Here is a 60,948-nt window from a genome sequence, read left to right as displayed (position 1 = left end):
TTAAAACAGGAGAGTCGTGGCAAGAGATCAGCACTTCTAGATGCTGGGAATTAGAGTTGAGGAGAAGTGATGTTATATTCTTGCAGGATTGTCGGCAAGTGAAAATACGATGCTGAACTAGATGGGGGTTTGGCCTGATTCCGCACTGCTGCTCTTATATTCCTCAACACTCAATTCTATTCTCTCCTGTTTTCCTGGCTGCTCCCCTCCACACACACACACACACACACACACACACACACACACAGTCAGACAATCTGGGACTGCTGGGACTGCTCATCATTTGAAGTCCCCCCCACTCCATTTCCCCCCAAAGACTTATATGACTTCTGCAGTTCTGTGTCTCTTGAATCTGCTGAGAGCTCCCTCTTGTGCGTGGCAGCTGCCATTTCGGCGACTTGATCAGTGTCACTCATTTGTGCAAATCAGAAATCAAGGAAAAGACGGTTCTGATCCAGCCTCCTTCCTGAGATGCTAGTCTTCTATATGTGGGGATTTTTTTTTAGAGAGAGGAGCATTCCACCATTTGCACTCCCACCTGAGTTCTGAAGTGGTACAGCCCTCACATAATAATAATAAGCTGGAGGAGACTCTTGAGAGTCCCACGGACTGCAAGAAGATCAAACCTCTCCATTCTGAAGGAAATCAGCCCTGAGTGCTCACTGGAAGGGCAGATCCTGAAGCTGAGGCTCCAAGACTTTGGCCTCCTCATGAGAAGAGAAGACTCCCTGGAAAAGACCCTGATGGGAAAGATGGAGGGCACAAAGAGAAGGGGATGACAGAGGACAAGATGGCTGGACAGTGTTCTCGAAGCTACCAGCATGAGTTTGACCAAACTGTGGGAGGCAATGGAAGACAGGAGTGCCTGGCGTGCTCTGGTCCATGGGGTCATGAAGAGTAGGACATGACTAAACAACTAAAACAAATAATAATTATAATAAATTTTATTTATATCCCGCCTTCCCCAGCCAGAGCCGGGCCGAAGGCGGCTAACACCAGGAAAAATTACAGTAAAAAAATAATGGGGGGGGGAGAGAAACCAATTTAAAATAGAGGTTAAAATGCAATTTAAAATGCAGCCTCATTTTAAAAGTAGCCCATAGATCACATAAAGGGAGGGAAACATAAGGGTCAGACTGAGTCCAAACCAAAGGCCAGGTGGAACAGCTCTGTCTTGCAGGCCCTGTGGAAAGAAATCAGATCCCGCAGGGCCCTGGTCTCAGCTGGAGCCAGTGTTGAAAAGGCCCTGGCTTTGGTTGAGGCTAATCTGACTTCCTTAGGGCCCGGGACTTGTAGGGTGTTGCTATTTATGGACCTTAAGGTTTTCAACCCCAAACTCAGCGAAAACAAAAGCTCGAGGCACCCAAGCCAAAGGAAAAATTGTTTCTGGCTAACACCTTGTTGTGTAGCCTAAGCCTATTAAACAGCTTTTTTGCAAAGCTCTTAATAAGCCATAATCTCTTTAACTCCACCATCTGAAAGCCTTCTGATCATCCACCCACTCACTCAATCTTGGTGCTGCCTGAAATATAATATCCTGCCGGCACACCCGGCTCTGTCCATCAATCGTCAAGGACGAGATGCCAGGGATATGACTTGCCTCAGCCTGCTCACCTGGAAGCCTCATTTGGAATGGAGAGGTCTTTTTTAATTGGTGGCTCACTTTATTTTAAATAGTCACATTCTGCCTCTCCAGCTCTTGCGATAACTCACGGCAATCAATTACAACAAAAGCACATCGAGGGAACAATTATATATACAGTTAGCCAGGAGAGCGTCCCACACTGAGCAAAAGACATAGGGAACATTGCATGGATCAGGCCGGTGACACATCTAGTCTTTTTCTCACAGTAACCAAACAGATGCCCACCAGAAGCCCACAAGCAAGACCTGAGAACAAATGCGCTCTTCTCTTTTAAATCCTCTTTTAAAGACATCCAAGTTGGTGGTTATCACTACCCTGGGACTTCTGCGCAGACTTGTTGGTGGCTGTGGCGATCACACAGGGTCCCCGGACGTTTCACCATCTATTGATCCCTGTGCCACCACTTTATTTCTCGCTGCCACCACTCAGGCCCTACCTGGTACAATACTGAGTCCAGTCAGGGAACATAAAATTGGAACAAAAAGAGGGGAGTGGTTGTGGGCGGGAGCCGGTCTCCGCCTCAAGCAGGGGGCGTTAGCCCCCTGCCTCCCACTCACCTGGCTGGCGCCCACGCCCACTGACAGGCACCCAAGCAGGTGACTTCGAGGGGGCATGTACGGCAGCGTAAATTGCTGCCGCGCCAGCCTCCTGGCCTCACTCTTCGTCGTCCCATCGCGAGTCACCTACCCTCCACTCCCTTAGAGCTCAGGGTCTCAGATTTCTTATGGCCTTGCTATGGACCTTAGGTTGGTCGCCCTGGTTGTCCAGGGGGCCTGGTAGGGATTTTTCCATTTGGCATTAGGCTTTTTGTTTTTTTCGCCTACCTCATAGCAATTGTCACAACTTTCATGGTATTAGTGGGTAGGTTAGGCACTGGAATAATGTGGTGTGGTGTGTGGAAGGGCTAGGTGTAGCCATCGCCTACGCCTTCAATTTTTTCCCTTTTTTCCGTTAAAGGAATCCGGCGGTCGTGTATTCTGTCCGATGCCTGCGTGGCGGGAGGCCATGGCACGACCCTCGGTGACATCAGGGGAGAGCTTATAGTTGGATTATCATCAACAGGCTCCACCTACTGGTAAATAAACCCCCCTGTTTTAGACTCACCCCTCTCCGAGTGGGTGGAGTCAGCTGACGTAATCCAATGCCTAAGCCAATACCTTTTCATTTGCTGTAAATGGGCCTTTTCTTGCCCATTAACCTTATATCACGTGTCCTTGTGTTTTCATTTCACTATGCGGGGATCGGGTCCTCGAACCACAAACTTCTGTTTATTTATTGCAGTTTAACAAGCATGTGGTTTCATAAACTGTCTCGGTCAATTACAATCATAGGGTGCCTATCCAGACCTATAACCTCCGCTACCTGCTCTCACTCACTAAACCACCTCTCAGATAATTACTTCTCTTCCTAGCTCCTAACTGTTCCTGACTCAGCTGGCGTCCAGCTTCCAGGTCATGTGGCCAGCAGGACTAAGCCACTTCTGGCGAACCAGAACAATGCACAGAAATGCCATTTACCTTCCCGCCGGATTGGTACCTATTTATCTACTTGCACTTTGACGTGCTTTCGAACTGCTAGGTTGGCAGGAGCAGGGACCGAGCAACGGGAGCTCACCCCGTTGCAGGGATTCGAACTGCCGACCTTCTGATTGGCAAGTCCTAGGCTCTGTGGTTTAACCCACAGTGCCATCTGCGTCCCTTAAGGTAATATCTTAGTTCCTTGTTAATTATGATGCTTTGATGGTATACTTTACATTTGACTTTCTTCAGGAATGTTTTATTCTCCTGCCATGGAGGTATTAAAGCAGAGGCTGGATGGTCATCTGTCAGGGATACTTTACTTGATATTCCTGCATTGCAAGGGGGTTAGATTAGATGACTCCAGGGTCCCTTCCAACTTTGCAATTCTGTGATTCTATTCAGGATTGTTTTATTTGATGTTTGAATGTGTTGCAAACCGCTTTGAAATTTTTTCCCTTAAAAATATAATATGGTATAGAAATCGTCATCATCAAACATCATCCCCAGTCTTATTCTTAACAAATGGAGCAATCACTCTTCAGGAAAGCACCCTTTGAAACATGTCAGTTGTCTTAAGGAACCGTGTTCTCTTCCAGGAGCCAATTATCTCCTTCCAAGGCATGATGTACTGAACATCGCTCCCCGCTGCACTTCTGATCCTCGAAGCGAGCCATCAGAAAACGTGAACCTCTTGAAAGTGGGCCAGAAGATAATTTGCAAGGTAGGAGGGAAGAGCGGAGACTGCCTGAGCTGGCAAGTCCAAACTCCCAAAGACGTAGGTGTAATCGTTGTGCAGCGGCTTTCCATTGATGTGGCCACGTATGAAACGAAAGATGGGCTAGGCTGTTGGTGCGACAACCACTCTGGGCAGAGATTGCGTGCCCGTCCGCTGGTCCATTAGAGATCATCCTCATCCTCATCATCATTTATTATTTGTACCCCACCCATCTGGCTGGGTTTCCCCAGCAACTCTGGGCGGCTTCCAACAAAATTTAAGAAATACATCAAAATGTCACACGTTAAAAACATCCCTGAACAGGGCTGCCTTCAGATGTCTTCTAAAAGTCAGGTAGTTGTTTATTTCTTTGACATCTAATGGGAGGGCATTCTACAGGGTTGGCACCACTACCGAGAAGGCCCTCTGCCTGGTTCCCTGTAGATTTGCTTCTGGCGGTGAGGGAACCGCCAGAAGACCCTCGGCACTGGACCTCAGTGTCCGGGCAGAATGATGGAGAAAACCCAGCCAGGTGGGCAGGGTATAAATAATATAGCATCATCATCATTGGAGTTTGGTGGGAGGAAGCAAATCTGGTGAAGGGCATAGGATAAAGAATATCCCCACCCACCCTCTTTCAGGTCCATACAGGAATGTCAAACAGCAAATTGAAATGCAACAGGGGGGAAATGACCTCTCTGTTCTTTATGCCATTAAGGTGTATATAGCCCAAGACTGAAACAAATTCATTTGTGTAATGTTTATTGAGTTTTCACTGCACTTTTCTCCCTTGCATCCAATGAAACACACAAAAAAGAGAAGACTCAAATTCCTGATTCCAATGGGAAATGATTTTTTAAAAATAATAATAATAATAATCCCACACATATGTCAAACATACACAAAGCAGTCTCCATGTTTCTGGTGCATTTTGTGCAAAACCAGGGACCTACCCACATGGAAATTTATTCTTAGCAAAGGAATTTGATACGGGTTTCCAAATTTGCAAAGTTCCTGGAAATTTGAACATCAGGTTTTGTGCAAAGCAAACCAAGCGGGATGAGAGCGACTCGAATGCAAGGAAGAGTATCATTGCAACGTATCCCAGACTGCAGCAGCTCTATAAAGACTTACCTGACTGTAAGTCCCATTGAACTGAATGGGGGTTAGCACTGAGCTAACATGTACAAGGGCAGGAGCCAAATCTTTGGGGTGTTGCACTTTGGGGTCTGCCCAAGAAAGGTACAGTTACAGATAGGTAGCCGTGTTGGTCTGCCATAGTCAAAACAAAAAAAATTCCTTCCAGTAGCACCTTAAAGACCAACTAAGTTAGTTCTTGGTATGAGCTTTCGTGTGCATGCACACTTGGTCAAGATCATCCAGGGATGTAAAATTGGTGGAGATGGTGGGATGCAGAGATGATTTGGGGTATCAGGGGGAGGGGTGAATTAGTATGGGGAGGCCTGGATGAAAAGGGACTACGTAGGTGGTTTAAGTCAGGGGTGAAGAACCTGTAGTTCTTTGGGCGTTGCTGGACAGCTCTCAACTTCTCTGTGGTGCCCAGCTGGGCCCCTTCTCCAATTTTGCACCCCTAAAACTAGTACAATCCAAATTTCTAAGATCAGCCCTTCAAGTCCCAAAATGTGAGACTAGAGACAGGACTCACAAAAATGGAGTAAACAAACAAACAAACCCGATGGCCAGAAACAATTACAATGTGAAAAAACTTTATGGAATAATTCAAAACATCAAAACTAACAAACTGAAGTCTCTGAAAGTCTCTGAAAGTCCTTAAATGAATCACGGTGCCAGACTTTACCCGGTGGAGAGCAAGCTGTGAAGCTTTGTATAATCAGCAAATGTCTAGCTCTGAACTCTACTGAACAGTGTTTCCGGATAACAACTACTGTTTCCTTGAATTCTTCATCAGCCAATTATGGTTCAACACTCATAAGTAGAAAGATATGTAATTTCTTCATTAACCAATCTTTTTTTGAATAGATATAATATACATGAGAATGAAAAATACTCTGGAACAGTGCTCATGCGATTGTGTTAGTTTTGATGTTTTGAATTATTCCATAAAGTTTTTCACAAAAATGGAGGCTAGACTGTGGGTGACCACACTCAACTATTGGCTCAGAGTATCTTTATTTCCCCCTTGGCTTTCCCCCACTCACTGTGAATGATGATTTTCAATCCACGTGGAAACAGGCAGTGGCAACTAAAATCTCAGCCCTGGGCTTCTCTCCAGGTCTTCTACTCAGCATGTGATATGATCAGGCCAAAGTACCCATTAAACAATGTGTAGCAGACACAGTGTGCCAAGTGGCTGTTAGAATTCCTGCTCCATGATTGCAGTCATGGGATTGTTGTCTTTCACATGACGATATATGTTTTGACTCCACAGAGAGGGAAGTGACAAAGACAGGATGTTTGTGTTACTGTGTTCCGTGAAGTGGGACTATTGTCCTTTGTTCTTTTTCTCTTTGCTGTCTGATGCTAGAGAGAGAGGAAGCCATGCTGCAGTGTTCCATGTCTGTTTATATGTAAATAAACTAGATTAGCCAAAATGCTGAGTTGCTGAGGTCTGTTACGCAAAGCTGCAAAGACTCTGAGGATCTCTAAGTGTGCCGGTGTTGGTTGGCATCGGTCACTGTGATGTTCTGGCTGAAGAAAGCTTATGAAGCTCCTGAACGATCGACCAGGAGGGAGAGAACATGCCAGTCAGGCATGTGTCTCTGCCAAGGTCCTACTCGAGTGTAGGCTGAACTCCTAACAGTGGCTTTAGCCAGGACCCCAACTTTTATTGCCAATGAATCCACCAGGTACTCTGGACAACTCTTATCACCCCGACCATTTGCCATGCTGGCTGCCATCACTTCTCACTGTTTCCCACAGGAACGTCCTAGGAGGCTGCCTTACACTGACTGAGACCATGGATCCATCTAGCTCAATAATGTCTACACTGACTGGCAGTCGTTCTCCCCTCAGATAAAGGATAAATGCAGCATGTCGGGGATTGATTAATTAATGAAGAACAAGGTGACAGAAGTGTATAGAATTCTATATAAATGAGAGCAGCACTCTTCTCTCTTTGAGAGGATCTCCCTATGAAAATGATGGAAGGGGCAGGAACAGGACAACAGAGTTACTTCTTCACTTGTGGCAATGCGGATGCCGATAAGGTCACAGGTGGTGTGGAATTCCACAAAGGCAGATTAATTGGGCAATGCATGAAGAACCATTTCCTTATCTTGGTCCCAGTGACCATTCAACTTCAACTGGATGTCCATGCCATGCCATATCTCTCCACACTAAGATTACCAGATTTTTTTCAAAGAATCCAGGGACACTTTTTTTGGGAAAAGAGAAAAAAAGAGTTGTTTTTTTAAAAAGCTATTTTTAAAAAAAAAAAAAAAGAAGTAATATCTTCTCTTTTGTGGTCTCCTCTGTCAGGCGACCTTCCTCTGGGCCCTGACCTGCTCTCTTGGAGCACTAGCTGCCGTGGAGTAGGCTCAGGTTGGGCCTGGGCTCGGCCACATGTCCTTGCCCTCCCAGTGCTCTCCTACTTCTCGTCCTCAGCAGTGTGGAAAGGTCAAGGCTCCCCTATTTTTTCTCCTTCCTCTTTCTCTCTCTTCCTTCTCACTGCGTCAGCTCCAGGGTTTTCCTGGCCCTGGAGCACCGCTGGGCAGTTGGCTGGGTGGCCAGGTGCTCTCGCTCCCGGCTTGATTTGGGTCATTGGGGGGGCAGCAGTTCCCCCAGTTGAGGGCGTCTCCAGTTCCCCCTCAGCAGTGGCAGCGACAGCGGCAGTCTCAGCAGCCCGGAGCCAACCTGGTAGTGCAGTTGGCTCTGGCTGGCTTCAGGAGCTGCCCGCTGCCATGGCATCCGCCATTTTGCCTCGCCAGATGTCCCCATATGATGTGTCTTGTGCCGTTGAACCAACCACGCAACATTCATTCCCTACTAATAAATCTACAACACTTAAAATATAAATCCGGGGACATTAAATGAAATCCGGGGACAGATTTTGTCCGGGGGCAGATTTGTAAATCCAGGGACTGTCCCCGGGAAACGGGGACGTCTGGTAACCATACTTCACACCCTTATTCCACCCACGGGGAGGGGAGACTGTTTCTGAAGGAAAGTATTGGGTTAGGGTAGCCTCTCTGCCTCCCCTTGAGGGAGCCTGGTTGTTTGTATTCTCCATCTTTCCTGCAAAGCACTCTTGGAACATGATCTTGACTGTAGCCATCGCCCAGCCGTACTGGATCGGTGGAAGAGCCCTTGCTCCGCCTTCCCTCTTTGTCCTCCGACCTCACCTGCCTTCCCCTGCCGAGCAAAAGGACAAGCAAGCTTCTCCTCCTCTCTGTCAGCAAGGTCACCCTCTGCGCCCACTTCTGCCCCTCTGCCCTCCCATCCCCTCCCTCTAGCAAAGCGAGAACCGGCGGGAGTTGATGTTCATCTTTGTCACACCAATGAGCTTGAGCGGGGTGGAGAGGCTGAAGGAGGACGTCAGCGGGAAGTCGCACAGGAGGTCAGAGAGCTCGTCCCGCTCCTCCAGCTCATAGGTGGCATCGTTGAGCATCCGCCGGTGGAGGTGGCAGGTCTGCTCGATTTTGAGCTTGTTGATGTCACTGCGTAGGCGCATCAATTGCCGGGCCAGCTGCTGGTCCTGGAGACGCATTTCCATCTGGAACACAAAAGGCAGGCAGGGATAGTTTCATAGTCAAGAGGCATGAGGGGTTGAAGCAGACCCTCCAAGTGTCCCTACTTTCCAGGGACAGCCCCTGGACGGCTTCTGATTGGATCCCTGAATGTCCCACTTTTCCTTAAAGGTAAAGGTAAAGGGACCCCTGACCATTAGGTCCAGTCGTGGCCAACTCTGGGGTTGCGCGCTCATCTCACTTTATTGGCCGAGGGAGCCGGCGTGCAGCTTCCGGGTCATGTGGCCAGCATGACTAAGCCGCTTCTTGCGAACCAGAGCAGTGCACGGAAACACCATTTACCTTCCCACCAGAGCGGTACCTATTTATCTACTTGCACTTTGGCATACTTTAGAACTGCTAGGTTGGCAGGAGCAGGGACTGAGCAACGGGAGCTCACCCCGTCGCAGGGATTCGAACTGCCGACCTAGTGATCGGCAGGTCCCAGGCTCTGTGGTTTAACCCACAGCGCCACCCCTGTCCCTCACTTTTCCTTAGGACATTCCTATTTTCATCAGAGAAATGTTAGAGGGTATGGAATATGATTTGATCCTAGAATGTCCCACTTTTCCTTAGGAAAATGTCCCTATTTTCATCAAAGAAATAAGAAGAAGAAGAAGAAGAAGAAGAAGAAGAAGAAGAAGAAGAAGAAGAAGAAGAAGAAGAATTTATATCCCGCCCTCCCCAGCTGAAGCCGGGCTCAGAGCGGCTAACAACAGTAAAATAATACAGCATTCTAAAATCAATTCATTATAAAATCAGTTCAAATCAAATTGATGGCCACCATTGGGCTAGAGTTCTGTAAAGAAATTACCAAAGGAGGGGTTCAGACTGTGCCTTGGCTAAAGGCCTGGTGGAACAGCTCTGTCTTGCAGGCCCTGCGGAAAGATGTCAAGTCCCACAGGGCCCTAGGAATATGATTTGATCCTAGAATGTCCCACTTTTCCTTAGGAAAAAGTCCCTATTTTCATCAGAGAAATGTTGGAGGGTATGGAATATGATTTGACCTAGAATGCCCCACTTTTCCTTCGGAAAACGTCCCTATTTTCATCAGAGAAATGTTGGAGGGTATGGAATATGATTTGATCCTAGAATGTCCCACTTTTCCTTCAGAAAAAGTCCCAGTTTCCATCAGAGAAATGTTGGAGGGTATGGAATATGATTTGACCTAGAATACCCCACTTTTCCTTCGGAAAACGTCCCTATTTTCATCAGAGAAATGTTGGAGGGTATGGAATATGATTTGATCCTAGAATGTCCCACTTTTCCTTCGGAAAAAGTCCCAGTTTCCATCAGAGAAATGTTGGAGGGTAAGATTAAAGCGGCAACTTTAACCAGGAGAGGGGGAAGGGAGCAAATTTGTTTCCCTCCCCAAGGAAACCCAGGTGCCAAACAGATGCCCAATTTAAAAACAAAGCAGAACAAAACATTCTGAAAATAATTACGGTTAAAAGCTTTTTAACATTCCATTTTAATTGTAGCCACCTACTCTGGGGCCTTAGGGTGAAAGGTGGGCAAGAATATTTATTTATTGCACACTCTTCTTCCTTAAGGTCCCGGGGTGATTTGCAACATCAAAGCACAAAGTTAAGAACAGTTTGAAGCAACTTGCAATCACAAGAATGAGCTGCGTCCTAAAAACATGCACCTCAAAAGTCAAAAGCCAGGGTGAAGAGGTGTTTCTTCAGCCTTCTCCAGAAGCTGTTAAATGAAGGCACCAGGTGTACCTCTGTAGCAAAGGAGGTCCACAGTTTAAAAGCCACCACAGAGAAGGCTCTCTCCTAGACCACCACCACCCTTGCATCAGAGGGCAGAGGAACTACAGTCGTACCTTGGTTGCCAAACGCCTTGGTACTTGTATGTTTCGGCTCCTGAACAATCGAAACCCGGAATTGAGTGTTCCAGTTTTTGAATTTTTTGGGGAAACTGAATGTCCAGTGCAGCTTCCGGGACTTCCAATTGGCTGCAGGAAGCTCCTGCAGCCAATCGGAAACCACGCTTTGGTTTCTGAACATTTTGGAAGTCGAATGGAGTTCCGGAACGGATTCCGTTCCACTTCCGAGGTACGACTGTATTAAGAAGGACACCTCTGCTGATTGCGGCACCTGAGAGGGGATGTAAAGAAGGGGACCATGTTTGGGGTATTTGGGGCCCGAGTCATTTAGGGCTTTAAACAGTGGTGTGAGCACCTAGAATTGGAATCAGAAACACACTCTCAACCAGTGCAGCTATTTCAAAACTGGTCTTTTATGAGATCTAGAATGGAAGCCCAGCCAGTAATCCGGCCTCTGCATTTTGGACAAGCTGAAGTTTCCAAGTCACCTATAAGAGTTATTGTTATTTGTTAATTTCATAGAATTGACACGTGGTTTGATTGCAAAACATACACACACACACACACACACACACACACACACAAACACCCTCTTCAAAGCAATTTACGAATTGGGAAAACAATAAAATCAAGAAACATTTACAACCACGCTATAACACATACGAAAGTTAAAATACTAAAATGGAATTGCATCGGCTTTCTAAGCATCTTCTCTAAACAGGAATCTTTTTAGCAGGTCCTGAAAAGAACACCATGAAGGTGCCTGGTCAATCTCAACAGTGGGAATAACTTCAAAATGACTTCTTCTGCTGCTGCTGCTCTGATTATGAGGGCATCTAGATCTTATGGAAAAAGTAGTTCTTGACCAAAGGTAAAGGGACCCCTGACCATTAGGTCCAGTCGTGGCCGACTCTGGGGTTGCGGTGCTCATCTCGCTTTATTGGCCGAGGGAGCCGACGTACAGCTTCCGGGTCATGTGGCCGGCATGACTAAGCCGCTTCTGGCAAACCAGAGCAGTGCACGGAAACGCCATTTACTTTCCTGCCGGAGCGGTACCTATTTATCTACTTGCACTTCGTGCTTTTGAACTGCTAGGTTGGCAGGAGCAGGGACCGAGCAACAGGAGCTCACCCCGTCACAGGGATTCAAACTGCCAACCTTCTGATCAGCAAGCCCTAGGCTCTGTGGTTTAACCCACAGCGCCACCCACGTCCCTTATAGTTCTTGACTAGATGGCCCCAATTCTTGTGCCCCTATAGTCTTACAACCTTATTTCCATCTGCAATGGGACTCTGCTGTTGTTTTGTTGAAAGGAGTGGGGGAAATGAGGATCAGTTCTTCAACAGCTCCAGTCCAACAGTTTCCAAACTTTCCCAGGGAGATAAAGCTTCCCGCCAGCTTTCATTTGCTCTTTCAGGGTGAGAAGGGTCTCTCCCCCCCATTGTAAAACAAAGAAGGAAGTCGGTGGGGAGCTGATCTCCACAGGATAGGAGCATAAAGGGGCAACGGACAAAGCCTTGTGATGGTTGACAAAAGGATTACAGCTCTGACACGGAGGAAAGGTGCCAGTGCTGAATCCCTGTCCCCTGGCTTCAGACTTGGTGCTCGGTTTCGGGTGTCCCAGATAAAAAGGTCGAGTTTCTCACAGATTCTCCTTTGGCAATAGATGAAGAACCAGCAACAGGTTAATTGTGGTGCAAGAGGCAGAAGGCAGCATTCTGGGCCAATGAAGCTGGCCTTTGTATACAATATTCTTGATCTCAGGGCCATAGGTTCGATCCCCCTTTGGGGCAAAAGATTCCTGCATTCTGGGGTTGGATTAGATGCCCTTTGTGGTCCCTTCCATCTCCACAATTCTATGATTCAATAACCCTCCCCTCTCTCTCTCTCTCTCTCTCTCTCTCTCTCTAATTCACAGGATTATACAAGGGAAGGGGGCGGAGATTTCTGACTTGAAAATAAGTGTGAAAAAGCAGAACATATTTCTTCCGCCTAACTTGTACATAGCTCTAAACTATGGTTTATTGCACCATGATTTATGAAACCATGATTTAGTGTTAGATATGAAGCCAGCTGTGGTTTTCCCAGTAGTGGGTTGGGCTCAAAGGTTTTAAATATTGGGCACACAGCTTTGGGCTTCCTCTTTTGCTGTGTGCACCGGATCACCCGCCCACCCTCCCTGAACTGGGGATTTTGCGCTTGACCTTGCTATGCCTGTCATGGGGTCGCCTGTTTGGGGGGCAGGGGCCTGGTAGGAATTTTGTCCATTTGGCTGATTGGCTGGAGCCATTTGGTTTTTGCCTAAAGGTAAAGGTAAAGGGACCCCTGACCATTAGGTCCAGTCATGGCCGACTCTGGGGTTGTGGTGCTCATCTCGCTTTATTGGCAGTGGGAGCTGGCGTACAGCTTCTGGGTCATGTGGCCGGCATGACTAAGCCACTTCTGCCGAACCAGAGCAGCACACAGAAAAACCATTTACCTTCCCACCAGAGCGGTACCTATTTATCTACTTGCACTTTGCCGTGCTTTCGAACTGCTAGGTTGGCAGGAGCAGGGACCAAGCAACGGGAGCTCACCCCGTTGAGGGGATTCGAACCGCCGACCTTCTGATTGGCAGGTCCTAGGCTCTGTGGTTTAACCACACAACTTGTAAGGTTTGCGGTTAGGCATTGGTTAAAAAATTGGTTGGTGGAGGGGTAAGTGCCTACCCCTCCAATGCTGGTGCTGCAAGGGAATTCCATTAAAGGAATCCAGGGCCTTGCCATGCTTTTGTCCAAGTCCCTGGCATCGGGCTTGGGCCACGCAAGCCTCTGGGAGCATGTGGGGAGAGGTGAGGGTCTGGTGCCCAGCTTCATTTCTCCCCAATATTATTTTTCCTGACTGGCTTCCGCTGGAATCCGGAAGTCAGTTCTGTCCCTGGATGGGGGGACAGATAGTCGGAACCAGTGCCTAAGCAACCACTCACAAAATTATGCCAAAAACCTTAAACAAAAAATTATGTGTGATGTATGAGTTATTGGGGTGCCTTGGGGACCTCAACACGCAGTGTGTACGACTTGGCTTCAGCATGTGGGCACCTCTCCCTGCTTCTCCTCCTTCTACTGAACAGACCCTCCAAAGTCCTGCTCCAATGGTGCCACCAGCTCTGCTGATCGGTCTCGAGGTATGCAAGGAAAAAACCCGAAGATTTCCTGCTCCCTGTCTTCCTTTCTAAATTCAGCAAAGGGCCCTGGTCAGCATTTCCATTAAATCAACTTAGGCTGCCATTATAATCACAGCCTCTGTTCGGTCTCCAGGCTGCACGCAATTACAGCAGGCATCGATTGGAAGGAGAAGCACAAAACTGCTATTAAGCTATTTTGACGATGAAACTATAGGAAATTCAGCCAACGGAGCAGGTGATTTTCTCTAGGACAGCATCACCTGTCTCCTCTTCATTGGGGGGGGGGCAAGAGTGCTTGGGCCATAGCTCAGTGGTTAGTGCACCCAGATTGTGTGCAGAAGGTTCTGGGTTCAATTTCTGGTGTCTTCAGCCAGGGCTGGGACTGGGAGACCACCTGCCTTAAAACCCTGGAGATCCACTGCTATTCATAGAACCATAGAATATTAGAGTGGGAAAGGGATCGAAGGGTCATCTAGACCAACCCTCTGCAATGCAGGAATTCCAACTAAAGCATCCATGACAGGTGGCCATCCAACCTCTGTTAAAAATTCTCCAAGGAAGGAGAGTCCACCACCTTCCGAGGAAGTCAATGTCACAATGCCTGCAATGCCATATCAGTTTGCAATGTTTTTATTTATTTAAAAGTCCTCATGGAAATTCAGTGGTGTTTTAAAAGCATTGCAGTGGGTGGGCTAGATGACCCGTGGGGTCCTTCCAATTCTGCAATTCTAGGACTCAATCGTTTTCATGCAAATTGCTCTTAACATACATATCTTGCCTAACATGCACATTTTTGCAAAGGCAACCCTTAACATAATACTTGTTACTATTGTCACTAATATATGCATCATGCACCATGATGATGGTGATAGTGATGATGATGATGATGATGATGATGATAATTCCCAGCCACTATGGGCGGCTTCCAGCAAAATGTTAAAATACAATAATTCATCAAATATTTAAAGCTTCCCTAAACAGGGATACCTTCAGTTGTCTTCGAAAAGTCAGATAGTTGTTTACTTCCTTGACATCTGATGGGAGGGCATTCCACAGGGCAGGAGCCACTACCAAGAAGGCCCTCTGCCTGGTTCCCTGTAACCTCACATCTTGCAGGGAGGGAACCACCAGAATTCCCTCGGTGCTGGATCTCAGTGTCTGGGCAGAACAATGGGGGTGAAGACGCTCCTTCAGGTATACTGGACCGAGGCCATTTAGGGCTTTCAAGGTCAGCACCAACCCTTTGAATTGTGCTCAGAAATGTACTGGGAGCCTATGTAAGTCTTTCAGGACCGGTGTTAGCAATCTGGCTGCCGCATAATGGATTAGTTGTAGTATTGCACTTTAGTCTAGTATATGCACTCTCCTTTTTGCTTTTTTCTTTTTTGAAACATTACTTCGCTGGAGAATGGCATTGCAAAATTCAGAGAAGTGCAGATTTCAGAGGATGCCTCCGCTTTGGTTCGTGTATCGTTTCTGAAAGTGTCAGTTGCATAGATTCACCCTGAAATGCAAATCAAATTTCTCCTTCCTCTCTACTGACTCTTCCCAATTCTTTAAGAATTCAACGTGGGAGCTTCTACACGAAACACATGTGCTCCCTGTCAGGGGCAGAGGAATAGGAGTGCAGGGGGAGCACACACACCCCCCGACAACATGATCCCGGTGGGGTGCCATCACAGCTGTTCCCCCACCTGCACTGGGCACCACACCCTCACAGGTGATGTGCCACACCCCAGGAGTCATGCCACGTCCCCGGGGTGCACACCACGCCCTGTGGGTGGCACGCCACATGCCCGGGACCTGCACCAGCCCCACCTGCTCTCTGCCCCCCCAGTATCAGAGCATGAAGCTCTGCCACTGCTCCCTGTTGCTTCAGAGAGCAGTGCTGGAATCAATAAGTGGAAATGGCGGGGAAGCAAATCTCAGCTAAATTTTAGAAGGGACTTTCCAAAGGTAAAAACATTATTGAGAGCCAGTGTGGTGTAGTGGTTAAGAGCGGTAGACTCGTATTCTGGGGAACCGGGTTCGCTTCCCCGCTCCTCCACATGCAGCTGCTGGGTGACCTTGGGCCAGTCACACTTCTCTGAAGTCTCTCAGCCCCACTCACCTCACAGAGTGTTTGTTGTGGGGAAGGAAGGGAAAGGAGAATGTTAGCCGCTTTGAGACTCCTTAGGGTAGTGATAAAGTAGGATATCAAATCCAAACTCTTCCAAACTCTTCTATTAGGCAGCTGAACTGGCTCCCTTCGGAGGTGGTAGGTGTTCCTTCGATGCCTGCATTTATTTGGCCCCAGACAGGAATGCTGCCATTGACCTCATATTAATCAGGATATTAGACTAGATGAACTCCAAAATCCCTCTCAATTATACAAGATTCCATGAATTCATGAGCTATGATCCCTCTCCAGATTTATTTATTTTTAAGCAACATTGTTGAGGTTATCTCTTTTCTTTTCTTTTCTTTTCTTTTCTTTTCTTTTCTTTTCTTTTCTTTTAGTTATAGTGGCGATATAAGCAGGTGAGAGAAGAAGACCCCCCCCCAAAAAAAAACCAGCATAAATGAGCCGAAAGTCGGGCAGGGGAGCTCAGAGACAGAATGAACTGGTATGCAATTTTATGGCAATCTCCAGCTTGGAAGGAGTTCCTTAAATGCTGCTGGAAGGAGTATATAAAGTTATGCATGCCAGCCCGCTTACTGCATAAAGGACGGAGAGAAATAAAAGAAGGAACAATAGAGGGAAAGGAACAAGAAGGAAGAGGGGGGGGAATGGAGCAAAAAAAACGTTCAGACTGTAAGCTCATTGAGAGCAGAGGCCTATTTTTGTTTTTTTCCTTTCCTTACGGAATGAAGCTTTGCATGTATAAACGAACAAAGGGAAAGAGGAAAGAAGGAAGGAAGGAAGGAAGGAAGGAAGGAAGGAAGGAAGGAAGGAAGGAAAGAAAGAAAGAAAGAAAGAAAGAAAGAAAGAAAGAAAGAAAGAAAGAAAGAAAGAAGAGAGAGAGAGTTGTGTGTTTTCTGTGAATAATTGGGACTAAAGAGGGGTGAGATTTTTCTTCTTCCATTAGGGTGAAATCCAGCGTGCACACATAAGAAACTAGACCCACTAAAGTCAGAGGAACATGCAGAACTTTGAAGCTGTCACTATTTGAGGGTGATATTTAATCACATGCCAGCAAGTTTAGGTTGCACACTTATTGTTGATGGGGAGGCCTTGTGCAACAAACCTGTTTCCCCAAGAGGTCAGACTTCTTGCAATAAGGAAAGTGCTGCGGTAAGTGCAGGATAACACTGGTTTCGACACCAAGCCATCTAACTTCCCCACAAACAAATCAGAAGGGATTCTCATTAAATAGCCAGCGTTGTCTAACCTCCCTGCAAAGAAATCAGGGTGAATGCTCAAAACAGGTCGTCAGGAAGCAACGCAGTTAAAAGGTTAATAAACATCAGCAGGAACCAACTTACCAGTTCTTTCCTGACCCAGTTGAGAGCCTCGTCAATATTTCCAAAGCCACTGATTTTCTCCTGGGTCATCACCGGAACCTTCGCTTTCAAAGAGCCTCCGTTGATATGAACTTGCACCTCTGTTAAAGGAACGCTTTCCCCCATTGGTTTCTCATCCCGGCTGGCTTCTGCAGAAGGCTCTGGGTGGCTTTTCCATGCAATCCCCTCCAGCTGGGCCTTCCACTCCAAATAGGAGGGTCTCCTCGTCTCCAGCCTCAGTTTCTCCGTCAGAGCTTTCAGGTTCCGCAAGTGGTCGTCAGGAGGAGCGCCTCCTCCCGTCTCAGGATCTGCACCGTCCAACATTTCTTCTATCTCAATCTTAGGGGCAGACACCTTACTTTCCAGCGGAATGCCATCAACATCCATCAAGAGGTTAGCAGAGGGCTCCAATATCCAGGCAACACCATCCATGCAGTGATCAGTTGCTCCAAATTTCCTTTGCTCAGAAGTCGAGACTCAGCCGCTCAATCCAAGACACCCCCTTTAGCAACACGGGACACCATCTAAGCAGGAACACAAAGGCACATTGTTGGTTTTCAGCCGCAAATTGTCAAGGGGGGAGAAGGGGGAGGAACGGACGAGCAACCAGAACTTCCTTATATGACCTGAACTTGAGAAAAATGGAAGTGAAAGCCTTCAGCCTAAACCGTCTCTCTAAGAGACTTCGCCCCGGCTGTGTGGTGATGTTCTCGGGCAAGAGCAAACAAGCTTTCTCTAGCTTTCCCGCAGAAAGCTTTTCCTGCTGCAGAGAGAGACCTGTCAGGCGCTCAGGGCAAAGAAACGGATTACTAAGGATGAGGTCAGAGGGAGAGAAGAGCAGGAGAAATACTGTAGCAGAGTGTTGCACAATTAATAAACCCTTATCTTGTTACCGTACTCGACACGATCTCAGCTTTGCATTGCTGAGCCTCGCTACCTGGGAGGCAAGGAAGGGCTGGTGTAATGGCTTATGGGAGCCCACCCACGAAAGCGATTAACAGGTGCAGGTCTTTCTTTATTTCTTCATACTTCAAGCCTGCCCTGAGAGCGCAGGGAAACTAATATGGCACAATAACTCTATTTACTTTAATGGAACAACGGCATTCTTGCGGCGTTGCCAAGAAGGAAGATTGCATTCCAGAGGTCTGGGGAAACAAAAGGGTTGTGCACCTTGTGCTGAAATGAGGCTAAGATGGGGGACATTTGAGAGGGAGTTCCAGAACTGGGGTGGGGGGCCATCACCAAGAATGCCCTGTCTCATGTTGTGGGCCGTTCAACCAAAGCTGTACCCAGAGGGAAAGTGGGGCATCTCCACAGATGTTAATAGTGTGGGGAGGCAGTTTGGGAGAAAGCCACTTCTGCCCTGCAGAGGAGGTGGGATTGCAGGCGTCACGGCCCAGCCCCCGCATGATTGGGGGAATCCCCGGCTGCGTCACCCCGTGGCCAGCCAATCGGCTGGCTTTGGGGGCGTGGCCCGCCCGATTTAAACTCAGGAGCGGCCAGGGATCTCCCTCTTTTCCCACATACCAGCCACTTGGTTTTCGCCTACCTCATAGCAAGTCGTCACAACTTTCTTAGTATTGGCGGTTAGCCATTGGTATTGCTTTGTAGATGGAAGAGGAGAGGAAGCGCCATCACCTGCCCTGCATATTGAAGGGTAGTCCGATAAAGGATTCCGGGGGGAGTGGCCCTGTCCGAAGCCTATGGAGGTGAGGGCCTAAGGCACACCCCCGAGCAGAGACCCCGGAGGAGTTCCTAGTTGATGTGCATCAGCAGGACTCCCCTACCGGTGGTTAACCCTTCCCAGACTTCAAGCGGAAGGGCTGAAGCTGGATAGTCAGTTAGGACCAATGCCTAAGCCAATACCACTCATCACCTGTAACCAATAAAGTTGTGTGATGGCCTGGGAATCTGATTCAGAGGCTGAACTGGAGGACTCCCAGACTGCACAGGCGTCCCCACCTCCGGGGCAGGGGCTTGAATCTGAAGGGCCTGCACCTGTGCCAGATCCTCAGGAGCAGACACCTGATGTATCCGCTCTGGCTCCGGAGGTGATCAAGGACCCATTGCCTGCAGGTGCTCCTCTCCCAGCCCTCTCAGGGGAAGGTGAGGTTGCCTCTGGGTCCAGTAACCCTCCAGCCTCTCCTGAGCTCCAGAGGCTCAGGGCAGAGAGGCCGAGGGAACTAAGTTCCCTCAGGAGGAGTGCTCGCCTTAAGGCTGGGAGAGGCGGGTCACCTGTGGACCAGGGCCGCCCTAGGCCTCAGAGGAGATAAAGGCCAGTCAGCCCAGTCCCAGGTTGCGGGAGCAACATCGTTGGTTACCTGTTCCTGCTGGCATCCTGTCCTGCTTTCTGCCTGAGTTCCTGACCACGCCCGACTCCCTACCTTGGACCCCAGTTCAGCCTCGGACCATGCCGCACGGTAACCCCCTGGGACCAACACACCCTGTTTGCTCTGCTAGCACCATGTCACTCACTGCAGACCCCGGCCATCAGGTCCAAGCTCCCACAGCAGTTGACCCATATGTACTACCATCAGCTACAGCAGTAGAGGGCAGGGGGGCAGGAGTGGAATGGAGAAATACAATCAGTCAGTCAAGCCCTAACTGGAGATGCTGGGGATTGAACCTGGGACCTTCTGCATGCCAAGCAGATGCTCTACCCATGAGCAACACAGCAAGGTGCCTTTTACTGAATCAGATCATTGGTCCACCTCGCTCATTAATGTCAATGGCAGCAGCTCTAAGATTTCAGATGGGGAGACTTTTCCCAGCCCTACCTGGAGATTCTGGGGACTGATCCTGGGACATTCTACAGGCAAAGCGGTTGCCCTACCAGGGTAGACCCTCCCAGTGTCCCTGTTTGCCAGGGACAGTCCTGGATTTGTGGTTTAACCCACAGAGCCACCCGCATCCCTGAAACGTGCATAAAAAGGCATGTATTTGTGAACAGAGATAGATGACACAATCAAGGGTCATAGCAACGGTTCCCGCCCCATTTTTATATGGGGCAGCCAACCCACTTGGTGTGCCAACAGACTCTCTGTGGCTTCTGAGCAGCTGAACACCTTTTTCTGCCACCCCACCCTAGAGTGGCATGAATCATAGCCCACAAGCATTCAGAGGAGGAAACACAAAGCAAATTGTCCACAGAAGCAATACAGCAACAATTCCTAGACATAACACAACAGAAAAAGAGGGTGGCCAGAAGCCGTGGCTGGTTCTCAAACACTCAATCTCATTGCACTTTGTGTGCTTGTCACACAACAGACCAACCCCAAAAGTCAGTTGCACTATATTATTTTCCATCCAGCAGCCTAACAGCCCATGGATAGAAACTGTTTTTTAGCCTGTTGGTATGACTGATTAGAAGGGACCGGGTGGCGCTGTGGGTTAAACCACTGAGTCTAGGACTTGCCAATCAGAAGGTCGGCGGTTCGAATCCCCGTGTCAGGATGAGCTCCCGTTGCTCGGTCCCTGCTCCTGCCCACCTAGCAGTTCGAAAGCACGTCAAAGTGCAAGTAGATAAATAGGTATTGCTCCGGCGGGAAGGTAAACGGCGTTTCTGTACACTGCTCTGGTTCGCCAGAAGCGGCTTAGTCATGCTGGCCACATGACCAGCTGTACGCCGGCTCCCTCGGCCAATAAAGCGAGATGAGCGCCGCAACCCCAGAGTCGGTCACAACTGGACCTAATGGTCAGGGGTCCCTTTACTTTTACCTTTATGCACGTTGCATCCTAGAATGTGTGTTGCTTTGCTGGAGAACTGCATTGCAAAATTCAGAGTAGTGCTGGTTTTGAAGGATAGCTGTGTTTCAGTTAGTGCATTATTTTAGAAAGTGTGAATTAATATCTTGATATCGTGTGTGTGTGTGTGTGTGTGTGTGTGTGTTTACCCAGGTATTTGGTATTAAGCTGGTATTCTTATTTTTTGTCGTTGTTATGCTTGCTTACCTTACGATAGAATTGTTATTTTGTTGTTTATTCGGCTTATTCATATTATTTTGCTGATTTTGTGCATTGCTTTGTTTTTATCACTTGATTCCCTGCTCTGGGATTGAAACTATTCAGCGAGACCTGGGAGAAAAGTTGGTGGAAGAAGACTGGAAGAAATTTAAAGACTATTTGCAGAAACACTGTAAAATTAATGAATGTTAAAATGATGATGGATTGAAAATAAGTGGCATTAGCAACAAAGTTATTAAGAATATGCAAAAATGAATTGATAATGGATGGAAATATAGAGTTATAATATGTTATGATATAGAGTTAAGATAAATGAATGAGGGCAAGGATTTGCTGATTTGATTATGTAAATGGGATACAAAAAGGGGAGGTGAGAGGAAGTCAAGGAAATAAGCAAATGAGTTATAAAAAACGGATTTGTTTTTTATTTTTTCTTATTTCCTTTTTGTCTTTTGTATGTTGTATTTTTATTTTTTATTTTTTCATGTATTTTTGTACTTATGTCTTTGTAAAACTTTAATAAATATTTCTTTTAAAAAAAAGAAACTACTCAGCGCAAAGCAGGCTTTAAAAGCTGTAAATAATAAAAATAAATAAATTAAGAGAGCTGGATTTGAGTCTCACCTTCACCATATATTTTGTTAACAACAAAACAGTGTTGCCTTCCCCTCTGCCCCAAATTTATCTGAACGGGAAAGAGAGAAATAGGAATGTGACTTTCTCCAGAATGACACAATTAGATCTGGTGCTGGATTCAGAAACAGTTCAACCTTCTTCTTCTAAGGGTACGATGTAAAGCAAAACCAACTTTTTGTCCACCTGGGAACGTGGCCAGAAATGAACTCTTGGAACGACCTCATGCAAACGCATTAAAATGTAATTTGAGTTATTGGATAATTGTCCAGCCTGCTGAACGCTTGCTGGGAATTAATACAATTCCGACACCAAATCTGTAATTATTCTGGGGAAATCTTTTCACAGAAAGAATTCTATTGAAAAACAAATCTTTTTAGAGAACACAAGTCTACTTTCTCCTCAACGTCGCTATTGTTTTGGGGGCAGATGCTCTAAATGGGATGTTGATAAAAGGTATTCACACACACAGAGAGAGAAGAAAGTGAATCTCTGGCTCCCTTGTGGCTGTTAATTGGGCATTTGTTTTATTTTTTGTAGAGTAGGCAGATAATACAGGTAGATAATTTGAGACCCTTGTCTTAATAAACACAAGTCATCCAAAGGAGAGAGGTGATGATAAGGCCATTGCAAACCAAAACACTTCCATCCTTAAAAACCCATCTGAATTTTCAACGCAGTTTTTCAGGTAGGTAATGGGTACAAAAATGTACACACTGGACTCAAGAGAGACTGTGTGGTGCAGTGGTTAGAGAGTCGGGCTAGCACCTGGGAGACCAGGATTCCAATCCTCGCTTGGCCATCAAGGTCACTGGGTGACCTTGGGCCAGTCATAGTCTCTCAGTCTAACCTACCTCACAGGGTGGTTGTGGAGGTTAAATAGGGAATTGGAGAAGCATTTTTGCCATCATTTAATTCTTTGGAGATATAAGTGGGATATAAATGCAATCAATCAAGTGTGCATAAAGATGCATATAATGACAAAAGAAGAAATAAAAGAAGCTATGGGCAAGCAATTTAAAATCATACAGCATCTGCCCCTGAAGGACCAGGTGCGCAGCCTGGGAGTCATTTGGACTCACAGCATTTTGGACTCACAGCTGCCCACCTAGCAGTTCGAAAGCACATCAAAGTGCAAGTAGATAAATAGGTACAGCTCCAGCGGGAAGGTAAACAGTGTTTCCGTGCGCTGCTCTGGTTCGCCAGAAGCGACTTAGTCATGCTGGCCACGTGTGCGCTGGCTCCCTCAGCCTATAAAGCGAGATGAGCGCCGCAACCCCAGAGTCGGACACAACTGGACCTAATGGACAGGGGTCCCTTTACCTTTACCTTAAAGGTCTAAACATGCAAGGTTGATGCCTCCAATCGTGGAAGCAGAGCATACCTGGAAATGTCAGGACTTAAACCTGGGTTTTTCTGCATTCAGTGCAGATGTTGTTCCTTGGATTGTTTTCAGTCTGGCTGGTGAACAGAAGGCTGGACTAGAAAAGACTTTGGTCTGTTCCATCTTTGATGTTCTAACGTCTCTAACGTCTGTAAACAGGGAAGACTACAAAGCCCAGCCGCTTTTATTTTTAGCAGCACTTTGGGGTTATTTACTTCCTTCTCAGACATCGGCTGCACCAGTCCAAAATGATGGCTGCACCTATGACCTTTGACTTAGGGAGGCCCATCACCATGGTTACTGTGAATCTATCTAGAGGGAGATCTTCTTAATCAAGGGGAGCGATTTAGCAAGGGCCATAAATGCAACTGGCTCTTCATGCAGGGAATTTGTTTCCCCCTCTCCCTCCCTCCACCATAATTCATAAGCTGAAGCTGAGGTGAGCGGGACTTACCTGTCTCCAGCTTGCCTTTTCCCCGTAAGGTTTGGAGGCAAATCGGCGAGAGTCTCTTCAAGGAAAGAGTGTTCATGTATCCTGGAGGACTGCAGTCAGCCTTGAAAGTCCCTCCAGCTAGAAGAGAGGTTAACTGCCATCTGTGTGATAAAAATATATTGAGCAATCAATTAAAGCCACCAGGAAGAAATATGTCAGCCTGGAAATTTACAGAGAGAGAGAGAGAGAGAACTTAACTTCGAAAAGTCCCAGGGCTGATTCTCACAAGTGAGTCAACATCACAATGTATTTTCATTTTAATACAAATAGTAATGATTGTTATTATTTGCATTTATTTGTCACAACAGAAAATGTCTCAGAGCAACACTGGATTCCTGGTGAGGCAGTTTACCATTTGAACCACACTACCACCCATATAGGGACGCGGGTGGCGCTGTGGTCTAAACCACTGAGCCTTGGGCTTGCTGATCAAAAGATCAGTGGTTCGAATCCCCATGACGGGCTGAGCTCCTGTTTTTGTTTTTTGTTTTTTTACCGGTTTTTAATTTAATTTAATTACCTGCTGTGGGAAGGTAAATGGTTTTTCCGTGCACTGCTCTGGTGTCAGTGTTCCATTGCTCCAGAAGCGGCTTAGTCATGCTGGTCACATGACCCCAAAAAAACTGTCTGCGGAGCGGACAAACGCCAGCTCCCTTGGCCTGTAAAGTGAGATGAGCGCTGCAACTCCAGAGTCGTTCATGACTGGACTTCACTGTCAGAGGTCCCTTTACCTTTACCACCCATGTATGCTTTGCTGTGGAAGGGTCAATCTCAATATGGGAGTGTGGTGAAGGAATTGCATGCCGGTATCCCCACCAAGAAACGTCTTGGAGTTCTCTAGGAGATGATCTACCCCATTGGGGCTGCCTACCTGTCAATCACCTGACATTCCAATGACATCGAGTGACCTGGTTTGGCCCACACCATTTGGAATCAACCAGCATAGACAAAGTCACAGTGTTTTTAAAGTGCTGATGACGAGAGCAGTTGGCTTGGCCTCTCGGACTCAATGGGGATACATTTAATGTGCGTGTCTAACACCAACATCTTCCCAAAAAGAGCAGAAGTAAATAACATGATAGCCAATTGATTAGGATCAGCATGACAGCATTCCTAACTCCTATGCATCGTTTCCTGTGAGTAAGCTTCCAGGACCTCAGTGGTGCTTGCTTCTCATTGCATAGGTTCAAGATGTGGAAGACATTGAACTTTAATGAAAGGTCATCAGCTGACCGAAATGGCTTTTAATTAGAAGCACAATCTTGCAAAGACCTGCTGCCTTTGAAACAGCTGTTGTGAAGCAGGAACCTCATTTAAAAAAGGAGATGAATCTGGCCTCTGCTTGGTTATATTTCTCATTCTCTGACTCTCTTTATGGCTACAGTAAAAGGTCACGAGGAAACTTGAAAGCTTTGCTATCACCTCTTTCACTTGCTGGAGCAATGAAGGACCACCAATTGCCCTTGTGCTCCAGCAGATCACATAATCACTCAAGAGCACAAGAGCACTCTCCTCTCCTAGCTCAGCTGGTTAGAGCATGGTGCTGATAATGGCAAGGTTGCAGGATCAATCGCCATATGAGACAGCTACTTATTCCTGCATCGAAGGGGGCTGGACTAGATGAGCATCAGAGTCCCTACCAACTCTCCAATTTTATTGTTCCTGTGATGGAGGAGATGTTTGCAAGGGGTAGCAGAGTCACCTTCAACCTTGCGGAATTGGATTATGGGATCTTCATTACTTGCACAACACAGAGATTGTTATGAGTGTCCTACTCTTGTGTAGGACCCTTGTAGAGACACATGCCCGACCGGCATGTTCTCTCCCTCCTGGTCAATCATTCGGGAGCTTCAAAAGCTTTCTTCAGCCCGAACATCACAGCGACTGGTACCAACAAGGATAAGCACACTTAGGGATCCGCAGAGTATTCGCAGTTTGCGTAACAGACCTCAGTAGCACAGCATTTTGGCTAATCTGCTTTATTTACATATAATACACTCAGAGCATTCTGCCTTAGCTCCTTCCTCTTTCTCATCAGACAGAAAAGGGAAAGGACAAAGGACAATAGTCCCACTGTCTCCATCTTCTTCCCACACTGTGGAATGAAAACATACACCGTCATGTGATAGACAGCAATCTCATGACTGCAAACACGGAGCAGGAATCCCAACAGAGATAACCCCCCTGCCTACCTCTGTAGAAAACTAACGGCTTTGCTAGAACATTCTGATGCCGCAAGCTCATTCTTTAATCAAGTACCTCAAAGTGCGTAAGTGGACGGTGTTTGCATTATTACAGTGAAGAGGTATTTAAGTATATACTTAAGCAATTAGCATTCCTTTGCAGCTTGAAGGAGCTCCCGTTACATAGTTCACATATTGTCACCCAACTTTTTAAAAAGTCACAAGCAGCCCTAATCATAACCAGGAAGCATTTTAAGAAAAGAAAAAGAAAGAGAATGTTAAGGACGTTTGCAAGGAGTGGCTGCATCAGGTGCAGATCAGAAATCCAGATAAGGGCGGCATAATGCAAGCTGTTATGAAAAGATTCCAGCCACAAAGCTGGCAGATTTCAGGATCTTCCCTGACCAGATAAGAAGAAGTTCTAAGCTCTTTGTTGACAAGGTCCTTCTGTACCCTAGAGAAATTCAACCCCTTCTTAGAGGCGTTGGATGGAGTTCCAGAACCAGAGCCAAGTATGATCTTTGAATTCCTCCCATTTCTTTGGAGTAAAATGAGGCAACTTTAGCCAAAGGGGAGGCATGGCTCATTACCCTCAGAGAGTTGGAAAACATCCATTGCACCTGGGCAGAGTATGTCAGTATGTGAAGGGAGGGACATTTAATCTATAAGATCCTGCACACCCCAGAAAGCAACAGGCTTTGACAGTAAATGGGGAGAGATGCAATTTAGGTGTTCAGAGCAACAACTGTCAGGAGGTCCTACGCATGAGTAGGAGTCCGGCAGAGACACATGCCCTCCTTGTCGTTCGTCCAGGAGATTCAAAAGCTTTCTCCAGCCCAAACATCACAGCATCTGATACCAAGAGGCATCAGCACACTTCAGGATCAGCAGAGTATAGGCAGTCAGGAGCCAGTGTGGTATAGTGGTTAAGAGTGGTAGTCTCGTAATCTGGGGAACCGAGTTCGCGTCTCCGCTCCTCCACATGCAGCTGCTGGGTGACCTTGGGCCAGTCACACTTCTGTGAAGTCTCTCAGCCCCACTCACCTCACAGAGTGTTTGTTGTGGGGGAGGAAGGGAAAGGAGGTTAGCCGCTTTGAGACTCCTGAAGGGGAGTGAAAGGCGGGATATCAAATCCAAACTCTTCTTCTTCTTCAGTGTTCAGACTCAGTAGCACAGGTTTTGGCTATACGTTTATTTACATATACACACTCGGAGCATCGTAACTCAGCTCCTTCCTCTTCAGCATCAGACAGCAAAGAGAAAGAACAGAGGGGAAATGTCCTACATCACAGAAACACAGTAATAAAAACATCCTGCCTCTGTCACTTCCCACAATGTGGAATGAAAACGTACACTGTCATGTGATAAAAACAACCCCATGACTGCAACACGGGGAATGAATCCTAACAACAACCTCATTCACATGACCCAAGTGCCCCATATCACACAAGTAGCCAAAATTGTGGAAACCTTTTGGGGGAAAGTGTATTTGTGAGGTTTGATTGCTTGTAACACCACTTTTCTTTGGAGTAAAACCATAAAATTATATACCAATGGAAAGATCATGTAATGAAGAATGGAATGCAACAAAGGTTGTTCAATTATCTGTATTCTATCAAAAGTTATAGCCAAATAACCAGAAAAAGGAAGCACGACTTGCTTAGGCTGATATGCAGTAGCTTTCCTCTATTTGAATGTAGCCAATGAGCATGAGCGTTTAGAGAGCCAATCGGGTGTTATGAGCCATCAAACCTCGGAAATACACTTTTTCTAAAAGGTTTCTACAATTTTGGCCACTAAGTGTATTGGCAAAGCAGCATTGGTTCAAAGTGTGCCCATGCTGAGTAAGGGTCAGACTATCTATCTCTCGATCCATTCATGTAATTTACAATAACACAGGGAGTTGACTTTTTTGGAGTCTGACCTGGAGATGACAGAGATAGATGCTGCATGGACAGCATGTGATCTGCCACTGAGCTATGGCCCATAAAAGCCCATAAAAGGTAAACCAATAACATAGGTAAAGGTAAAGGGACCCCTGAACATTAGGTCCAGTCGTGGCCGACTCTGGGGTTGCGGCACTCATCTCGCTTTATTGGTCATGTGGTCAGCATGACTAAGCCGCTTCTGGCCAGAGCAGCGCACGGAAAGGCCGTTTACCTTCCTGCCGGAGTGGTACCTTTTTATCTACTTGCACTTTGACGTGCTTTCGAACTGCTAGGTTGGCAGGAACAGGGACCAAGCAATGGGAGCTCACCCGGTCGCGGGGATTCGAACCACCGACCTTCTGATCAGCAAGTCCTAGGCTCTGTGGTTTAACCCACAGTGTCACCCGCGTACCTAATATATATGCACACTTCTTCAGATACACTGGAAAAGAAGTCACCAGACCCTTATATATAGTGAAGAAGTGTGCATGCACACGAAAGCTCATACCAGTAACAAACTTAGTTGGTCTCTAAGGTGCTACTGGAAGGATTTTTTAAATTTTGTTTCAACTATGGCAGACCAACACGGCTACCTACCTGCAACCAAATCCCTTTAGTGTTCCTCATAAAGCTTGGTTTCCAAACCTTTGATCATTTTGGTCGCCATCCTCTGCACATGGTCCAGCTTGTCAATATCCTTCTTAAACTGTGGAATCAGAACTGGGCACAGGACTCCAGGTGTGGTCTGACCAAGGCAGAATGGGGTAGAACTATCACTTCCCCTGACCTGGACAACTCTACTCTTGTTGATGCAATTGTTGAATCGCATTAGCTTTTTTTCTTTTTTTCTTTTTTTGCTTTTTTGTTGACTATAATTTCAGTTTCAATTACAGTAATTATTTCTATGTGTGCATCTATGCAGATGCAAATAATCCTTTCATGTGTGAGAGTGAGGCATACTTTTGGCAAGTGTTTATCCTAAAATAGCCTGTGCTGTTAGATGGCAGCTTCCTATGAATGACTTAGAGACCATGTCTCCAAACAACATTGATTCCTTTTGGAAATGTACTATATTTAGCGTACTCTCAGACTAAATGTCACACATTAAAAACTTCCCTAAAGAGGGGTGCCTTCAGATGTCTTCTAAAAGTCTGGTAGTTGTTCTTCTTTTGGACATCTGGTGGGAGGGCGTTCCACAGGGCGGGTGCCACTACCAAGAAGGCCCTCTGCCTGGTTCCCTATAGCTTTGCTTCTCACAATAAGGGAACCACCAGAAGGCTCTTGGGTGGAGATGCTCCTTCAGGTATACTGGACCGAGGCCGTTTAGGCTTTCTCCCTTCTGTTCATGGGTTTAAAAAAAAAAGGAGAAATTTTTATTTTATTTCGTTTTATTGGGAGGCAGTGGGTCTCCTACATCAAGCTTCAGCACTTTCTCTGTGGCAACTTTGCATTGATAAACGTTGCCATAGTGATCAGCGAAGAGATGGCCAGCAAGCTTTGAAGCCACGGGTGAGCAACGAGACTCTTCAAAAAAGAAAAAAAGAAAAATATCTTCCACAGCCACACTTTCTTTCCTGTCCTTCAGTGGCAAGGGAAAAAACAAGCAGGGGGTGTGTTGGGCTGTGTGAAAGAAAACGGGGTGCCAGATTGAAAAGAGATTTTAATTTTTTTTGTTTTAGAGGATGTGTGATGCATGGGCAATCCCACTCCCGAATACTTGCCTACATTTGAAGGAGGGAAATAGGCAAATGGAATGGCTGATGGGAGTTGTAGTTCAGCAACAACTCTGGAGGGCCAAAGGAGCCCCACTCAATTTAGGCCCTAAAACTTTTGGGGGGGATAGAAACAGTGGCAGAAGAAGGGGGGCAGTTTGACCCGGGTGTCACCACTGAAGGGGGGTGACAAAATGCTGGGCGGCACTCACCACGGGGCCTGTAGTGTGCCCGAGCCACGTGACTATTCTGGGAGAGACATCATGCTGGGCCCGGGGGTAACCGAAGCAACGCGATCCAGGTCTGGTCCTGAATCCAAGGGTTCCGTGAGGAGTCAGTCCGACAGGACCAAGGCAGGAAACAAGGCAAGGTCAGGCACAGGATCTCAGGCAGGTTCTAGCAAACAGCAACATTGCTCCCGCAACCTGGGGCAGGGTCCAGCAGCCTTTTATCTCTGTTGGGAGAACGGCTGGTCGTGATCCCCCAGTGACTCACCTCGCTGTCTTGCCTGAAGGCGAGCACTCCACCTGCGAGTACTCAGGTCTCTCCTTTTCTCAGACCTCAGTCTCTGCAGCTTGGGAGACGTCGGTGGGTTACTAGACCCAGAGGCCGCCTCAGCCTCCCCTGACCTAACTGGTAGTGGAGCAGCTGTAAGTGATGGCCCAGCTGGAGGCAACGAGGTCATCCCCACATCTGGAGCCAGGGCAGGCTCAGGCCCCTGACTTGGCCCAGCTGGCGTTTGTTGCAGGGGAACCTGTGCAGACTGGGGCTCTTCAGAATCAGGCCCCAGACTAGGTTCAGCTGCTGCGTGAGGCAAAGGATCTGGTGCGGACGGAGACTCCTCTGGCTCTGAGTCTGAGCCCGAGTCCCAGGCCATCACAGACGCGGTGGCTTGGGCGTCCACAGGCTTCGCGCTGCCCAAACAGTCTGCCCGCTGCCTCACCCCCAGCTGTAGGGCGGCTGAGTGGGAGGAGGCAGGCAGACTCCTCGGAGGCCCCGAGGCACATTCTGCCCGGCTTGCCCCACCCCTGGGCGCAGGGCATGCGCAGTGCCCCAGTTGCCCAATCGGCTTGCTCCGCCACTGGGCAGAAATGGCTTGCAGAGCATGGACTAGGCACCCCTGGGTTCAGGTTCTGCATGCACACAATGTTAAGTGACCATTCAGTAAACCAAGCTTCCTCAACCTCAGCCCTCCAGATGTTTTGGGGCTACAATTCCCATCATCCCTGACCACTGGTCCTGCTAGCTAGGGATCATGGGAGTTGTAGGCCAAAAACATCTGGAAGGCCGAGGTTGAGGAAGCCTGCAGTAGACTGCCATCCATGTCAGACCTATGCCAAGGGCCAAGGATTGATCAAGGCCCCAGATCCCCCTTTAAAAATAAACCCCCAACAACTTGGAATTCCAGTTCTCATCAGCATGAGGCCATCATTTCGATTTCCTATCGCGCCGCTAAATATTTGATGTAAAAAAACAGGATAGGAAAATTTGCAGGAACAAATTCATTCCAGCCCTGCTGAGAGTCCTTAGCGTTTGCTGACAACAGGATGCAATTTTCTAGTGCTTTTGCAGAAGGAGGTTGAGAAATTGCAGAACAGCATTTTTCCACCTTCCCAAAGCTGTGCATTGCAAAAAAAAAAAAAGCAACATCCTGCTCATTTAAATGGATGCATGGACGTGAGCCTGCAAATGGGTAAACAAATATAGGAGCGAAGCCAATGAATAATAAATGGGAGATTCATATTATATCAGCGCATTATGCCCTTGGGGAAATCTGTCCCAGGGTCTGTTTGACTGACCTTTGGGTAGGGGTGGGGGGTTGTCACATGGTGCTAAGATTGCCAGAATTTTAACTCAAGAAATCCAGCATTTCAAGGCATGTGCAATGTACTGGTCAGAGTGCTGGACAAGGATTCGGGTTCAAATCCCACTGCAGTCATGAAGCTCACTGGGTGACCTTGGGTCTAGACTGTCTTTCAACCTATCCGACCTAACAGGGTTGTTGTGGGCAAAAAAGGGGAGTAGAGAATGGTGAATGTTGCCTTGAACTTCTTGGTTGAATTATAATAATTGCCTTGCTTTTCAGCATCTACATGAAGCCACTGGGAGAGATCATCAGGGGGTTTGGGCTGGGTGTCCATCAATATGAGGATGATACCCAGCTCTACCTCTCTTTCAAATCAGAACCAGTGAAGACAGTGAAGGTCCTGTGTGAGTGTCTGGAGGTGGTTGGAGGATGGATGGCGGCTAACAGATTGGGTTGAATCCTGAAAAAACAAAAGTACTGTTTTGGGGGGACAGGAGGCAGGCAGGTGTGGAGGACTCCCTGGTCCTGAATGGAGTAACTGTGCCCCTGAAGGAGCAGGTGCGCAGCCTGGGAGTCATTTTGGACTCACAGCTGTCCATGGAGGCGCAGGTCAATTCTGGGTCCAGGGCAGCTGTTTATCTGCTCCATCTGGTACGCAGGCTGAGACCCTATCTGCCCATGGACTGTCTTGCCAGAGTGATGCATGCTCTGGTTATCTCCCGCTTGAACTACTGCAATGTGCTCTATGTGGGGCTACCTTTGAAGGTGACTCAGAAACTACAACTAATCCAGAATGTGGCAGCTAGACTGGTGACTGGGAGCGGCTGCCGAGACCACATAACAACGGTCTTGAAAGACCTACAGTGGCTCCCAGTACGTTTCCGAGCACAATTCAACCTGCTGACCTTTAAAGCCCTAAATGGCCTCGGTCCAGTATACCTGAAGGAGCATCTCCACCCCCCATCATTCTACCCAGACACTGAGGTCCAGCTCCGAGGGAACCAGGGAGAGGGCCTTCTCAGTAGTGGCACCCGCCCTGTGGAACGCCCTCCCACCAGATGTCAAAGATAACAACAACTACCAGACTTTTAGAAGTCATCTGAAGGCAGCCCTGTTTAGGGAAGCTTTTAATGTTTGATGTATTACAGTATTTTAATATTTTGTTGGAAGCCTCCCAGAGTGGCTGGGGAAGCCCAGCCAGATGGGCGGGGTATAAATAATAAATTATTATTGTTGTTGTTGTGGTGGTGGTTGTTGTTGTTGTTATTATTATTATTATTTGTGGCATACTGCCTTTTTAGGTAGGTACCTTTTTGAACACAGAAAAGGATCCTTTTGTGCATACAGTGGTACCTCGGGTTAAGCACTTAATTTGTTTCTATTCTTAACCTGAAACTGTTCTTAACCTGAAGCACCACTTTAGCTAATGGGGCCTCCTGCTGCTGCCACACGATTTCTGTTCTCATCCTGAAGCAAAGTTCTTAACCCGAGGTAATATGTCTGGGTTAGCGGAGTCTGTAACCTGAAGCGTGTGTAACCTGAAGCTTATGTAACCCGAGGTACCACTGTATTTGCAAACTGTGCTAAAAATGAATCCACCCCATTTGATAGCAAACAACAAGAGCAACAACCTTCCTTACTTTTTTTTTTGGCTTCTAAAGCAGCCCTTCCAATCTCGGATCCTTAGGAGTTAGGAACTTAGGAAGGTGTCTTATATACCAACTCAGACCACTGGTTCATCTGAGCAGTGACTTTCCGGGGTCCGAGGCAGGAGATGTTCCTTACCAAAGGTTGAACCTGAGACCGTCTGCATGCCAAGCCAATCTCCTGAGCATCTTCCCCCAGGGGCTGAGATCAAAACCTGTCACTATCTGTGGAAGAGAGCCCACCTTCTGATTGCTTTTCTTTCGCATTTTCAAAAAGAGGATGCAGAACAGCAGACAAAAGGAGAGAGGGAGGGAAAACCCACCCATTTCATCAATGAGAACTGCAAAGGGTGTGGAACGTGAACCTTTTCAGTGAGGCCTTCGAAGACGGGGGTGGGGAACTGAGTCTGCAATCATATGAAAATCACAGACTCTGAGGGGATAAATTCGATCCAGTTCTCATTCAAAGGCGAACCGACAAATTTTGCACTTTTTGAAATAATATGCGGAGTCCTCTTCTCAAATTCACACTTGTGCGAATTTTGCTGGGCAAGTAACAGGCATGAATGTGCATACACTGGAATGAAGCATGCATAGAAATGCACATTTTGGTGAAAACAGCATATGAAAATGCATTAAATTGGGGGAAATTGCTTTGCAAAAAAAATGTAGATCAGGGGGGGGGAATGCACACAGAAATGTTCGCAGGCAGAGAAATTTGCACTAAAATACAGATGAATGTTCATGAGGACTAGTAGATTTTTCTCCTTACAATCAAATTCATGGGGAAATGTGGAGTACTGGATTCAAGATAGGAAGAATAAGAAAAACAGAGAGAGAGACCGGAATGGGCGGATCTGCCCAGCCCTCGTTCCCTCCAGCCACAGAAGCCACAGGACCCATCTCATTCAACTAGGTGCAACATGGGTTCAAACAAAATCTCACTACCTTTTCTGCTCGCTGTATTTGTGGACGCTGCTTCATTCAAACCACTGCTCCTCATTCCACCTCTCCCCACAACCGGAAGGCATCTCAGCTGCTCTTACTTGAAACCTCACGTCCTATTGTCCTTCTATCGTTGACACCACGCTTCCATGAGGTCCCTCAATATCCAATGGTCAAGGTCCGGATTTCGTCGTGCACCACTCATGACTTCTTGGCAGGGTGTGTGTGAGAGAGAGCGGTCGGAAGGAGTGCTGTTGTGGGGCTGCTCACACACCCAGCAAGCAACAGGCTCAGAAATAAAGCCTGCCTTCCCTTTTCAGAAGATAAGCAGAGAGACATCTATCCTAATTCCTCTAAGCAGGTTTTAGGGGACGAAGGGGCGTGTTCCTTTCTGTGGAACCGGCTGCCGAAGCTGCACTCTTGCAGTCACAACCTTTGTGGTTTTTAGAAATATATGCACATATATATTTGATTTGATTTGATTTGATTTGATTCACATATATAGGATGAAATTGCCCGGGGGAACAAGATACGTAAATGTCAAAGTCTCCACCTGCTGGTAAGAGCCCTGGAGTAAGTGTGGGTGCAAGAATTTACACACCATTGATAAGGTACCGGTAACATCTTCAGGAAACGATCATTCCCTGCCTCCTTTCAGGTGGTGGGTGGGATGGAAGGTGGCAGAGAAGCTGGAGAGTTAAAAATATATTAAACTTACCAGAATTTGCATGGCGTCAGGGGCATCCCCCATTAATATTCCAGTGGTGAGACTTCAACGCTTTGCTCTGCCTCTCAAAGCTCCGCTTTCTAACTTGAATAGCTTCAGCTGTGCTGCTGCTGATGTTGCTTCCAGTCCTCCTCTAAACCTCCAAGTCACTGGCTGTGTCTCTCTTGGCTTTGAAAAATGTGTGTGCATCTATTTCTCTTTTTTTCAAAGGGACTTCTCTCCCACCGTGTGTGTGTGTGTGTGGTTGCGTCAAGGCCGTTGCCTAGCTACCGCCGTACTATTCCAGTTTGAGGCTTTTCACGCCGGTATTTCTGTCCGCTGTCTCTCATTCATGCCAGCCAGCCTGGGATTCTGCCTCCCACTAAGACATAACCCTGAAGAGACCCAAAAGAGAAAAGAATGCCTCTCTTTTTTTCTTTTTTTTAACAAGTGAGGCTGGGTCCTAAGACCTGCCAGGTTTCATTCAAGATTCCTTGCAAGGGGAGTTCCAGGTGCCTAGACAAAAATCATAGAGTAGGAAAGTGATCCTGCAATGCAGGGATCACAGCTAAAGAATCCCTGACAGAGTTTTACCTAGGACCCACGTACCTACGGGACCGTCTCTCCTGGTATGCCCCATGGAGGACCTTAAGGTCCACAAATAACAACATTTTGGAGGTCCCGAGCCGCAAGGTGGTTAGATTGGTCTCAACTAGGGCCAGAACCTTTTCAGTACTGGCCCCGACATGGTGGAATGCTCTGTCCCAAGAGACTAGGGCCCTGCAGGACTTGACATCTTTCCGTAGGGCCTGCAAGACAGAGCTGTTTCACCTGGCCTTTGGTTTGGACTCAGTCTGACCCTTATGTTTCCCTCCCCTTTAGGGTTTTGAATTTTAAAATGAGGCTGCATTTTACATTGCATTTTAAATTGTTGTTTTTTCCCCCTATTATGTTTTTACTGTAATTTTACTGGTGTTAGCTGCCCTGAGCCCGGCTCTCACCAGGGAGGGTGGAGTATAAATAAAAATTATTATTGATTATTATTATTATTATTATTATTATTATTATTATTATTAGTGGTGGACTTGTAAAGTAATCAAAAGCTATTGGGAAATAATTTACAATGAAATAAAAAAATGTTGAAGATAACTTTTGTTAAATGACCAGAAGCTTTTTTGCTAGGCTTCACAAGACATGCCAAAAGAGTGGAAGAAATGCTTAATGTACATTACAACAGCGGCTAGGTGATTATTAGCCCCAAAATGGAAAGAAGACAAGATACCAACGAAAGAAGAATGGCAAGTAAAACTGATGGATTACACTGAAATGGCGAAGCTTACTGGAAAACTTAGAGGCATAGAGATTTTTTAAAAGACTGGGAAACATTTTACAGAAACATTGTAAAGAAGTGGACTCACTAGCAGGGTTTGACGAAACACAATTAAGGAAACAAGATTGAAATTTAAGAGGCAATAACAGGGAAAACGATAAAGCGTAAGATGTAATTTGGGACACGTGGTATAAAAATGATATGGACGCAATAATATTTAGATTACAAATTAAGGTAGAATAAAATAAGCAGAAGAAACAAATATTTAAAGAACCAGAAGAAGAAGTTGAGGGAAGTCTGGGGGGAGAGTGGGATTTGCATACGGTGTTTTGTGATAATGATGATTGTATTGAATAAAAAAATGTAAAACTTAATAAAAACTATTTTTTTAAAAAAAAACCTCCCAGACAAATGGAGATCCAACCTCTGCTTAAAAGCTTCTAATGAGTTAGTACACCATCTTCAGAGGTAATTCGTTCCACTGTCAAACAGCTCCCGCTGTCAGGAAGTTTTTCCTGGTGTTTTGTCGGAATCTCCTTTCTTGCAACTTGGAGCCATTGGTTTGAGTCCTACCCAACAAGCTTTTCCCCCCTTCCATGTGGCAGCCCTTAAGATATTTAAAGTCTGATCAGAAGGTCGATGGTTCGAATCCCCACGACGGGGTGAGCTCCCGTTGCTCGGTCCCTGCTCCTGCCAACCTAGCAGTTCGAAAGCACGTCAAAGTGCAAGTAGATAAATAGGTACCGCTTCGGCGGGAAGGTAAACGGCGTTTCCGTGCGCTGCTCTGGTTTTGGTGTTCCGTTGTGCCAGAAGCAGCTTAGCCATGCTGGCCACATGACCTGGAAAAACTGTCTGCGGACAAACGCCGGCTCCCTCAGCCTTTAAAGCTAGATGAGCACCACAACCCCAGAGTCCTTTGCAACTGGACTTAACTGCCAAGGGTCCCTTTACCTATCATATAAAAGAAGAAGGTACCTTTTATCATATGTGGCGGACGTGTAAGGTTATAAAAGCATTTTGGGAAATGATATATAATGAATTGAAAAAAATGTTTAAAATAGCTTTTGTATAGTTAAAGCTATGGTTTTCCCATGAGTGATGAATGGAAGTGAGAGCTGGACCATAAAGAAGGCTGATTGCCAAAGAATGGATGCTTTTGAATTATGGTGCTGGAGGAGACTCTTGAGAGTCCCATGGACAGCAAGAAGATCAAACCTATCCATTCTGAAGGAAATCAGCCCTCACATTTACTACTGTTATTTGCTTTGGGGCATTTTATGTAGTAATCAGTGAAAAGGTATTAAAAATAATAATGGAGTGGGCAAGTGCTTGTTGTTTTCTTTCATAAAAAAATAATAAAGCTGTTGCTATTTTTATGCTCTTCTATTAGTAAAAAAACACCAAAGAGTGATCTATCAAAGCAGTGCTTTTTTCTGGGGGGACGTTTTGTGAATCTTTGTACTTTTGTCCATTTACTGTATTTAATTTTCCTGATTTGAACTACAAAATGGTGATTTTCTTCAGTCAAAAATGAGAGTATCCCTAAACATTTTTTAAGGAAAAAAAGTGCTGCATCAAAGAATGAATTGAGAGTATACTTAAGAGTGCAGGATTAAAAACTAACAGCGAAAAGAGAATCAAAAGGAGCAGAACTCGATATGAACGGCTGGCTTGAGTAACAGGTTTTACATTTCATCCCAGTGTGTAAATGACATGTGATGCGTTCAGTCAGGCATAGACAAACTCGGCCCTCCAGATGTTTTGAGACTACAATTCCCAGCATGCTTGACCACTGGTCCTGTTAGCTAGGGATGATGGGATTTTGGTTAGATTGCATTCTAATTGTTGCCGTCATTTTTCAATCATTTCAAAAAAATTATGTTGCCAATCTGCCGCTGGTGGTACTGCTTCAGATTTCCAATTTTTAGCAACCAATAACCCTAAACGGCCTCAGTCCAGTATACCTGAAGGAGCGTCTTCACCCCCATCATTCTGCCTGGACACTGAGGTCCAGCGCCGAGGGCCTTCTGGCGGTTCCCTCATTGCGAGAAGCCAAGTTACAGGGAACCAGGCAGAGGGCCTTCTCGGTAGTGGCACGCGCCCTGTGGAACGTCCTCCCACCAGATGTCAAAGAGAAAAATACGGTAACTACCAAACCTTTAGAAGACATCTGAAGGCAGCCCTGTTTAGGGAAGCTTTTAATGTTTAATAGGTTATTGGATTTTAGTGTTTTGTTTGAAGCCGCCCAGAGTGGCTGGGGAATAAATAATAAATTGTTGTTGTTGTTGTTGTTGTTGTATATAGAAAAATTATCTTCATGTCTTTGCAGATGTCATTTGTTACGATTCCTAAAATGAATGCTTCTGGCTTTTTACCAATTGTTATTCGTTCAACTTTTTCATTTAGGACATAGACATAGAATTCTACAATTTATATGTGTTTTCTTAAAACTATTAATTTTATCTATTTTCTGATCCCTTTATTGTCCACTGTCTGTGTGTGTATCACTATTTTAAATGAACATTTTCCGCAATTTGATGCTCACCTCCCTCTTTTTTAGCATTATGGAGTGTAAAACAGAGACTTCATTTTGCGTTTTGAGTGTGTGAGAACACAGATCTCTTGACAACGCCCTTTTGCAGTTTCTCTAAGCCCAGGCTGTCCCTGTGCGAGAGGACAATTGTCCGTAAATTGGACATCAATTAAAATGGAAACACAGTTTGGGGTGGGAATCAGCATTTCAACTGGCCAGGATGTTCCATCTCCTTGACCTTTGGGTCACTGTAGCTAAATAGACAAAGTTTAGAGGCCAGTTAGAGCTGAAGGCTTTGGGGTTGGAATGTATCAAGAAATCTGACAGTGATTCTCATGCTCTGAATTGTAGGGCAGCTTCTCCCTGGAAATATCTCCCATGTGAATATTCGTTTTGTTGATGTTTGCTGCTCCATCAAGGGTTTCTGGTCCAGTGTTCGAGTCTGGCTAAACATCCGGCTGAAAACATCTCTACTCTTTATACACACAGAGTCCTCGTAAGGAGGCTGTCAAGCATTTTTTTAACCCTCCCGCAAAAAAAAAAAATCACCATCACATACACTTCCTTTTTAAAAATAATAATTCTTTATTGGTTTAAAATACAGGCATACAAGCATACAACGAAGGTAAGTATAGCGAAGTTAAATACAAAAAGAAAAGATCTTCACAACATAATAGCAGGAAAGGATTTGTAAAAAGAAAAAGAAAAGAAAGGGGGGGGAGAAGGAAAAAAAGCTGAAATTTTGTACAACATTATGTCCGTCAAATAAAATTTTCTGCATAAAATGTCCAGTTGTTCTCGTTATACTTTTTGTATTGTCATGAGTTTTATTTTATATCCTTGACCATACTTTCCACTAAGATATTTGTTTCATTTATTTATTGTAGTCACACACACTTCCATGTCCTGCACACATTTTACATTTCAGGCCCTCCAAGCGTCCCTATTTTCCAGGGACAGCCCCGGATTTAGAGAAGCCGCCCCGGTTTCTGATTTGACCGTGGAATGTCACGCATTTCCTTAAGGTGTCCCTCTTTTCATTGGAGAAATGTTGGAGGATATGGTAAAGGTAAAGGTACCTCTGACCGTTAGGTCCAGTGGCGGACAACTCTGGGGTTGCGTGCTCATCGAGGGAGCCAGCATTTGTCCGCAGACAGCTTCTGGGTCATGTGGCCAGCATGACTAAGCCGCTTCTGGCGAACCAGAGAGCCACAAGGAAACGCCGTTTACCTTCCCACCAGAGTGGTACCTATTTATCTACTTGCACTTTGAGGTGCTTTCGAACTGCTAGGTTGGCAGAAGCAGGGACCGAGCAATAGGAGCTCGCCGCATCGCAGGGATTCAAACCGCCAACCTTCTGATCAGCAAGCCCTAGGCTCTGTGGTTTAGACCACAGCACCACCCGTGTCCCACAGTGGGTGTGGTAAGGTAATGGGACCCCTGACCATTAGGTCCAGTCGTGACCGACTCTGGGGTTGTGGCTTTCATCTTGCTTTACTGGCTGAGGGAGCCGGCGTACAGCTTCTGGGTCATGTGGCCAGCATGACCAAGTCGCTTCTGGCAAACCAGAGCAGCACATCGAAACACCGTTTACCTTCCCACCGGAGCAGTACCTATTTATCTACTTGCACTTTGACAAGCTTTCCAACTGCTAGGTTGGCAGGAGAAGGAACCGAGCAACGGGAGCTCACCACGTCGCGGAGATTCGAACCACCAACTTTCTGATCGGCAAGTCAGTGGTTTAGACCACAGTGCCACCCGCAGCCCACGTAGGGTATGGTAGGCCATCCCTAGTCTCGTGAGATAAATGTTGGAGGGTATGGAGTTATCCGCCCCCTCCCAGCCGACTGAAGGCAGCCCTGCATAGGGAAGGTTTTTTTTAATGTTTAGTGTTTTATTGTGTTTTTATATATGTTGGAAGCAGCCCAGAGTGGCTGGGGCAACCCAGTCATAGGAGCAGGGTGTAAACAGAATCATCATCATCATAATTCATCTGTGCCATGGATTTGGAGTGGAATTAGTTCCTTTGGGGATGGGGCAGACTTGAACAGGAACTCTCTCTTTTTTAAACGAACTTTCTAACCACTGGGAGACAGGGACAGACAATAGCATCAGCAACACACCCTCAAAAGTGCTTCATCAGGAAAACCTGTCACATGACTTTAAAAAATATATATTAATGGCTGAATGAACTGGCCTACAAAATGGAGGATGACAGAACTGTCTGAAGACAGAGGAGCAGTCAAGTTTTGCTGAGGGTTTGGCTTGTGTTCTGTTCGGTGTGTCAAAATAGTTCACAAAACATGACACAAAAGGTTTCTTTGCTGATCTCTGGTGCGTATGCACATCATAGTGGGATCTCGGTTATTACAAGGAAGGTCCCCTTTTCAGAAATCTGAAGGCACGGTTTTAAAAAATCTGTTTTCTCTTCCTATAACGAACACTTTGACTCTGAGGTGATAGGTTCTGAATGGGAATGTGCGCAATTTTCAAGCGTGGGTGCTTTCCTTTTTTATATATAAATAATAATAATCTCTGCCTTATGGCTGAAGCTGTGGACAAAATGATCTGGGCTGATTTGGGCAGAGAGGGGGTCTGAGCTTTGGCAGAGCTGGACAGAGACAGCCCTAAATCGCTGTGGGTCAATTCAGGCCTTGCAGACTCATCCAGGGCTGTCAGGAGCCAGAGAGAAGAAGCTTTGCCTACATGTGGCTGTTCCCAGCAAGGAAACATGTATGTGCAGTCAAACTGAAGAGGATTGAACCCACTGGTGAGCAGACGATTTGATCCTGAAGACTATGGGCATGATCTCACATTGGAGAAGTCAATTCCAGCAGGATTATTTCCTCCGCTGTGACCCCTTCCCATCCTGCAGCCGTATGCATAAACAGGGTTTTGAAGACCCTAAACATACATTTTTTATGAAGACCCTAAGCATACATTAAGGACCCGGGTGGCGCTGTGGGTTAAACCACAGAGCCTAGGACTTGCCGATCAGAAAGTCGGCAGTTCAAATCCCCGCGATGGAGTGAGCTCCCATTGCTCGGTCCCTGCTTCTGCCAACCTAGCAGTTCAAAAGCACCTCAAAGTGCAAGTAGATAAATAGGTACCACTCTGGCGGGGAGGTAAACGGCATTTCCGTGCGCTGCTCTGGTTCGCCAGAAGTGGCTTAGTCATGCTGGCCACATGACCCGGAAGCTGTATCCAGCTCCCTTGGCCAATAAAGCAAGATGAGTGCCACAACCCCAGAGTCAGCCACGACAGGACCTAATGGTCAGGGGTCCCTTTACCTTTTTAAACATACATTGGACCAACTCCCAAATTGAATCAGTGCCAGATCCGGTCAGGCGTTCAACCCAGGTTGTGCGGTGGGTGCGATTCAGGGCCCAGGACGGCATCAACGGCTGGTTCAAGCAAGTGAGCCTGACCTCAGGACCAGATCCGGCCATCTATGAATGAAGATGTGGCCACGTCCGGGAGGGAAGTAGCAGGTTGAAAATAGAATTTGGCCCGTAAACCTGAAAGTAGCGTGTCATAGCCCACTGAGGCTTCATGGGGGAGCTTCGTTTTTCCACTGAAGTGGTCACAAATCTAACATTAGCTCAGAGCGAACAGCGTGGCTGAGTTATTGGCCCCAGGACTCTAGAGAGCAGCAGCCCCTCTCAAGCACTTTGTTCTGATGTTGTCGGCAGGAAACCACTAACAGAAGTCAACTGACAAAGCCGAGATGCCTTATTAGAGCGTTTCTGTACATGTGCGAGTTTAGAACATTAACCCTTCTCATCTAGAAGAGCCTAGCAGGGAGAACACCTTTTCTTTTGGGTAGTTCTGGCAGGGTTGTGAAATTTCATGGGATATGCTCTGAGACCATTGCGAGGAAAACCAAGGTGAGCGACTAAGCTTAATACAGAGTCAATAGCATCGTCTTTTCATAAAAGCCCTGTTGGAGTCAAGCGTCAACTTCTGTTTCAGATGCAATGAGAAGCCCCCGTTGTCAGTCTTTGCCTCAGTTTGCCATCTTTAGAATGGGAATAATTGTGACAGCCAACACAGGCACAAGACATCTAGGGGGGGGGGGAAAGCTTCCTAGAGTCTTCCTGTTCCCCAATATAGTTTGTGATTTTCATCACAGAGTGATGCTTTTCATTCTCTCTGTGTGCCTCATATTTTCTTGTTGACAGTTCTTTGTTCTGACAGTTCTACTTTTATTCGGCCTTTGAGTATATTATCGTAATATTCAAGTGAAATATTTCCCCCACTGCTTGCAGAATGCTCACGGCGTGAAGAGAGTCAGGAATCGTTTGTTGCCAATATTATCCAATGAAATTGCCTACAGGGGCAACTTCTCTCATTCATAGATAACATTAATGTGCAATAGTAAGCAAAGTGAATGCTGAATTTGAATGAAAATTGTATACAGAAAAGGTGATAAAGTAAAGAGGGGAGAGAGCAGATCAGGAAAATGCGTATTGGTAGAGAAATGAATTAAAAGGAGACACCTCATCTGCTAATTTATCATTTCAACACTAGATAATAATAATAATAATAATAATAATAATAATAATAATAATAATAATACCACCTATCTGGGTTGCCACAGCCAATTCTTTTGATAATTATTATATATAGCTTTCCTGCTATAGGTGTGTTTTATCTGCACATTGGTTTCCTGAAGGCTTTTTTCCCCAACCTGTCTGTTACTGCTGGGGCTATTTTGCTTTGGTTAAAACAACATAGCATGATTTACAACTAGTGTTTTGAAAATAAGAGGTTTATTATTATTATTATTATTACTATTATTATTATTACTACTACTACTACTTCTAAAAATGGTGGGTAGCTATGAAGACCTTGACTTGTGTATCTGAGAAAGATTGAAATTTAAAAATACATTTCTATTTGGTAGTATACTCATTGTGGATTTTGTTTCTGGGTTGGGTCTCTTTTAGCCAGAGGCCACAAGACAAGACACATAAAATCACATTGCCTGTGTGATGTGTAGTTTACTTGGCGTGAGAATAAAAGTGAGACTGGTTTTCAGCAGGCAGCTTCCTCTTAAACTGACGTTGATGAATTAACTTGTCTATCAAATTTGTCTTGGCATATCCATGTTGACGTTTCGTGATATATTTTAGCACCGTATCCACAAGAGGTTGATTTGCTGTTGTTTTTTTAGCAGGGAGATGACTTAATAATCCAATGTCTGGATTATTTCTCTGTTTATCTAGTGCTACTTTCATCCATTATGAGATCAGAAGACAGTTCACACGTTCATCTGTGCAGGATGAATGGAAGGGAGAGTAGAATTGCCCCATGTGACTCCATCAACAACCTTCACATGTCCCCACACTCATCAGCTTAAGAGCAACATTTCCCACACATGTTCCTCACATGTTCCTTCTATGTTGTTGAGCATAGTGGACAGATCCATCGATATCTTCCCAGGTTGGTTGCTCTGTCCCCAAAAGGAATCACGGTCACCCTGGAGCAACTCAAACCTTCGATTCCTTCAAGTCGCTAGTCCCCAGGGTTTTCTGATCTGGATCTAACCTATCACAGAGGGCCTACAGAGGAGCGTCTCTACCTCCATTGTTCCGCCTGGACACTGAGGTCCAGTGCCGAGGGCCTTCTGGCGGTTCCCTCGCTGCGAGAAGCCAAGTTACAGGGAACCAGGCAGAGGGCCTTCTCGGTGGTGGCACCCGCCCTGTGGAACGCCCTCCCACCAGATGTCAAACAGAAAAATAACTACCAAACTTTTAGAATCTGAAGGCAGCCCTGTTTGGGGAAGCTTTTAATGTTTAATAGGTTATTGTATTTTAGTGTTTTGTTGGAAGCTGCCCAGAGTGGCTGGGGAAACCCAGCCAGATGGGCAGGGCATGAGTAATAAATTTCCTCTTGGAAAGCTGGTTTCCTGCAAGATCTGCCACAGGGTGCATGCATTGGATTCTCCACGTTTCCCCTTCCACCTTTGCTGTTTCCTCACTTGCCTAAGACTTAATCTTGAAATAAGGAACGCATGCTGGGGCTAAACCACCTCAAACATCGGTTGCAAGAGATGCTCACACGACTGGCAGGCATAGGCAAACTCGCCCTCCAGATGTTTTGGGACTACAACTCCCATCATCCCTAGCTAACAGGACCAGTGGTCAAGCATGCTGGGAATTGTAGTCTCAAAACATCTGGAGGGCCGAGTTTGTCTATGCCTGACTGAACGCATCACATGTCATTTACACACTGGGATGAAATGTAAAACCTGTTACTCAAGCCGGCCGTTCATATCGAGTTCTGCTCCTTTTGATTCTCTTTTCGCTGTTAGTTAAATCCTGCACTCTTTATACTCTCAATTCATTCTTTGATGCAGCACTTTTTTTCCTTAAAAAATGTTTAGGGATACTCTCATTTTTGACTGAAGAAAATCACCATTTTGTAGTTCAAATCAGGGAAATTAAATACAGTAAATGGACAAAAGTACAAAGATTCACAAAACGTCCCCCCAGAAAAAAGCACTGCTTTGATAGATCACTCTTTGGGGTTTTTTACTAATAGAAGAGCATAAAAATAGCAACAGTTTTATTATTTTTTTATGAAAGAAAACAACAAGCACTTGCCCACTCCATTATTATTTTTAATACCTTTTCACTGATTACTACATAAAATGTCCCAAAGCAAATTACAGTAGTAAACACCCACAATTACAAAAGTCTAAAATAGTATCAAAAGCCCAATACAACATTGCTTTTAAGAACTTTGGAACTTCGGAACTCCCTGCCTATTGATATCAAGTAGGTGCCTTCATTGTATTCTTTTCGGCACCTGCCAGAAACATCTTCCCAGTACAGTAACTGGAAATTCAAGCCAGCTACCTGCCACCTGGAGCAGACAGGTAAACCTGGAGCCTTTAAGTCAGAACCTGGTGGTCTGGCAACTCTGACTCCAAGGTGGTACCTGCGATCATGGCAAGAATGTTGTTCCCCATGGTGCTTCGCTTTAGTCAAACTCATCTTTGCTTCACTCCTGAAAACAAAATGGAGGCTAACAGCAAAAGCCTTATAATTTTATCTTTCTATCTGTTGCATACCCTCCAGCATTTCTCTGGTGAAAATAGGAATGTCATATTCCATCGTCATCATAATTTTATTATTTGTACCCTTCCCAGACACTCTGGGTGGCTTCCCACATGTATAAAAACATATGCTTTTCAGATTGATAGATTTCACTAGTTTTACTATCATTTTAACATTTCAAAACTTGACTTCCTTCCCCCTCTTTCTGCGGTTCCTTAAATTTATTTATTTATTTTATTTTTTATTGGAAATTTTATTTAGAACATAACATAAACCCCCCACCCCCAATACAGAAGTACAATAAGCATAACATAGATTTATTTTTAATACCTTCTGCATATCCACATTAACTTAATTTGCTCATTTATTCATCTACTTTAAATATATGCTCTTATAAAGCTGCAGGTTATGACAATAATCCTGCCAATGTTCTTCTCTGTTTACAATTTATCTGTAAACATTCAATAAACCATTTCTATTGTTTTATAAAAAGTTTCTTATACTTTTGGTAAGTTTCAACATTTCTGCATATTCGATATATAAAAACATAGCAAAACATTAAATGTTAAGAACCTTCCCTACACAGGGCTGCCTTCAGATGTCTTCTAAAGGTTATATAGTGACTTATTTCCTTGGCTCGGGGGTCCCATAACTCCATACCCTCCAACATTTCTCAACTAGGGCCAGGGCCTTTTCAGCACTGGCCCCGACTTGGTGGAACACTCTGTCACAAGAGACCAGGGCCCTGCGGGACTTGACATCTTTCTGCAGGGCCTGCAAGACAGAGCTGTTCCTCCTGGCCTTTGGTTTGGACTCCGTCTGACCCTTATGTTTCCCTCCCCTTATGGTCCTGATCTATGGGCTACTATTAAAATGAGGCTGCATTTTAAATTGCATTTTAACCTGTATTTTAAATTGGTGTTTTTTTCCCTGTTATGTTTTTACTGTAATTTTACTGGTGTTAGCTGCCCTGAGCCTGGCTCTGGCCGGGGAGGGCAGGGTATAAATAAAATTTTATTATTATTATTATTATTATTATTATTATTATTATTAATGTAAATAGGGATGTTCTAAGGAAAAACGTGGCATTCTGGGATCAAATCATAAACCAGGATGGATTCTTTAAATCCAGGACTGTCCCTGGAAAATAGGGACACTTGAAGGCTCTGCTATCTATCTATATAATAATAATAATAATTTATTATTTATACCCCGCCCATCTGGCTGAGTTTCCCCAGCCACTCTGGGCGGCTCCCAATCAGTGTTAAAAACAGTACAGCATTACATATTAAAAACTTCCCTGAACAGGGCTGCCTTAAGATGTCTTCTGAACGTCAGGTAATTCTTTATCTCTTTGACATCTGATGGGAGGGCGTTCCACAGGGCGGGCGCCACTACCGAGAAGGCCCTCTGCCTGGTTCCCTGTAGCCTCACTTCTCGCAATGAGGGAGCCGCCAGAAGGCCCTCGGCGCTGGATCTCAGTGTCCGGGCTGAACGATGGGGGTGGAGACGCTCCTTCAGGTATACAGGACCGAGGCCGTTTAGGGCTTTAAAGGTCAGCACCAACACTTTGAATCCTGCTCGGAAACGTACTGGGAGCCAATGCAGATCTCTCAGAACCGGTGTTATGTGGTCCCGGCGGCCACTCCCAGTCACCAGTCTAGCTGCCGCATTCTGGATTAATTGCAGTTTCCGGGTCACCTTCAAAGGTAGCCCCACGTAAAGCGCGTTGCAGTAGTCCAAGCGTGAGATAACTAGAGCATGCACCACTCTGGCGAGACAGTCCACGGGGAGGTAGGGTCTTAGCCTGCGTACCACGTGGAGCTGGTAGACAGCTGCCCTGGACACAGAGTTAACCTGCGCCTCCATGGACAGCTGTGAGTCCAAAATGACTCCCAGGCTGCGCACCTGGTCCTTCAGGGGCACAGTTACCCCATTCAGGACCAGGGAATCCTCCACACCTGCCCGCCTCCTGTCCCCCAAAAACAGTACTTCTGTCTTGTCAGGATTCAACCTCAATCTGTTAGCCGCCATCCAACCTCCAACCGCCTCCAGGCACTCACACAGGACCTTCACCGCCTTCACTGGTTCTGATTTAAAGGAGAGGTAGAGCTGGGTGTCATCTGCATACTGATGAACACCCAGTCCAAACCCCCTGATGATCTCTCCCAGCGGCTTCATATAGATATTAAAAAGCATGGGGGAGAGGACAGAACCCTGAGGCACCCCACAAGTGAGAGCCCAGGGGTCTGAACACTCACCCCCCACCACCACTTTCTGGACACGGCCCAGGAGGAAGGAGCGGAACCACTGTATGACAGTACCCCCAGCTCCCAGCCCCTCTAGACGGTCCAGAAGGATGTTGTGGTCGATGGTGTCAAAGGCTGCTGAGAGATCCAGCAGAACTAGGAAACAGCTCTCACCTTTGTCCCTAGCCCGCCGGAGATCATCAACCAGCGCGACCAAGGCAGTTTCAGTCCCATGGTGAGGCCTGAATCCCGATTGGAAGGGATCCAAATGGTCTGTTTCCTCCAGGCGTGCTTGGAGTTGTTCAGCAACCACCCGCTCAATCACCTTGCCCAAGAATGGCAGATTTGAGACTGGGCGATAGTTGGCCAAATTGGCCGGGTCTAAAGATGTTTTTTTAAGAAGCGGTTTAATGACCGCCTCTTTCAGCGGGTCTGGGAAGGCTCCCTCACAGAGGGAAGCATTCACCACCCCGCAGAGCCCATCGCCCAGCCCTTCCCGGCTCGCTTTTATCAGCCAGGATGGGCAAGGATCAAGGAGACAGGTGGTCGGTTTCACTCGTCCAAGCAGCCTGTCCACATCCTCGGAGGTAACAGATTGGAATTGATCCCATGTAACAGGACCAGACAGAACTCTAGCACTCTCCCGCCCTGGCCCTGCTCCCACAGTGGAGTCTACCTCCTTCTGAATCTGAGCGATTTTATCTGCAAAAAACTTTGCAAAAGCATTGCAGGAGATCTTGGGGTCCCTACCAGGCCCCGGTGGTACAGGTGGTTCTGATAGAATTGCGAACCACCTGAAAAAGTCTCCTGCTGCTGTTTTCTGCAGATGCAATGGAGGCGGCGAAGAAGGCCCTCTTCGCCGTCGCCATTGCCACTTGGTAGGCTCGACGTTGAGCTCTAACCCGGGTCCGGTCTGATTCAGAATGAGTTTTCCGCCACCGGCGCTTTAGCCGTCTCAACGATTGTTTCATCACCCTCAGCTCCGGGGAAAACCACGGGGCTGTCCGGGCTCCATGCAATCGGAGAGGGCGCTTCGGAGCCAGACAATCAATAGCCCTGGTTAACTCCGCATTCCAGCGTGCCACCAGGGAATCAGCTGAAAGGCCATCAACTTGGGATAAAGCATCCCCTACCACTCTCTGGAGGGACGCAGGTGGCGCTGTGGGTTAAAGCCTCAGCGCCTAGGACTTGCCGATCGAAAGGTCGGCGGTTCGAATCCCTGCAGCGGGGTGCGCTCCCGCTGCTCGGTCCCAGCGCCTGCCAACCTAGCAGTTCGAAAGCACCTCCGGGTGCAAGTAGATAAATAGGGACCGCTTACCAGCGGGAAGGTAAACGGCGTTTCCGTGTGCGGCTCTGGCTCGCCAGAGCAGCGATGTCACGCTGGCCACGTGACCCGGAAGTGTCTCCGGACAGCGCTGGCCCCTGGCCTCTTGAGTGAGATGGGCGCACAACCCCAGAGTCTGTCAAGACTGGCCCGTACGGGCAGGGGTACCTTTACCTTTACCTTTACCACTCTCTGGAAGCCAATTGGATCCATTAAGTGGCGGGGGCGGACCATCCGAATCGGTCCCACCTCCCTGAGGAGGGGAAGGGTTGCGGAGAAGTCCAGTTGCACCAGGAAGTGATCTGACCATGGCACTTCTTTTGTTTCGCTTTTAGTTAATGTCAGATCACTAACATCCGTAGAGGTAAACACCAAGTCTAAGGCATGTCCGTGGCTATGAGTTGGGCCAGACTTATTCAGGGACAGCCCCATGGAGGCCATGCTCTCCACGAAGTCCCGAGCGGCCCCTTGTAAGGTCGAGTCGGCATGGATGTTAAAATCCCCCAGGACAACCAAGCTAGGTGTCTCCAGGAGCATATCCGCCACGACCTATCATCTATCTATCTATCTATCTATCTATCTATCTATCTATCATCTATCTAGTGGCGTAGCGTGGGTTGTCAGCACCCGGGGCACGGCAAGTAATTTGCACCCCCTAATCTGTGGATTTGCGCACCCTAACCCCCAGATGGTGCGACCAGTGCGGCCGGCCCCCCCTGCACCCCCCACGCTATGCCACTGCATCTATCTATCTATCTATCTATCTATCTATCTATCTATCTAATTCGTTCTGGAGTTCCGTTCTTTACCTGAAACTGTTCTTAACCTGAGGTACCACTTTAGCTAATGGGGTCTCCCGCTGCCGCCGTACGATTTCTGTTCTCATCCTGAAGCAATGTTCTTAACCCGAGGTACTATTTCTGGGTTAGCAGAGTCTGTAACCTGAAGCGTCTGTAACTGAGGTACCACTGTATGGCTGATTCACCGGAGCAATGAACATGGACACTCTGCAGTTCTTAAAGCGCTAAATCTGTTAGGGCCTCTCCCGAGTCTTACTCCTAAGAGTCCCCAACCTACTACACTGCTGATCACCTATCTTAAGACAACTGCGAAAGTTTTTTTAAAGTTTGTGCCAGTATAAAAGTTTCAGCAGAACATTTTCTATGCTAAAATGGCAGCATTCTCCCCCAGACTTTTGCAGTTTGGCAAAATCCCGCTTTGGAAGGAAGGTCAGCCTTTGAGAAGAGTGTTGCAAACAGGTAGTCTGGTGAAAACCACATTTATTCTGCACAGTGTTTGCTGCTGCTGCTGTTGTTTACCGCCCATAGCTGCAAAGCCACAGACATCTTCCGCTGGTGAAAGCGGAAGCAAACTGCAGCCCAAAGAGAGCTAATGTCCATTTGGCCAGTGACAGGCGTGATGTGGGGCTTCAGATGCAAAAAAACCAGAGATTATTCAAGTTATTTTCTTTCATTGTTGATTGTTGTTAGGAGACGCATGTTCCTCCCCCCAGAGCTACAATTCCCAGAGTGGTTTAATAATAATACCTCTTCCCAGGCAACTCTGGGAAACGTAGCTGTGTCAGGGGAATGTAGGGATCTCCTAACCGCTCCCAGCACCCATAACAAACTCCAGCTCCCAGAATTCTTTGAGGGAAGCCATGGGTGTTTAAACTGGTAACATAGTGCTTTACATATACAGCATACCCTCCAACATTCCTCCAGTGAATATAGAGACATCCTGTTAGTGTTCTATTTATTTTATTTTATTTTATTTATACCCCACCCTCTGAATGCGTTGCCCCACCCATCTGGGCGGTTTGCAACACATACAAAAACACAATAAGACATTTGTAAACTTCGCTATAGAGGGCTGCCTTCAGATGTCTTCTAAAGGTTGTAACCTCGTGATAAATACGATTCAGGCTGAGCGCGTTCAGGTTGCGCTCTGTGGTGACCCGGAAGTAACAGAGCGCGTTACTTTCGGGTTTTGCTGCTCACGCATGCGCAGACGGTCAAAATTATGTCACGCGCATGCGCAGAAGCGGGGAAACACGACGCACGCACAGACGGGCTGTCACATCTTATGTTATGTTCAGGATGAGAATGGGGCTCTGGAACGGATCCCGTTCGCATCCCGAAGCTTATCTCCTTGGCTCGGGGGCAGTGGGTCACATAACTCCATACCCTCCAACATTTCTCTAATGAAAATAGGGACGTCCTAAGGAAAAGCAAAAGGGACGCGGGTGGCGCTGTGGGTTAAACCACAGAGCCTAGGACTTGCCGATCAGAAGGTCGGCGGTTCAAATCCCCGTGACGGGGTGAACTCCCATTGCTCAGTCCCAGCTCCTGCCAACCTAGCAGTTCAAAAGCACATCAAAGTGCAAGTAGATAAATAGGTACAGCTCCGGTGGGAAGGTAAACAGCGTTTCTGTTCGTTGCTCTGGTTTGCCAGAAGCGGCTTAGTCATGCTGGCCACGTGACCTGGAAGCTGTACGCCGGCTCCCTTGGCCAATAAAGCGAGATGAGCGCCACAACCCCAGAGTCTGCCACGACTGGACCTAATGGTCAGGGGTCCCTTTACCTTTTTAAGGAAACTCAGGACGTTCTGGGATCAAATCAGAAACTGGGACAGCTTCTGTAAATCTGGGGCTGTCCCTGGAAAATAGGGACACTTGGCGGGTCAGATAGAGTGTGAAATTGGCTAATGATGGTACAAAGCAGGGCTAATAAGGGGTGTGACCTAAGAAGAGGAGGTATGGCTTAGGAAAGTCCCAAGAGACAAACAGAGAATCCTGGTGGGGCCACTTTCAGCTCTTGGGCCTGAAGTCCCCCACCCCTGGTAATAATGATGATGATGATGATGATGTTGATGATTATTTATTTATACCCTGCCCATCTGGCTGGGCTTCCCCAGCCACTCTGGGCAGCTTCCAACAAAATATTAAAATACTTCAAAATACTTCAAAAATGCATCAAACATTAAAAGCTTCCCTAAAGAAGAAGAATAGTTTGGATTTGATATCCCGCTTTATCACTACCCGAAGGAGTCTCAAAGTGGCTAACATTCTCCTTTCCCTTCCTCCCCCACAACAAACACTCTGTGAGGTGAGTGGGGCTGAGAGACTTCAAAGAAGTTTGACTAGCCCAGGGTCACCCAGCAGCTGCATGTGGAGGAGCGGGGAAGCGAAACCAGTTCACCAGATTATGAGTCTACCACTCTTAACCACTACACCACACTGGCTCCCAATGTTGAACCCTTTCCCCCTGCACCATGAATATCTCTCCCTTCCCAAGCTTCCAGCCAGGATGGAGGGGGTTGGCAGATCCAACAGCAGATGTCCCTTCCGACCCTGAAGCCTGGAGACTGCTAAATGCAGTCAGGCGTTTTTATATCTTCTCTAGTTTGCCATGAAATCTCATGACCGTTGTATGTTCAGCTAAATAATAATAATAAAAAAATACTTCCAGTAGCACCTTAGAGACCAACTAAGTTTGCTATTGGTATGAGCTTTCGTGTGCATGCACACTTCTTCAGATGCAGAATCAGCTATGTTGTGCTGCTGATTCAGCTGGAGGTAAGGGGGAGACTCTTACTTTGCAATCTTCCTCAGGAAAGAGTGACGGCCACCCATTTCTCTGAAAAGAGGCCTGATAAGGGGCTTCTTATCACACAGGGTGTTTAATTCTGTATTTTTAATCTCCTATAATATCATCCTTGCACGAGCTTCCCACAAATGAACATGCAAGGGGGCACATTTCTAAAATGAACTGCAGGGTCAAAAAATAAAAAAGGAAGACATGCACATTTGAACAATAACAATTAATAGAAGTGCATGTTATCTGTCTGCATGGGTTAAAAGGCAACTGTGTGCTACTTGTTGCACTTGTTCTTTTTTTAGGAATGACCACTATCCAGAGAACATTTATACCAAAGGATGCCATGCAAATAAACAACACTGAAGACAATGATATTAAATGACAACATGGTGCCGTGGGTTAAACCACAGAGCCTGGGACTTGCCGATCAGAAAGTCGGCAGTTCGAATCCCCGTGACGGGGTGAGCTCCCGTTGTTCGGTCCCTGCTCCTGCCCACCTAGCAGTTCGAAAGCACGTCAAAGTGGTGAAGGTTAGCCACCAACCAATTTTTTAACCAATGCCTAACCGCAAACCTTACAAGTTGTGTGGTTAAACCACAGAGCCTAGGACCTGCCAATCAGAAGGTCGGCGGTTCGAATCCCCGCAATGGGGTGAGCTCCCGTTGCTCGGTCCCTGCTCCTGCCAACCTGGCAGTTCGAAAGCACATCAAAGTGCAAGTAGATAAATAGGTACCGCTCCAGCGGGAAGGTAAACGGTGTTTCCATGTGCTGCTCTGGTTCGCCAGAAGCGGCTTAGTCCTGCTGGCCATGTGACCCGGAAGCTGTACGCCAGCTCCCTCGGCCAATAAAGCAAGATGAGCGCCGCAACCCCAAAGTCGGCCACGACTGGACCTAATGCTCAGGGGTCCCTTTACCTTTACTATCAGCACATACTTTCTTCTTTGGTGATCACTTGTAGCCGAGTAAGATTGTCTTCCATGAACATGGTCTTAACAGTGAATCCGTGACTGTGGAAGCCAATTCTAGATCCACACGTCCTTCCACAGTGGAGACAAAGGATCCCAGGTGGAAGTTGATCATGGTGAAGGTTAGCCAAACGTGTACATTTCTCCCTTTTGTCCTGAGTTCGAGTGTCTTCAGAGCCCATGACACCTTTGGTAAAGGCTGTTCTCCAACTGGAGCTCTCGCAGGCCAGTGTTTCCCAGTTGTCCGTGTTTATACTACATTTTTTTTAGATTTGCCTTGAGAGAGTCTTTAAGCCTCTTTTGTTGACCACCAGCATTACGCTTTCCATTTTTAAGTTTGGAATAGAGTAGTTACTTTGGAAGATGATAATCAGGCATCCACACAACATGACCAGTCCAACAAAGTTGATGTTTGCTTCAACACTGGTGATCTTTGCTTCTTCCAGTACACTGGCATTAGTTCACCTGTCTTCCCAAGTATATGTACAGTGGTACCTCGGGTTACATATGCTTCAGGTTATATACGCTTCAGGTTACAGACTCCGCTAACTCAAAAATAGTGCTTTAGGTTAAAAACTTTGCTTCAGGGTGAGAACAGAAATTGTGCTCCGGGGGTGCAGCAGCAGGAGGAGGCCCCATTAGCTAAAGTGGTGCTTCAGGTTAAGAACAGTTTCAGGTTAAGTACAGACCTCCGGAACAAATTAAGTATTTAACCCGAGGTACCACTGTAATTCTTTTCGGAGACACTGTTGATGGAATCTTTCAAGGAGTTGGAGATGGTGTTCATAAGTGGTCCATGTTTCACAAGCGTACAGTAAAGTTGGTAGTACAATACCTTTGTAAACAAGCATTTTGGTTTCCCTGCAAATGTATTGGTTCCAGACATCCACTGACTTACAATTCATGTAGCTCCTCACAGCCTTTAACCATTAGTACATCAGCCCATATTTTCCATAGAAATTGTTACACTACAAGTGAAATCAAAATCCTGCCAGCATTTCCATCTCCTTACAGTGGTCTTTTAAATGGTTTGTAAGTTTCCCCCATTCTTTTGTAAAGTTTTTGTCCTCTTGATTCCTGAGTTTCCAGTCAGCTTTGCCATCTCGGCATAGTCCATCCGCTTGGTTTGCCATTCTTCTTTGGTAGGGACTTTGCCTTCTTTCCATCTCTGGGCTAGGATCATCCGAGCGGCTGTTAAGGCAATAATAATAGTATGTCATGTGACTAGGGAAGTGGGGCAGGATTCCAGGCGGGACAGAATGTAGAAACACAGAGTGGTAGATTGGAAGATACCCCAAAGGGTCATCTAAGACAAACCCGCTGCAAACCCTACAGGACCGCCTCTCCTGGTATGTCCCACGGAGGACCTTACGGTCTTCAAATTAAAACATCTTGGAGGTCCCGGGCCACACGGAGGTTAGGCTGGCCTCAACTAGAGCCAGGGCTTTTTCGGCTGTGGCCCCAATCTGGTGGAAAGCTCTGTCACAAGAGACTAGGGCCCTGTGGGACTTGACATCTTTCCACAGGGCCTGCAAGATGGAGCTGTTCCACCAGGCCTTTGGCCAAGGCACAGTCTGACCCCCCTCTCTCCTTATGTAATCCTCATAGCACTCTAACCCTGGTTGCCATTAATTTGACTCTGAATTGATTTTAGAATGAATTGATTTTAGAATGTATTTCAATTAATTTTTCTTTTCTTTTTTCTTTTTTCTTTTTTCTTTTTTCTTTTTTCTTTTTTTTCTTTTTTCTTTTTTTCTTTTTTCTTTTTTTCTTTTTTCCTTTTTTCCTTTTTTTCCTTTTTTCCCCTCTCCACCTTCCTTTGCCATCTGTTTTAGTTTGTTATAGTCCATTGTTTCATGATTATATTTAAGTTTTGCTTGTTTACTGTTAGATGCTGGATTGTTCTCCTGCTATTTAGGTGGTTTTTCTTCCCTGAATGTATGTTATATGGTAGTTCTGTTTAGCTGTGGAATGTTTTGTGATTTATTTTCTAATTGAATTAATTGGTTAGTCTAATATTATAATAGTAGGTAGACAAATACTATAATAGTTTCGTATTAGTTGTATTCATATTATTATATTATATTATTCTGTGGTAATCCTCACAGAACTCTAGCCCAATGGTTGCCATTAATTTGGTTTGAACTGATTTTATAATGAATTGATTTTATAATGCTGGGTTACTTTTATTGTTGTTAGCTGCTGGGGAGGGCGGGATATAAATAAATTATTATTATTATTATTATTATTATTATTATTATTATTATTATTAAAGCAGGACTAATTCTGGCATTGAGCATAAAGAGCAACCCTCCATGGGGTTGTCCTTTTCCAGCTGATCACCCAGAAGCAACCTTGTTTGTGTTTCCTCCAGTGCAGGATGGGAGCATGTGGTAGCAAGAAGACCGGCTGGAAGGAGAGGCGCAATTCCGTATACAAGCAGAAACCTCTGCCATCTCCGAGAAAGAAAAACCCTCCACCGCCACCGCCGGTAAGAATTCGAATCCAAGACTGGGCTGTGCCCCAAAGGACTGGAATTCTGCCTCAAGAAGAAGAAGAAGAAGAAGAAGAAGAAGAAGAAGAAGAAGACCCTGCCCATTTGACTAGGTTGGCCCGGCCACTCTGGGCAGCTTCCAACATACATAAAAAGATAATAAAACATTAAACAGGGCTGCCTTCAGATGTCTCCTAAAGGTTGTATAGTTACCTGTTTCCTTGGCTTCAGGAGTCACCTAACTCCATCCCCTCCAACATTTCCCTGATGAAATAGAAATGTCCTAAGGATAAGTGTGACATTCTCAGTTCAAAGTAGAAACTGGGACAGCTTCTGTAAATCCCAGTATACCTGAAGGAGCATCTCCACCCCCATCATTCAGCCCGGACACTGAGGTCCGGCTCCGAGGGTCTTCTGGCAGTTCCCTCACTGCGAGAAGCAAAGCTACAGGGAACCAGGCAGAGGGCCTTCTCGGTTTGGTGGTGCCCGCCCTGTGGAACGCCCTCCCACCAGGTGTCAAAGAGAAAAATAACTATCTGACTTTTAGAAGATATCTGAAGGCAGCCCTGTTTAGGGAAGTTTTTTATGTTTGCTGTTTTGTTGCTTTTTTTATAGTGGTGGAACCGTCCAGAGTGGCTGGGGAAACCCAGCCAGATGGGCGGGGTATAAATACATCATCATCATCATCATCATTAGTACAGTCCCTGGAAAAAGGGACACTTGGAAGGTCTGCAGCTGATGCTGACCAGTGGGTTGCAGTCAGGGCAAACTATTTTTATTTTCTGGTTCCCAGTGCATTTTAATGATTTCTTGTAACTTGCTGGCTACACTTACTTTGCAATTTATAAAGTTTGGTTTTTTAAAAAAGTCGTAAACTGACTTGAATCACAACTTGAGGGAAAGAAAGGAGGGGGTGAGGGGGGGGACTATTGCAGTGAAGTAATGTTTGGTTTCTGTAACTTTCCAAAGGTCAAGGCAAAGAACTTCACCATTCCTGCCAATCAGTCTTCTGACAGCGGTAAGAAGATGAACCTTGGTTTTTCCTTGACGTTTTGCAAAACTTTCTCTTGCTGTTTTCTCAACACCAGGGAGCTATTGTGATGAGCCATTGGAATGAAGGCTTGCTTTATTTCCTGCTCTGAGTTCTCCCTAAGCCTGCAAAATAGAGCTGTGCATTTCTTTTCCAGCTGCAAACATGCAATTCAGTACTACAATTACCATTGTACTGTGGAGAGTGTGTTAACTTATGGTCTGTGTGTGTGGTTTGTGAGCTGATAGTGTTGTGTATTGAGTCAAAGGATTTTATATCTGTATTATTATTGTCTGTATTGCATTAGGTTAAAGTAACTGCCTTTTGGTTCCAGAGGGTACAGCTACTATTGGTTCATTTAAGCTGCTGTATTTGGATCCTCTGTCTTATTGGTTTCCTCCAAAAGGCAGGACTGTGATTGCCTGATATTGTTCCCTCCAAAATGTATCCTTTCTAGCTTGTTCCCTGTCCCTATAAATGTAGCTCTCCCCTCCTCAAGTCTCAGTCTTGTTTGCTTTAATAAAGAAGTGTTACTAGAGAACTGTCTCCAGCATATTATGTCAAGAGAGCTGAAATCACAAACCCCACGTCACAACAACTGGCGACGAAGGTGGGATCCGGAATGCTGAGGAGCGGTTAACGCAGCCCTGCCTCAGAGTCCAGATTGAAGCTAAAACAAGACTCACTGGCCAGCTGAGAAGACAACCCTGCCCACAGGACAATGGAGAGTCCAAGGGTATTGGAGCCCTTCCAGCCATCAGAGCCCCACACGTGGGAAGACTACGTCGAACGCTTCAAGTTCTTCGCGGTGGCTCAAGGGATCACCGATGCCAGCAAAAGAAGGGCCACATTCCTGAACTACTGTGGGCCTGAGATCTTCACGCTGGCCAAGGCATTGCTTGCTCCAGCGAAGCTAAGTGAGACATCTCTCAAAGATATTCTTGCCTGCCTAACAAGCCATTTGGCGCCTACTGAGACCAAGATGGCCCGGCGGATGGAGTTTCATAAGAGGCAGCAGCGTGCTGGGGAGTCTGTATCTGCATTTCTAGCTGAACTGCGGAAGCTCGCTCAGCACTGCGACTTCCAAGATCTGGAAGAGACTCTCCTGGATCGTTTTATCGGTGGTCTGAGCAGCAAGAAAGCCAGAAGACGCATCGTGGCTAAAGAAGAGGTTACCCTTGCTTCAGCCTTGAAGGAGGCCACCGCCACGGAGAATTATGAAAGAGAGGAGCTTGATGCCAGTCGCAGGGCCCCTAAGCCACAGATAGAAGTTGCGCATGCCATGGACGAGCTAGAGGCTACTTCGAGCCAGAGCCCAGTCCGTGGGGTCGAATCAGTACGTCAGGCCTGCACAGTGCACAAAGATCACCGAGGCAGGTGCCCTGGTTGTGGCGGAAACCATGAGCGGAAGAGTTGTCGTTTCCGGGATGCTATGTGCCGGACGTGCGGGAAGACAGGTCACATCGCCAGGGTCTGTAGATTGGCGGTGTTGGGAGCGACAGGAGCACCTAGACTGGAGCATCGCAGACCGCCCACAGCAACCCACGTTCTACAGGACTGCCACTACGTAACGGAGATCAACGGGAGGGTCGTGCAGTTTCCAGTGCAAGGCAAGGCACACGTCAAGGTGAAGATTGAAGGTCAGCTGTGCGACATGGAGGTGGACTCCGGATCTGGATTCACTATCGTGTCGGACCAGACCGCGAGGACATTCTTCCCCAGGGGTAAGTTGCCCCCTCTGGAGCCCTTCCCGGCAACTTTGCAGTCATACTCAGCGGGCCGCATCCATGTCATGGGAATGTGTGCCGTGAGAGTACAGTTCCGGGACAAACAGGTGGTACTCAAACTGGTGATTGCGAAGGGCAGTCGCCCCAGTCTCCTGGGCACTGACTGGTTCCCCGCCCTGGGACTGAGTATATCAGGGCTTAATTCAATCCAAACCTGCCCTGAGATGAGTGAGGCATTATGCAAAGAATTTGCTGGTCTCTTTAATGGAAAACTGGGTTGTTATAAAGGGCCCCCAGTTGACTTCGAATTGGACCCTGGGGTGGCCCCAGTCCGACTCAAACCAAGGCGAGTGCCATTTGCACTGCAACCCAAGATCGAAGCAGAGCTGGATAAATTGGTCAAGCAGGGAGTTCTCTCACCCGTGGACTCCGCTAAGTGGGAGACTCCAATCGTCACGCCCCTTAAAGCAAATGGGGAAGTCAGGATCTGTGCTGATTACAAATGTACTATCAATAAGGCACTCAGGGGAAACTCATACCCCATTCCAGTCGTATCACATCTGTTGGCTAAACTGGCTGGGGGCAAGGTGTTCGCCAAAATTGACCTGGCACAAGCTTACCAACAGCTGCCAGTAACCCCACAATCAGCGGAAGCACAGACTATTGTCACACATAAAGGGGCGTTCAGAGTTAACAGATTACAATTTGGAGTTTGTGTGGCCCCAGGGATTTTTCAAGGACTCATGGAACGCCTGTTAAGAGGTCTGCCGGGGGTCTTGCCATTTTTTGATGACGTTTTGATTGCTGGAAAAGACCCACAGGAACTGGTTGCGCGTGTCCGTGCAGTGTTGCTCAAGTTCAAGGAGGTGGGATTGCAACTAAAAAAGGAAAAATGCAGTTTTGGGGTGCCAACTGTGGATTTTTTTGGGGTTTAAAATTGATGCATCAGGCATCCACCCCACAGATGCTAAGGTTAAGGCCATCATCGAGGCACCACGACCACAGAACAAGACGGAGTTGCAGTCATTCCTGGGACTTATTAACTTTTATCATTCGTTCTTACCCCAGAAAGCTTCAGTAGCTGAACCATTACATAGACTGTTGCAGAAAAAGAATGTGTGGCGATGGGGGCAGGAGCAGCAGAAGTCTTTTGACTCCTTGCGAGGAATGCTGAGTAGCAGGAGCGTCCTTGCTCATTATGATGAGTCGAAGCCGCTGGTCCTGGCATGTGATGCCTCTCAATATGGTCTGGGGGCGGTGCTGAGTCATAGGGAACCGGATGGGTCAGAAAAGCCCATCTCTTTCTATTCCCGTACGTTGTCGGCCACGGAGCGCAACTATGCTCAAATTGACAAAGAGGCACTTGCAATTGTGGCAGGAATCAAAAAGTTCCATGATTATGTGTACGGTCGCCATTTCTCCATTGAAACGGACCACAAATCACTGTTAGGGTTGTTCAACCCGAACAAACAAACGCCACAAATTCTCTCCCCCAGAATGTTGCGTTGGTCTATATTCCTGAACGGGTTCCAGTACACCTTGACCCATGTGCCGGGGAAGCGGTTGTGCCACGCTGATGCGCTGAGTCGATTGCCCCTTCCTGGCGGGAGCAACGAGGATCCTGCTCCAGCGGAGCACATAATGATCCTGGAAACACTTCCGGGGGCTCCTGTAACGGCTACTGATATAGCTGAGAAAACGAGGAAAGATGCTGTTCTCTCCCGTGTGCTCACTTGGGTGGGGAGGGGGTGGCCAGGTGGTCCGCATGAAGACAAATTCAGGCCTTATGCAACAAGGCAGCACGAGTTGTCCATGCATAAGGGTTGTCTCCTGTGGGGAGATAGGGTGATCATCCCAGCACCACTGAGAAACAGGGTTCTTGAGACGCTTCACATGGGACACCCGGGAATGGTCAGGATGAAGTCGCTAGCCCGATGTTATGTGTGGTGGCCTGGAATGGATCAGAACATAGAACAATGGGTACGAACATGCAAGGCATGCCAAGAGGTGCGGCCAGAAGTGGCCAGAGCACCAGTTCACTGGTGGGAGCAGTCCAGATCTCCCTGGAGCCGGCTGCACTTAGATTTTGCTGGGCCATTCCAGGGGAAGGTCTTTTTGGTTATCGTCGATGCATATTCCAAATGGTTAGAAGTGGCGATGGTCCCTA

General features: G+C 46.6%; 2 protein-coding genes across 5 annotated transcripts in view; one reads left to right on the top strand and one right to left on the bottom strand.

Annotated features, from left to right (window-relative positions):
* Positions 1–6,662: 6,662 nt before the first annotated feature.
* Positions 6,663–34,836, bottom strand: FAM167A (family with sequence similarity 167 member A). Of its 3 annotated transcripts, none has more exons than XM_083733823.1 (4): positions 34,479–34,836; positions 23,501–23,640; positions 17,049–17,590; positions 6,663–8,573 (listed from the first exon to the last, which is right to left on the bottom strand). In XM_083733823.1, the coding sequence occupies exons 3-4, from the start codon at positions 17,496–17,498 to the stop codon at positions 8,310–8,312; spliced, it is 714 nt and encodes a 237-aa protein (XP_083589949.1). In that variant the 5' UTR covers positions 17,499–17,590; positions 23,501–23,640; positions 34,479–34,836; the 3' UTR covers positions 6,663–8,309. The 3 variants fall into 3 exon arrangements, with proteins under 3 accessions (XP_083589949.1, XP_083589950.1, XP_083589951.1); XM_083733824.1 differs by lacking the exon at positions 34,479–34,836 and adding an exon at positions 33,764–33,783; XM_083733825.1 differs by lacking the exons at positions 23,501–23,640; positions 34,479–34,836 and adding an exon at positions 21,018–21,033 and having other exon boundaries at positions 7,817–8,573.
* Positions 34,837–42,076: 7,240 nt separating this feature from the next.
* The window catches only part of BLK (BLK proto-oncogene, Src family tyrosine kinase), a 42,664-nt gene continuing 23,792 nt past the window's right edge, over positions 42,077–60,948 (top strand). The window contains exons 1-3 of one of the 2 annotated variants that reach the window (XM_083733505.1): positions 42,077–42,216; positions 55,905–56,021; positions 56,994–57,042. In XM_083733505.1, coding sequence (XP_083589631.1) covers positions 55,911–56,021; positions 56,994–57,042 — 160 coding nt within the window. In that variant the 5' untranslated portion in view covers positions 42,077–42,216; positions 55,905–55,910. The remainder of the gene's footprint in view (positions 42,217–55,904; positions 56,022–56,993; positions 57,043–60,948) is intronic. The other variant, XM_083733504.1, reaches the window with a different exon arrangement.

The sequence above is a fragment of the Podarcis gaigeae genome (genome assembly GCF_964106915.1).
Source record: "Podarcis gaigeae genome assembly, chromosome: 3".
Lineage (NCBI taxonomy): Eukaryota > Metazoa > Chordata > Lepidosauria > Squamata > Lacertidae > Podarcis > Podarcis gaigeae.
The sequence above is the reverse complement of the archived record's forward strand: the minus strand, read 5'-3'. Positions and strand labels throughout refer to the sequence as shown.

What these genes read in the sequence shown, in the direction of transcription:
- FAM167A (XM_083733823.1), bottom strand. Translation starts at nt 17,498, where the DNA reads ATGGATGGTGTTGCCTGGATATTGGAGCCCTCTGCTAACCTCTTGATG. An exon ending in ACTGGGTCAGGAAAGAACTG is followed by an intron (nt 8,574 to 17,048) that starts GTAAGTTGGTTC and finishes TTTGTGTTCCAG; the next exon opens with ATGGAAATGCGTCTCCAGGA.